Raw genomic sequence first — 71,573 nt, forward strand, 5'->3', positions numbered from 1 at the left:
GAAGTCCAGACGCTTTCCTTGCAAGCTCCTTTGACATGCTATATTGTATTTAGATAGAAGCTAGCGAGCTAACTCCCTGCTAACTTCTAACTCCGTTAAATGTCATAAATTCAGTTTTCATGGATGCCTGGATGTTAAACTCAATTGTTACACCTGGTAGAGCAGAACGCTGATCATTTTATTAAAGATGAAAGACTTTAGACAGTTTTTCAACTCTCAGTAATGCCATAGTGATCGTTTGATATATGGACCTGCAGCGGGGTTTAGGTCCAGACACGGCTAGTGACGTCAGACTGAACAATCGGATTATTGAAAAAAATATCAAGCTAGACCTTTACATCCTTAGTCTGGCAACCCTTCCTTAAATTGTACCGTTTGACCCAGCAGTTGTGGAAGATGCAGAAGAAGTAAAGAAATATTCTAAAATCTCTCTTTTAATTAGGTAACCTTTCCTATTCATTATTTTAAGGTTTTGTGATGTTTTTAAATTCCATGCTTTTTAGCTATATTATGGAGGGAACTTAAAAAGCCTGATATAAAAACAAATCTCAGTATTAATTATGAATTAGAAAAGAAAACGCCTCATGCTATAAATAGGTCCTTCTTCTTTTAAGCTGTCTGAAAACAGTGGATATGTCTCCGGTAATTTGAGATACATGCTAAGGTAAGCAATCTCAGGCCCATGAGGACCTGCATTACTGCTTTATCCCACACAGACATGCAAAAAGAAATATCTGGATAACAACACCACACATCCCCTTTTTTAAACACGATATTCACTTCTCTCTGAGAAGAGCATTTGTTTGAGTTTGGAGACCGAGGACTGCTTGAATCACCAACTACCATCTTAAAAATTAAAAAAGAAACTCAACAAACTGGTGGTTTGCAGTTGGGTGAAAAAGGATTCAAGCTTAAATAAACAAAAGCTTCTGGGTCAGAAATCTAGAAAGGAAACAACAACAATCCATACAATGAAAATTCGAGTGGTTCAGATCTGGGGGTTCCTGATGACGGTACTGGGTTGGATCTTTGTGGCCTGCACTATGGCAATGGAGGGCTGGAAGATTGCCTCCGTTGGGGGCATGGGAGGTTCGGCTGTCATCAAGGTAGCCTGGCACTGGACTAGTCTGTGGAGATCTTGTTTTACAGACTCAACTGCTGTCACCAACTGTAAGGATTTCCCTGTACTCTGGTCTGTGGAAGGTATGTCAACATATTCAGTATTCAAGCTGTATTTATTCTCATTTGCAAATCAAGAATGTTTATATAAACCTTTGTCTGTCCTTTATTGTCACTCTAGACTATGTCCAAATAGTGAGAGCCCTGTTGATGTCGGCTCTTTCTGTAGGCATGCTGGGGTTTGTACTTAGTCTGCTGGGTATGGAGTGCACCTACATTGGAGGAAAAGTACAATCAAAATACAAGAAGATCTACATTGGTGGATGTTGCCACATCATCAGTGGTAAATGTCTAACTTTAATTACTATAAAATCATAGGGTGTGAATACCATATTATCACTCTTTTAGAAGGGAGGGCTTCTAAAAGTACACAAAGGGATGGCTTTGTGTACTTAAGTTCTATTCATTGTCTGCTCATGGATTTTGCTGGTTAATTTGTGTCAAGGCTGGATAAAGGTAACTTACTGTTGACATTCAGCACAGTAACTTAATATCCTTTTTGAAGCGTTTACCACTGAACCATGAAATAATTGCCAGAATATTCAAGTTTTTACCTCTGCCAGGCAGTTATGATTTTGGTAGGATGCATGAGATTCCTTCTGTCTGTAAATATGATAACTTGAACAATTCTGAATGAATTCTGATGAAACGTTGTAGGGATGTCATCATCAAACAATCCATTAAAACATGGCCCAAATCGACCAAGGTCTTAAAGGTCAATTAATGAGTAATTGGTTGAAAACTGACAAAATGTCTTATAATTTTGCATCTATGACTCTTAGATTACATTTCACATCTGCCTTTCTTTCAAGCTGACCCCAAAATGTATTATATATCTTATGCATACAAACATATGTTGCATATGCAATATGCATAGCAGCCAGTGTAACTTTTGACTCTATTTTTTTTAAATTTGATTTGCATTCAGGAGTGCTGTCCACATCTGGGTATGGTGTCTATGCACAGTATGTCTATGCAATACATATTGACCCTGGTCCCACTGGACTCCAGTAAGTAACCATAGTTACACAGAATAAATGTTAACCGACACTGAATAAAACGGAAATTTTAAAATTATGATCTCAGCATCTCTCTGGTTTGCAACCAACAGGTTTAACCTTGGCACCCCAATATTTCTTGGCTGGGTGGGTTCAGCCTTTCACATCACTGGTGGTGCCTTTTATCTATGGTCAGTGTGCACACCGCTCTGTGGAAGAGAGAAAAAGTAAGTGCTTGGACAGTATAGAAGAGAAATGTAGCTTCCAGGTAGGAAAAATGAGGCCAATGCTTTCTATCTGAAGGCCATTAAATGGTTGTAAAAATGGTGGTTGCAAAAAGAAGTCCTGTATAAGTCTATGGGAAAACGGCTTTCCATGCTAACCTCTGTTAACATTACCTGCCAAGTGTATGGGCTCAATCACTAATTTTAAGTCTTAATAATATATGTCTATTTTGCAACTTTGTCAAAATTGAGGATCATTTGTGTTATGAATCAACACACTTAATGGCAAACAACTTGTTACACAGTCAGACCTGTCTAGGGATGGGAATTGATAAGATTTTCACGATTCTGATTCCATTTTCGATTCTGTTTAACGGTTCGATTCTTTATCGATTCTCTTATCAATTTTTTAAAAAATAAGGAGAACACTAAGGTTGATTAGCTTAGAACTGTGTTTTATATCTTCTCTTGAACAAGATAGAAATTTAAGAGTAACATGGCCTTACAAACCCAACAGTGAGATCTTTAGAGATCCACAGCCTACGGCTCTTCAATGTGGTGTCACAGGGTCCCCAGGAAAAAAAATTGTAAATGTAAAATAATAAAATAAATATTCTTCTGTAGCAATAACAAAGTATAACATAAATTATGCTGTAGTAAATACACAAGAATATCCAGTAATGTCCCTGCCTACAATTAAACACATTCACTTACCGAAAATCAGAGGGATATACTGTGGCAAATGGGTGCAAGCCTTTTACCACAAACTTAGTCACTGCTTGGTGACATTCGTCTATCCTGGCCTGAAAGGAGACGCTACCGGTAGACTGCAGCGAGAACTGCCAGCATCTGAGCCTCATGGTCACCTAAATGCAGCGCACAGTAATGGCAGGTTTTGTAATAAGGCAGATCGCGCTAACATAATATGCACTGTTAGTTGATTATTTACCTGCCGCATTAACGGGAGAGGACGTTCAAACGTTACCGCTGCTGCTGGGTTGAGTCCGGAGCGGAATTAAAAACACGACATTCATTTAAGGTCATCGCTTGTTTTGTGAGCAAATGCTTTTGCATCTTTGTAGTGTTTCCTCCCTTAAATGAAATATCTACTTTGCAAGTATTGCAAGTTGCCCTGCTGTCATCCATTCTCGTAAAGTATAACCAAACTTTTGAGCGTTTGAGCCGCCATGTTTCCTGCCAGGTCATGTGGGGTGACTGAAATCGACAAGGGAATCGTTTGCAAAAATGCCAAACAATTACAAGGAATTGAAACAGTGGGAACCGGTTCTCAACAAGACCCGGGTTTCGATACCCATCCCTAGACCTGCCCCTCTTTGTCAAATCTGGTATTTGGTAAGGGTAGTTCAATAAGGAGAGATCATTTGAAAGAATGAACACGACAAATGACAAATTTGGCGGTTTGTCTACAATGGCTCGTCTTAGCGGAACAGAAAGGGAGAATGAGAATGAGATTTAAACTACACAGCATGAGTGCTGATTGGCTTGGAGAAAGCCAGGAGAGTGTTACTGGACTAGACCAGTGATGACAAACACCTTGACAACATGATAAAGTTGGAGTGATAAAGCTTTAATTTAGCCAGCAGAACCTGGGAGCAGACAGATGAGAGACCATAGATTGTCCTTAAAGAACTTATGCAGAAGCTTATTTCAATAAAGAGAGATTATTTGAAAGAATGAACGTAATTTATTAATGAACAGAAATTAGATAGGGGTATTGCATGATTAGACTACAATGGTCCGTCTTGGCAGAACAGAACCCCAGCTGTGAAAGGGGATAGAGCAAGATCCCAAAAGAAAAAAAGATCTTACTGCAGCAGAGTTCTGGCCCATGGGAAAGGAAACCTATGCATGTAAGGAGTAATGCATGGCATGGCAAGGCATAGGAAGCATAAGCACAGAGAAGAGCAACAACAACAGACCACCCAAAATACCAGCATGAGTTCTGGGCCTGGCAGTGGCCCTCCAATGGCAGGCTATGTTTGCCATTTGATTGGAAGGGAAAACTGAGGGATATCAAAGGCCAGAGAGGTTGAGCTTGGGTTAAGGCCCTGGGCTGCAGATAGCTGACAGAACAGAGAACCTGCAAAGACTGAAAATGCAAGCAGTAAGAGCAGCGTTGGCACAGGGCTTCTGATAATTGACAGAATAGAAAGGCTACAAAGGCTGAAAGTTGCAGCACAGGAGAGAAGAGCCGACAATAATGCTCGGGGCCGCTGATGGCCCACAGAGAGAAAAAAAGGCTACGAAAGGCTGAGAGTTGCAAGGAACAGTGGAGAGAAGACACTGCATTAAGGCTTGTGCTGCTGTAGGCCAGTAGAGAGCACACAGAACATAATGAGGCAAAGAGTTAGGAGTGGGAGTAAGAGTAAGACTTTTATACCACCACCAGCTCGATGCCGACTGAATTTAGACTTGGTAACTTAGAAAAGTAAGGCAGAAGATGTGCAAATGATTTGGAGATGAGTGGAAGGAAAGCTGTTTCGAATTATAAGGACTTACCTTACAACATTAAGCCTCCTAGGCAACTTTGATGTGTTTGGCGCTACACGACTGAGGGTGGAAAGAAAGGCTTGTAAGGCTGATAGAGCAGCACCTACCAACCTATTTAGTGAAGATCTTTGAAATGAAACAGTAGAGATAGAGCTATTACCAATTCTAAATGCAGGACTTTTCCAAGATGTTAATGGAAAGAGTTACTGTATAGAGGCCAAGGAGATGCTGCTAAAATGGCAGATAATACAGGGATCCACGTGACTTTATAAGAACCATGCTTGAATCATTCCTGTGGAGGACAGGAAACATCAGAAACTCAGAAGGACTACTCCCGCTAACGATTACCAATGCTGGTACCCCCAAAACCTGAAGAGTTGTGCTAAATGTTTAGAGCACTGAAAACAGAAGAATGATGAAGACAGAAAAAGGACATGCCATTTAAAATAATGAGCAGGTATGCCAAAACCTCCGAGGCAGAAGCCTAAATGACCAAAAGTAGTAGAAGTGCCATGAAGAGCCAGGATGAATAATCGAAAGTAAATGTGTATGACTTGAAAGAAGGCAAATAATAATAAATAATAATTAAAAACATCAACAGTTTGGCTGACCTATCAATTAATACTAATTTGTTTTTTATTATGTCTTGCTTAGTGGAACATGTAACTGTCATGTTTGACAATAATGTGCATCTCCTTCCTTAGGGTGGTTGTCAAGGGATTGCCAGACCCATTGCAAAACAAGTCCACCACATCTCTGTCCACAGTGTCGGAAATCACATCCAAGACCAAACTGTCCTCTATTTCTGAGCTATTATCAAGGTCGGAGGGCTCAGATTTATCTAGCATTGCCTCAAGATCCAGACGCACGACCAAGTCAGGGCGTTCCACCCAGTCAGAAAGGTCTGAAAGGTTTGAGCTGAAGACAGATTTAGGATCAATATCTGGGTCACAGTCTGGCCTCTCTTCAAGGTCTAGCCTATCAAGTCTGTCAGAAGTGAGGAGTGGCAGGAACAGCCATAGAAGCAGGGCACAAACCTCTATGTCAGGCACTTTAGGGAGTGAGATTGCACCATATGTCAAAAACTCTTATATTTGAACAAATATCAATTATTAGGTAAAAAAAAAACTTCAGAGCATGTGATGACCAAGCAGTCAGATGCTTCAATATTTTAATATGTGGTATAAATTGCATTCTTATCATTGCTGGTGTATTGCATATATTTACCAAATGAAAGGGATGTGGAGGAGACCGGGTCAGATCCTGGGGCTACTGCTTAGCATACTAGGCTGGATGTTTGTGGGTTGCACACTTGCTATGGCCTACTGGAGGTAGGCTGCTTCACATTAGAGGAAATAAATAGAACAATTAATGTGATTTCATCTATAGCTAGAGACTTCTGATGGACAGAAAATAAAAAGTGCAGACTGTTAGTTAATAAATAGTGGATATGTGGTGGGATTAAATAAGTTGATGCTTCTTCCTTCTCCTTTTTGAACATGTAAGTTATAATTATTATTGCTTTGTTTTCGTTTTGTTTGCTTTGTCTTTTTCCCTCTTTTGTTGTTGTTATACTATTTTAACATGTTCAAAATAAAGATTCAGTACAATACAATACTTCTATCTCTGTCAATTGAGCATCGCACCTTGTGGAAAATCTTGAAAACAAAGTGTTTAGTGTTAGAATATCCAGACACTGCAACTGCTATATAGAAACCCAAGCAAAGATCACAGGCAACCAGTCCTTGCAGCATAGCCTTGACACAATGAACATAATACATTTCTTACCACATAATACAAAGCTGCTATCTTCTGTTTGTTATAAACACAGTTTATTCCTACAAGTCACAATAGAAAGTTAAAAGGGGTCAAATGGATAGAAATAATATGACCATAATCAAGCAGGAAAAAACAAACAAACAAAAAAAACCAATCAGTCAGTGCCTCCCACCTGACCCCTCAAATTAATCTTTAGTACAATAACAATTAAGCTCTGGAAAATGTTAGCTTCATGTTATAAATATTTTCTGAGTTGAACAACTCAGAGTACATAACAGTTGGTAAACATTTATAAAAACAAACAAACAAACAAAAAATAGCCTATTTGAGTAATGTTAGAAGTAAATGAATCTGTAAATGAAAAAATAAGAGTGGGTTTTATTAAGAAACTATATAAATATGTGTGTGTGTGTGTGTGTGTGTGTGTGTGTGTGTGTATATATATATATACAACATACTAAAGGTAAAATTCATTTGAGGGCTATGTAGTGGAGTGCTTTGCAGTTGCTGTTCTTGTCACTTTAGCTACTAATCCTAATTTCCCTTGTTTTTAATCAACTGAGGGCTCCAGAAAAAAAATCTTAAAGTGTTATGCATTTCTTTTTAGTTTGCTTCCAAGGAGCACGACTTTCTTGTTGGTTTTTTTAAAGTGTTTCTGAGAAACTTCTCCAGGCTTTATGAAGGTCTTTCAAAGTTTTTCTTTGGACCTTTCGGTCTTTCACTTTTTCACTCATTCTCACATCAGTCCAAGGTTCAACAAACTTATCTGTTTGTTGAACCACTTAATGCTGACCTGAGAAACATTCAAGCATAAAAAAGGCAGCAAACTCAAGAAATGAAACAGTGCTGTGTCTACACACAAGGAACAACTTAAGATAAGATAAGATAAGATAACCTTTATTAGTCCCACACGTGGGAAATTTGTTTTGTCACAGCAGGAAGTGGACAGTGCAAAAGTTATGATGCAAAAATTAGAATACAATAAGAATAAATACAGTACACAGCTGTACAGAATAGAATAAAATAATATACTATATACAGTAGAATAAAATAGAATAAAAATATACAATAAGATAAAAATAGAATACGAATGCTATATACAACTGAGTAAAAATACAACGATGCCAGAAAAGATTATTGCACTTAGTGTTATTGCACATGTGTGGATGTGTGTGTTTGTTCAGTTAAAGTCTTTGTTGTGGAGTCTGACAGCAGTGGGGAGGAAAGACCTGCGAAATCTCTCCGTCCCACACCGTGGGTGCCGCAGTCTGCCACTAAAGGAGCTGCTCAGTGCTGTCACAGTCTGCTGCATGGGGTGGGAGACGTTGTCCAACAGGGATGACAGCTTAGCCGCCATTCTCCTGTCACTCACCACCTCCACTGGGTCCAGAGGGCATCCTAGAACAGAACTGGCCCTTCGGATCACCCTGTTCAGTCTCTTCCTGTCCCCAGCAGAGATGCTGCCGCCCCAGCAGACCACACCATAAAAGATAGCAGAAGCCACCACAGAGTCATAGAAGGTCTTCAGGAGTGGGCCCTCCACCCCAAACGACCTGAGTCTCCGCAGCAGGTACAGCCTGCTCTGCCCTTTCCTGTAGAGGGCGTCTGAGTTATGAGTCCAGTCCAGTCTGTTGTTCAGATGAACACCAAGGTACCTGTAGCTGTCCACAGCCTCAATGTCCATACCCTGGATGTTCAGTGGTTGCAGTGGAGAATGCTTGTGCCTGCGGAAGTCTACCACCAGTTCCTTGGTTTTACTGGCATTGATCTGGAGGTAGTTCAGCTGGCACCAGTCCACAAAGTCTTGAGTCAGTCCTCTGTACTCCTTGTCGTCCCCATCAGTGATGAGGCCGACTATTGCAGAGTCATCAGAGAACTTCTGCAGGAAGCACTGGGTGGAATTGTGGGAGAAGTCTGCAGTGTAGATGGTGAAGAGGAACGGAGCCAGAACCGTTCCCTGTGGGGCCCCCGTACTGCAGACGACCCTGTCCGACACACAGCCCTGAGTCCTCACATACTGTGGTCGGTCGGTGAGGTAGTCCAAAATCCAGGTAGTGAGGTGATGGTCCACTCCAGAGTTCTCCAGCTTGTCCTTCAGAACCGAGGGAAGAATGGTGTTGAAGGCACTGGAGAAATCAAAGAACATGATTCTCACAGTGCTTCCAGCGGTCTCCAGGTGAGCGAGGGAACGATGTAGGAGGTGAATGACGGCATCATCCGCTCCAATGCCAGGCTGGTAGGCTAACTGAAGTGGGTCCAGTGATGAGCTTGTTAGGCGCCGAAGCTGAGCCAGGACCAACCAACTTTGCCCATTTTAAATGGTATCTTTAGGCACTTTGTTATTAAGGCAGTCTATGGCAAAAACACTTAATTTGTTTCCATGTATTTAGCTGAAAACCTGTGAAAGATAAAACTTCTGATATTTCTGTGTGTGTTGCTTTAAATGTCATAGCCTTTTGTTTAATCTAATACTTATGAGTACCCTGAGTAAACACAATATGCTGGAATGGCCCTTTAAGAAAGAAGAAAATGAGGTGACCAAAGGAGAAAGAACGAAAAGTAAGCCTGCACTCTGACCCTGGTGTGCTATTTTGGGATAATATGTTATAATGAGGTCTTTAAGATATGGTGGGGCCTGACCATTCCGGACTTTGTCTCAGCACACCTTCAGGGAGTCAGGGAGCTTCTGCTGAGCAGTTTCTCCATTGGTTTGGCTGGCATAGTGATTGCATTTTTTGGATTGGAGTGCAGACACATTGGGGGAGACCAGAGAAGTATAAATGGGATCTGATAAACAGCATCTACTTTCCATGTGGTCGGCTGTGAGTATCATTTATTTGCATGTACAAAGCCTGAGCTGCAATTCAATTCAATTCAATTCAATTCAATTCAATTCAATTCAATTCAATTCAATTCAATTCAATTCAGTTCAATTCATACAGCGCCAAATCACAACAACAGTCGTCTCAAGGTGCTTCATATTGTAAGGTAGACCCATAGGATGACCCCCAAATGAGAAGGCACTTTGGCAACAGTGGGAAGGAAAAACTCCCTTTTAACAAGAAGAAAGCTCCAGCAGAACCAGGCTCAGGGAGGGGCGGGGCCATCTGCCATGACCGTTTGGGGTGAGAGAAGGAAGACAGGATAAAAGACACAATTTCAGAAGCTTCTCGGAACACCCACTTACTGGTTTGTTGTGTGTGTTTTTCCCCGTGTGTCATCAACTCTCCCTCATGCAGGTGTGTCAGGCATGGCTGCTTACTGTTTATACATAAACAACGTGGTCGAGTTGTTTTTACATAGACAAGCAGATCCATCGAAACTGAGGTAATGTGGTTTTTAAATCCCTCTCGTGAATTCTCACTCTAACTAGCTGTATAATTCACTGTGTAACTCCACACGTAGTTAACTATCCAAAAAGGTTGGTTTACTTAAATGTAAACCATATAAACTACTGTGCTTTGTTACCACTACTAGAATCAATGGGGGGGAAAAAACATTTAAAGCGTGAGGAAAATTCTTGATCCTCTCCCTCCATCAGACTGAAAGAGGAAGATAGAGAGATGTTTTGAGGAACTCATAACATTATGAGCAAGGAAAAGCTTAGATTCAGAAACATCATGCAAAAGCATCTCAACATTACTGAAGTAATGTAGGATGATCTTGTCAGTGAATGAAACAAAAGGCAGCCAACATTCAAAGAGCGTTGGAATGTCCTTGACGAAGCTTGGAGATCTATTCCAAAAGACTATTTACAGAAATGACAAGACAGCTTGGATAAGACAGTTCTGGCTGAATGCAGAATGCAATGACGGCAAATCGCATAAATGCATGTTTTATTTACAACAGCACGACATGAAACACTCAGACATAAAGTTAGGCAATGGTTCACCAAAATGCAGAAAACTATCTCTATAAATTTTGGAGGATTTTTTTTATTATTTTCCCCAATTTTAAGTCGCAAAAGACTGCGATGTACTCAGAAACAACTTCATCCACAAACACAGGTTAAAGGTCTACCATTGCAAATAAGCCCCATATGAACATGATCCAGAAACCATGCTGTCTTCTGTTATTACACAATAACAGATATGAAACAATGAAAAACAAATACGTTTAACAATTCTGAAATCTGGGATCACCGTGAAACTTGAAAGTTATGAAATACCCCCCCCCCCCCCCCCCCCCCCCCACCACACACACACACACACACACACACAACATCACACAAACAACAGTTAATGTTTAGTCATGAAAACCATGACTTTTACACATTTGACATCTGAGCAGGGAACCTAAACAAAGTAGAGGCACACCATGATGAAAAGGTTAAAACCAATGGCAGGCGTAATGCTGTTCTTGGTGGCAACATCAAAGGCGCTTACTGGACAAAACTATCTAAAAGATAAGATGAGCTCAAAGCATCCACACTGCTAGTCTGACACTTACACATCAGCAATGACACAAAGGAGGAGGCCCATTCACATTTCCTGCAGTGAGACCTTACTTTTTCAACTGTTACGAATTTTGGTTGAAGACCAGAATTCACCATGAAATACAGGACGGTGGTGATGTACGTGGAGATTGGCTGCTTCGTGTCCTGCTTATGTGGCTGGATTCTGGTCTCTTCAACTCTTCCCACAGAGTACTGGACTTTCTCAGAGGTGGGCACCGTAGTGCTGACCACCTCCAACTACTACTCCAACCTGTGGATGGACTGCATCTCAGACACCACGGGGGTGTCTGACTGCAAATACTACCCCTCCATGCTGGCCCTGCCTGGTAGGATACGCTGAGATCTTCAAAACTTTACAGTCTCTCTTTTTAATTTCTACTCAGCTGTTCCTTTAGCTCATTGCTATGTTTTTCTATGTTGAAGATACAATTTGAAGCAGAGAAATCATACAAATTTCTTTAGGTTATCTTAATAAAATGCACAACTGTTATGTTAACATAAACTGTATTTGTTTTCTTTCAGTGTTCTTGCACGCCTGCAGAGCACTGGCGGTCTGTGCTGTCATTACAGGCTTCTTCGGTGGCGTCCTCACACTCATAGGGATGAAATGTACTAAAATAGGTGGGACAGAGATTGTCAATTCAAGGGTGACATTTTCTGGTGCTATCACCTACCTGGCTTCAGGTAAACAATCCTTCAATACATATATGTTGGTTGATCAGTTTTCAAAATAGCCAAAAAGAGGTTTTAAAATACAGCCTCTTTTCTGGTAGGCGGCTGCGGCATGATCACCTACTCGTGGTGGGCTAACAGAGTCATAACTGAATTTAAGAATCCAAATTTCAGGTCACAGAAGTGAGTAATTTTCAAGTGGTATTCATATTATAGTAGCTGATTTTTAAAAATAGATATTAACTTTAAAAATCCATGCAATGAAACACATCTGCATTCACTTCAGGTTTGAACTTGGAGCGGCAATTTTTGTTGGCTGGGGAGGATCCCTTCTTCTTATTTGTGCAGGGGCAGTGCTGGCCTATTTGTCTGGGAAAGAAATCCTACCATCATGGTGAGTAAAATAAATAAGTCCTTAAAGGTTGTAAAGTGGTAACCTTTCTCTATTCGTGGCTGCCTGTATAGCAGGCCACAACTAGCAACCGATAACAGCTTGGATTACCTCACCTTGTGTCTCCTGTTTTTCTAGCATTAGTTCCACCCAAAGGCCACAGAGACCAGTTTCCTACACCACTGCCCGTACCAGACGTACATACATGATGCCGCCCCCATCCTCCAGAGTGACATTAGTACCCCCACTGTATAACAAAGGCATGGATGGCCGAACAACCAGAGCAACAAATAAGACAGATCAAACCTTGGGGAGAGACAGCTTCGTCTGAGCCAGAGGGAACCAAGAGTGAAGAGAACAGGAAACGTATGATTACCCATACAATATGAAGCTGTAGCATAAAGGAGAAATTGCTCTTACTGGTTGGTGTTGTAAATTACATTTGAGTCCACAAGGTGGACGAGGTGTATTTTGTATAAAAATTGGCCAACCTCCTCAAAATTCCATGTCTCCAATCCTCTTTGTACAAGTTCAGTTGCTAATATAAGTTATAAAATGTTTAACAATTGGCCTTTAATGTTTTACTGGTGCATTTCCTTACTTATAATATTCTGCACCAATTTTTCTGTTTGCAAGTTTTTTAATGCTTAAAATCTCTGCAATAAAGTTGTGTCCCTGAATTGCCTGTGCCACCAGTGACTCTTATGTAAATCCTTCTGAATGGGTCCCCTCATTGGGGACTCAATGAGGGGACCAATTCATCTTCATCTTTTTCTTGATATTTCAGAATGGCTAACTGATGTGTTAAAGCATAACATGTCCAACCTGTTACTCTTATTTACCATACAAACTGATCATTTTTGTAATTTTGATCAAGTGGTTGATAAGCATTTTAAAACTTCTTTTTGAGTTCTTCATGTTCATGCTTGGTTTGTGTTGTGGAAAAATAATTTGAGCCCCTCCCTGAGCCTGGTTTTGCCGGAGGGTTGTGAGAATCTGCCGGAGGTTTCTACCTCCAGCAGAAAGGGAGTTTTTTCTTTCCACTGTTGCCAAAGTGCTTGGTCATAGGGGATGTTGGGATTTCTGTATACTATTGTAGGGTATTTACCTTACAATATAAGGAAAGGTATATTATAAGAAAGCCCTCTGTAAAGCTAGAACATCTTACTATTCATCACTGATTGAAGAAAATAAGAGCAACCCCAGGTTTCTCTTCAGCACTGTAGCCAGGCTGACAAAAAGTCAGAGTACTGTTGAGCCAACCATCCCTTTAACATTAACTAGTAATGATTTCATGAACTTCTTCACAAATAAAATTTTAATCATTAGAGAAATTATTACTTAATTAATTACTAATTACTTCCTCCAAATAATCAACGTGTCTTTTAGACCCCATTTCTACAAAACTGCTCAAAGAAGTCCTGCCATTAATTAATGCTTCAATCATAAATATGATCAACCTATCTCTAATAATCGGCTATGTACCACAGGCCTTCAAGCTGGCTGTAGTTAAACCTTTACTCAAAAAGCCATCTCTAGACCCAGCTGTCTTAGCTAATTACAGGCCAATCTCCAACCTTCCTTTCATATCAAAAATCCTTGAAAGAGTAGTTGTCAAACAGCTAACAGATCATCTGCAGAGGAATGGTTTATTTGAAGAGTTTCAGTCAGGTTTCAGAGCTCAGCACAGCACAGAAACAGCTTTAGTGAAGGTTACAAATGATCTTCTTATGGCCTCTGACAGTGGACTCGTCTCTGTGCTTGTCCTGCTAGACCTCAGTGCAGCATTCGATACTGTTGACCATAATATCCTATTAGAGTGATTAGAGCATGCTGTAGGTATTACAGGTACTGCACTGCAGTGGTTTGTATCATATCTATCTAATAGACTCCAATTTTTGCATGAGTCAAAAATGCAAGGTCAAAGGTCAACTATGGTGTTCCACAGGGTTCAGTGCTAGGACCAATTCTGTTTACATTATAAATGCTTCCCTTAGGCAGTATCATTAGAAGACGTAGCATACATTTTCACTGCTATGCAGATGACACCCAGCTCTATCTATCTATGAAGCCAGATAACACACACCAATTAGTTAAACTGCAGGAATGTCTTAAAGACATAAAGACCTGGATGGCCGCTAACTTTCTGCTTCAGATAAAACTGAGGTTATTGTACTCGGCCCTGAAAATCTTAGAAATATGGTATCTAACCAGATTCCTACTCTGGATGGCATTACCTTGGCCTCCAGTAATACTGTGAGGAAGCTTGGAGTCATTTTTGACCAAGAAAATATCTTGCGCAAATTCTCTAAAATTAGAAATATCCTGTCTCAGAGTGACACTGAAAAACTAGTTCATGCATTTATTACTTCCAGGCTGGACTACTGTAATTCATTATTATCAGAAATTCCTAAAAACTCCCTGAAAAGCCTTCAGCTAATCCAAAATGCTGCAGCAAGACTACTGGCAGGGACCAGAAAGAGAGAGCATATTTCTCCTGTTTTGGCTTCCCTTCATTGGCTCCCTGTTGAATTCAAAATCCTGCTCCTCACATACAAGGTCTTAAATAATCAGGCCCCATCTTATGACCTTGTAGTACCATATAACCCCATTAGAGCACTTCGCTCTCACACTGCAGGCCTACTTGTTGTTCCTAGAGTATTTAAAAGTAGAATGGGAGGCAGATCCTTCAGTTTTCAGGCCCCTCTTATGTGGAACTTTCTTAAAACTTTCCTTTTTGGTAAAGCATATAGTTAGGGCTGGACCAGGTGACCCTGGATCCTCCCTTAGTTATGCTGCAATAGACGTAGGCTGCCGGGAGATTCCCATGATGCATTGAGTTTTTCCTTTCCAGTCACCTTTCTCACTCACTATGTGTTAATAGACTTCTCTGCATTGAATCGTACCTGCTATTAATCTCTGTCTCTCTTCCACAGCATGTCTTTATCCTGTCTTCCTTCTCTCACTCCAACCAGTCGCAGCAGATGGCTCCGCCCCTCCCTGAACCTCTGCCGGAGGTTTCTTCCTGTTAAAAGGGAGTTTTTCCTTCCCACTGTCGCCAAAGTGCTTGCTCATAGGGGGTCATTTGATTGTTAATCCTCAGGACCTTCTACCACTGTGCCATTGAGAGCATCCTCACTGGATGCTCTCTACTTCCGTCAGTTAAGCTAATCATCTGCTCCGTCAGGCAGGAGGTACTCCGCATTGTATATATTATACATAAAAGCTGTTTTTTTGAATAATATTCATCTACTAACTTGTGTACACACATGCACACACGCACACACACACACACATATATATATATGTATATACACACACATGCACACATCTGTTGTTTGTGAAGCTTGCACACAAGACTTTGACTCACGTGTGCTGTACCAGTGCCATCCACTACCATTCAGATAGTCTTCTCCTCTAGCATCTTGACAGTCATAGTATCCTGTTTTGAACACATAGGTTGAACACCTAAGAATAGTCCTTTCATTCTGGCACAGGAGAACATTCATCTGCCAGAGTTTGCCCACATTACTGAGAAGTTTAGCACAGGGAGTCAGCGTGCTCATTAATAGACACTGAGGAGTGGAGGCCTGATGTAGAACTTTGGCTGGACCCTGCAGAGTCAAACTGAGTCGTGTCATGAGTGCAGCTGGCCCTCCTTGCCGACCCAGATGTACAGACTCTACTAGAGTCAGGAGATGGGTTCAGAGCCATTCAGCAACAATGGTTGACGGGGAATACCTTGCAGGTCACGATAGGTCTTCAGAGCATCAACTGGATGTGAGTGTTTGGAGAGTTCAGTGGCAGTGAATTCTCTCTGAAACCACTGACCCAGAACTGTTTCCCAGGGTCTGTGGTGGAGGCTATTGAGAAGAAAAACTGACCATCCCAACACCATTCTAATGTCTCTGATTTCTTAGCAGGAGGGCCATAGCCCAATAACATGGTGGTAGTTGCTGTTGCTGCTCTCTGCTTGGTATCAGCTTTGCATCCTTCCCTTGATGGACACATTGTTGAGGATGATGGAAATACACATCATGATCTTGAATACAGACTTTGTACTCGAGCCACTCTGCAAAATCTGGTAAGGTCGGCATTGGTGACTGAAGAGGATTGATGAACCACTTAAACTGTACTCGAAGAATGGCAGTTTGGACAGCAGTCTGGTGACATGCAACCCACACTCCAGTTCTAGTCTCCCCTCTTTCCCAAGCTGTTCCAACATTCCGACTAGAGCTTGTACTTTTAGAGGAAAAAGATGGAACCCTCAGCTGTCGCCACTCCAGACAGGAGGCTCAGACAGCACGTCAGTGATCTGCTGCAGGGCTAGTTTGTGAATTTGACCATACGGCTCTACAGGTTCTGGCTGTTGCTGTATGAATCTGCAATCAGGAGAGCATCTTCCAGCTTGAGCTGATCATGATAAAGGTGGGATCAATTTTGCTACTAACTCTCCACAAGACAGTTAATAACTAACTTTAGTAGCTTTAGTAGTTTTTTAAATGTTTATTTTATCCCCAGTTTTTGCTTAAATGAGAAAGCTTCTGCTTTTTTCTGACACTTTCATTCATGACATTACTTTTTGACTGTATGTGTTGTTAAAGCAGGCATATAATGCATGCTTATGAAAAAAAGAGAGAAAGAGCATCACTATATCCACTACACAATTATTTTGTCACCTCTACACGTCTTCAGATATCTTGCCTTTGTTACTTCTGTTTTTCTTTTGCATTGATTGATCACCCGATACACATGAAACATACACAAAAATCTTATTTTAATAAAGAGATTTTAAAAAATTATTTCCAATCTGTAGAAAACAATGTAGGTACAAAGTATTCTGTACCTACGTCGCACATTGTACATTACATTGTACCATTTGCACTCTCCCTCCTGGTCGCTCAGGTAAGCCAATCATCTGCTCTTAGATGTGCCAGGACACAGCGTAAGCTCAGAGAGCTTTTGCTGTGACAGCGCCTAAGTTGTGGAATTTGCTGCCATTGTCTATTTTTAAGTCACTTCTTAAAATCCGTTTTGAATTATTTCTTATTATTCATTTATTTATTTTTGTATTTTTCTTCTGTCCTTAATGATAAGCACTTTACTCATCACTCGCTAAATACAAAGCATTTTATAAATAAAAATGACATACTTTAATTGGAAATCAACGAAAGTGAATTTAATCGGTAATGCTCTCCATTGAGAACGAGTGCCACACACAGTGATCAATTTCTCATATTTCTTAAAAAGTCCTTACTGTAGTACTGAGCCTGTACTTCTGCTGAGATGCCAGAAGATGGTGCTCAAGATTAAATAAACGAATAAAAAGACAATGTTTTCTGTATACTTGATAGATGTTGCAATCCTACAGATCAGCAGATAACCTCAAAATGTTGTTGAAAAAAAGAACAAGATCATTACAAAAAGCTGAAACGTAAACTTTCAGTGTGTATGACAAGAACTCAGTTTATCTCATAAGATCAGTTTCAAGGGAATCTACTGAGTTTGTTTTATGCCCCTTATGTGTTTAATTCTTGGAGTCTTTTAATGCAGTTTTGCATGTTCTCTCTCTAATTTTCACATTTCTTGAAAGTAAATCTTTGCCTGAATATAAGGAAAGGCATATTGGGTCTACTTTAACTTTCATCTGACGCCAGGCTCAGATAGCTTGCCTTGAAGACTGTGAACTGGTGCTATATAAAATAAATGAAATAATATTATTATAGCTAAATAATATTGTTTACCCCCAAAATTACAGCAAAAATTGACCCAAAATTTTCCACAAATCCTGCCATTTTTAACGATTTCAAGCATTTAAAGTATATTCTAGTTTTTATCTTACTGAATTAAAAATATAGACTGTAACATAACGATGTCAGTTAATTATTAGGCTGTTTTAGACAAGACTGCATTGAAACTGGTTTGCAGATATCTCATATTTTGCATATTCTGTATATTTAGCAGTTGAATTAATGCTGAAATGTTGTCACATGAAGTTTTATGTTCAAAATCCACAGAATAGGCATCTCAAAAGATTGTTTCCTGTGACATGTTAAGACTTCCTATTGTACAGCTCATTGTTTTATTTCCTTCATTGGACATATTTCATTGTGTTTATTGACATTAAGAATACTTCCATTAAAGCAAAACTTGGGCAAAAAACTACTTGCTTGAAATCATTTCATAAGAAAAATCTATGATTGCTTGTATAAATATTTTATTTACAAAGTCACATACATTATAAAATGGGATATACAAAATCGTACCCACTCTACATACAGTACCAAAATCAGTATCTCATTTAAAGTTTGGATTGTATATGAGTAAAAAACGAAATAAGAAAAACAGAAGACAATCTATTAAAAGATAAACAGTAAAAAAGACTAAGGCAAGAAGAGAGTTTCGAGGTCTATGGTATTGATTAGATGGCCACCTTTTCTATGCCAACCTCTGAATCCTAGCTACCTTTGTGAAATATTGCTTTCCTCTATTTACAGCTTTTATAATATGGCTTTTTATGATTGATTGTAGTTGCCAGAGGAGGTGGCTGAGGTTTCTTTGTGTGATCAGCTGATGTCCTCAGAGTCACTGATGTCACTCAGGGAGCACAGGCTGCTCTTTAGCGTGCTTCCTGTTCCAGCTTCAGTTAGACCTGAGAGCCACACGACAACACACAGACAGCATGAGACAGAAGCTTCATACTCCAAATGTCAACATGTCCTCCTATGAAGACCACGAGAGGCAGTAAAACATTCATCTGCATTAAAGTGGCACTGACCTGATTTAAGACCCTTCTCTGTGGGGGTTCCCCAGACACTAGTGCTTCGTGATTCCAGGCTTTTCCTCATTGGTCCTGAATCCTGGGCTGGTTTTGACATATCCCGTCGGTCCTCTAAGGAGGAGACCATCCACTCGCTGCTCTCCTCTAGATCTGTGTACTGCCAGCAAGTATATTAGTGTTTCAGCATTATGGATCATTTTTAATTTTGCGATGACAGCTTACATTTTTATTTATGCAGTATCAAATCAAAGCAATCCACTGAGATCACATCATCTTACACTGAGTTCCTGAACCTCATCCGCCCTCTCTGGTAAGACGCTAATGCCACCTGGTGGTTTCTTGACTGCTCTCTCAGCAAACTGCTTCTCCATTTTTCTCGCCAGGTCACTGATTTTGTTTTCTGTAAAAAAGACATAACACACAATTTACACTTTAAGGCATTGTAACAATTCCTTGGAATCTTACATAACAAGCAAACTATGATAGCATAAACCACATCCTGTGAATGGTCTTTGATCAACAACCACTGATCAAAATCCAGATAGTACCATTCACAGGGAGTTGAGGAATGGCTATAACCACAGCACTAAGGGTGAACATGTATGCTGTATAATGTCATTTTACACAGATCCTTCAAAACATCAAACCTAACTAACCTTTCCCGTAGTTTTTCTTCTCCACATTGCCGTTCTGGTCTTTGTAATTCTGGAGGTCAGTCTCCTGCTGCTCGCTGACTTCTGACCAATCATCTTCCTCTTCATCGCTCTTTAGTTTTGTGACCGCAGTCTTGGTTACACCACCCACTTTGGAGTACTGAATGTTGGAGATAGGCGACTGCCTGAAAATAGCCTGCCTGTCCTGGACAGGACTGGCTTTGTCAGCTCTAGTTTGGATTTGGGTTGCTTGGTTAAATCTGGGTTGTGGTGATTTCCCCTGCTGGTGTTTTAGGGGCTGTTCCTCATCCTCTTCTGTGACATCATCCTCAGATTCCTCCTCTGAACTGAAGGGAGGAGTCCTTAAGAATGACACAAATAACAGTTTTTGCTGCACACAACTAAGTTGACAGTGATCAGAACAATGTTGCATTTAGTTTCTGTTTCAAATAACCGAGAAGTCAAAGTGTTAACTTTTTAAGTGTAAGAACTTCATTGATAATAAAGCCAGGGGTCTTAAACTTAAATGAGCTGTGGGCCAATGCTGGCACTGTCACTTCATTGGAGGGCCACTTTAGTGTTCAAGTAGGACACCCCCCCCCACCCCCCCCCCCCCCACCCCCCCACCCCCGGACATCAAACAAGAAAACACAGTGTTTTGTTTCAAGCATTGTATAACAGGTCAAAACTGCAAACGTGATCGCAATTTATTTCTCTCACTCGCAACTAACTGAAGCCTTTCACGGAACTGCCAAATAAACACACTACTCCTCTCTTTCTGGCCGGACACGTGGCAGCACTTCAGCTACCATTTTGTTCGTATTTAACAAAATAAAAGTTTACTTCAAGGGCCAGACTGCTTCATATTTATTCATGTCAAAATATGGGCCGCAAGTTTGAGACCCCTGAAAAAAGCCGTAGTTCCTAGTTGATGTTCAAAATGATACAACTTAAGCAGTCTATGACAAGTCAGCAGGAGGCTGACAATGTTCTTAACGGTATTTCAGACTTTGCAATTTCCTGGAAAATGATTACAAAATTGTTGATGTGTCACACTGCACTTGGAAGCACTTTCCTTACAAAAAATACCCCGGTCAGAGATGTGTTCCTTGCTGGGGGTGTTGGATGATCAGACCACGTCAGCTGTGATATACAAGCCCCACCCCATCCGAATAAAGTGAACATCCTACACACTTTCACTGTTTGCATGTGTATCCAGCACTGAGTCTGATACAGGTTTACCTGCCACATCCTGACAGTACAACACCTGTTTTGTGCCCAATCGTTTCAAAAATGTTATTACAAAAAAAATCAAGAAAGAAAAAAAAAGAAAAAAATGGGAATTTCCAGAAACAACCAAATGGAACTGAAATAGAACATTTGTATTTTCCAAAGTGTTGGTCGTGATACTAAACTATTATTATGATTCTACACAGAGAAGAAAAGGAGACAGAAAATACTGAAGTAAGGTTACAAAAGACCTCAGCACCTGTGTGTCACAGCCTGTACTGACCCAGCCCAGCTGCTTCATGTGTGCTAGCATAGCATACTAGCCTTACAGCGAACGGATAGCACTCTATACTAAAGTCCAACCTACCCATTAGCTGGCTGCAGGCACTGGGGCTTAACAGCACACTGTTACCATGAAAACCATGACACACACAAACACACAACTCTGATTATGGCGACCTCTACCTTTTTGTTGCGGATGTCTTGCTGCTATGGTAACCATCTGCTATTTTATCACGTTAACATTCCTACTGGAGGTGCGAATGCAAACAGAAAAGAGAAGCAGAACTCAGCAAAGCTCACTACATATAGTCGTATTCTAAACAAATATTAAAAATATAAAATTCCCTGCAGCCTTGCTTTAGCACGGGTTCATTTATGCCTATAACCATGTTCACAACCAAGCACTGAGACATACTTAAATATACATCACTTTGATTTTTTTCAGTAAATGGCAAAAGTTTTGAACCTTAACTGTGCTCCACTGAACTGATGATGAACAGACCGGTGATATAAGTAACAGCGTGCTATATTTAAATGGTTCAAAACTGTGTGAGTTTTTTTTTCAATGGCTCATCAAAGATGACTTTAGAACATTTATCACAGCTATGATTAAACCATGTAAATACTGAGTGGACATTTATGGACAAACTATTCTTTTACAAAGACTGATAAATTAACTTGTTGTCATACTTGGTAGCAAAGCTCTTTAAGGCTGTCTTGGAGTTGGGTGTAGAGGTCTTGAATTGGGCGGTGGCCTTGGTCCTTGGTGCTGGCTGAGGGGTCTTAGGCTGTCTGATTGCAGAAGCAGACGCCCCCTGGCTGGCTCTGGAGGGCAGGCTGCTGGAGCGAGGGCGGATCTGCAACACTGAATGAAGAGAAAAACGAGTCAAGTAAACACAATTAGCAGCTCAGTCACTGACAGTGTGTCAGAACTTAAATCAGCTTATGTGGCAGCAAACAAGCTATAACAGATTACACCTACCTTATGGAAAGCACATGCAGTCATTGTCAAATAAAATAAAATTCAACTTTACCCACATGCGATGAAAAATTCTGATTGTAAAAGGAGCAGCAAATCTAACAGTAGCTCAAACAGCAATATAATTGACAAAAGCACAGTGTATTATTTCTTGTTGGTTAAGAAGATGATCTCATGCACTAAGAGGCTTTTGGATGATTAAGAACTGGAAAGCACCTTGAACAGGGTGTCTGGATCTAGGCTGAGAGTATGCAGCAGGATTGCTGGTGCTTTGAGCACCCAGCTTCTGCTCCACAATGCTCTTTATCTCTTCCCGGTGGTTCCAGTAGCCAGACATCGACTTTGCAACACTCTCCCGCTTTGAATCCAGCTTGGACAGAATCGCAGTGAGCTCCTTGTTCTTTAGACCGCTCTGATCCTTTTAAAAGAGGTAGAGGGAATAACATTAGCATTACAGATTAGCATAAGGGTACATATTCTTCCTTGTATTGCTCATTAGGAATATGCAACATACAGGCTTGACCCCCAAGTTCTCCAGCTTCTTGATCAGAGCCTGTTCAAGCTCTGCTTGTATCTCTCTCTTTATGTTGGAGTTCCTTTTCAAAACGCTTGTGTTCACCCTTGGCTTCTTCTCTGGAGCCGGCTCAGGCGTCTTCTCCACCACCTTTCTGTCTGACTGGCTGCTCGAGTCTGTAAAGGACATCTCAGTCAGTCAGTCGAGCTGTTCAGGACATTCATGGTCCAATTACAGACAGCAAACGGGAAATAAAAGAATACAATGAGCATGCATTTGGCAGTTTTCACAGGAAGCTCCAAACCACAGGTGGAGTTGGGTAGATGTGACTGCAGAGGAGGAGAATGTCTCTAAGTTTATTTGTCAACAACAAGGCAACAAGATGATGAATGGACATGATGATGACAGCATCACAGAATATACACAGGCCAAGAGTTGGCTTTCCAAAATGCTTTAGTGTACTAAGGTCATCTTAACGTCCTTTGTGTCAGTACAGAATAAGATGATCTCAGTCCAAATGCACTCATTGAAAACGGTCACTCAGAGGAGACTGATTTATCCATGCAGCAGCAGCATGCAATCAGCTGGATCTGCTGGTTTTAATGTCTTTAGTGTATTTTACCTTTCTCCTCTTCTGACACCTCCTGAATAGGATCCAGCTTAAGAACAGAGACTGGCTCCTCTAATTGGACAGCATGAGGTCCAGGTAAGTCAGAAGGTCAGATAAAATGAATACTGAGTATGAGCAGTAGAAAAACAACACAAAACGCTAAATCTTTTGTGCACAAAAGCACATGCACAGCCTCACTGGGAGTGACAAATGTTGCTTCTGGTGGCACGCTTCTATTAACTTACCGACTACAATTCTTCTTTGTTTAGGTTCCAAAGCCGGAGGACTGACAGTGACTGAAAAACAGAAACAAAGATGAAAAGTGTGGCATTAAGATCAGAAATGTTATTTCCTTGTTATAGCATTACAGTATAAACTATATATAGACTATATGCTCAGAGTTATACCACTGCTTCCACTATATCAATGTAATTTCATATGTGATACAAACTTTTCCAGATACCATCATGCAGATGAGATGCATAAATAACTACTTTAGCTTTTGGTGTTTCAGAGTAATATATATGAAAGTTTGATTTTAAAGACCGCTTCATTTCTGCTCATGGTGGTTCTGTGCTGGACAGGTCCTCTGTACAACTGACAAGATGAAGTGATGATTGAGTGTTACTCAAGGCTGATGCGTTTTTACCACAGACAGATTAACTTGTGCCACAATGTCTGGAAGAATAAATCCAAATTGAAATTGTCTGACAGAAAATGAATGCAAACAAACCACAGAAAAGTGTCATCATTTCTGTAAGAGCAGCACAGTTGGCATATTAGGACACAATGACTCCTTATAGCCCTTTGTCTGTTTTTTCTAACACAGCATAAGAGTTGATTATTTATTATTTTGGACGTGTAGTTTAATTTATTGCTGGTTTATTTACTTATTTTTTTTGTGATGCCAGTAAAATGATTTATAATCTACATACTGCTGACCAAAAGGTGACTTACTGTAAACCTATATAAAGGCCTAGCACCAATGTTCCCTAATTTTTCATGTGTTTGAGAAAACACACAAGCTCCCTGAGCGGTCCCTTGGACCACTGTGAGCAACAACAGACGTGTGCACTGTGGTCACGCCAGCATCGAATCCATCCAAGTTACATGGTTTATTAAAATAATCAAATTACAGCATTTACATTTATGTTAGACTACTTTTAATTAACTGCTTTAGCCCACTTACAATGAAAATTTAAAAAAATCTTGTTCATGACCTGTGTAGTATGTTAACACTATTGGAAGTAAAAATAACTTGAACTCCAATTTTGAAAACACAACTTTCTTTCTTTTTTTTATTTTTATAAAGCTCTGACTTGTATTATGAGTCTATGGTCTGGGAGAGAGTCCTGTAACTGTTTGTCTGCAAATTACAGTATACAGTGGCTTACAAAAGTATTTGGTCCCCTTGAACTTTCCCACATTTTGTCACATCTCAAAACACCGCCGTCACTCCTAAAACTTCCCCCTTCCTAAACAACTAAATGCCATGTTGCCATATCATTTTTTGATTGGTTGACATGGTACATTTTTCCACCAATAGGAAAGGGTGGGGGGGTTTTTTTGGTTTTGCTTTTGCTCACAGGCGGAGAGCGCTTTCCTTATAAAACACAGTTTTTACCGTTTCTTCCCGCAGTAAATATAAACAATGATAGTATTCAGGAAAAAAACCCAAACATTGCAGATATTTTTATCATAACTCTGGTTTTACATGGCCTATCAACACAATTTAAAAACTGGTATAAAGTCCACACTTTTTCCATCAATTGTTCCATCTGTCCTGCTCACATCTCCAGTGGTTGTACACGTTGTCATTAACGTGGCTTCACTCCACATCAGCCACGCCGCTTTGCTAGCTAAAACACCGGTGTCGGCACATAAGGACGCTGCCATAGCCTGTCAACAACGTTGATTAGCTGCGTATATACGAATGTGAATCGCATTATTGGCTGGAGCAGCCAGTCACTGACTGACTCACACTGCAAAACAGAATGAATTGTTAACGTATTTATTTTAATTTCAATTCAGGTCAGATTTTTGTTTTGTTTTTTGTGCGCAATGCAGATTTTCTGTGCACAGAGACTGTGCCAGCCGTGCGCGATTACGCACGCGCACAGCTTAGAACCCTAGCACCACTCTAAATACAGGCATCTATTACTGAATAGACAATTCTATGCTTCAAACACAGGTGGCTGTTCCAGCAAAAACAGATGTGATGTAGAAAGGCAGTGGAGTGGTTGCACATCGCTAATGCAAGCACACACAAGCTACAGGAGAATTCCACCTACAGCTGTGACTGTGGTATTATTAAAAGGAATCCATACCTGGTACTTCAGCTACTTTTGTAGGTGGATTTGAGGAAATGGTCTTTATCTGGGGAAGAAAACAAATGTCACTTACTAGATCACATGATCCAGTATCTTCAAGGATTTCTTGGTTTATAATCTAAAAACTGAACTACTCCAGGAAAAGCACAAGTAGCTTCCAGCCAAATGTACACTATCTCATGTCAATGCAAGCCCATGTAGCAAATACAGGATATCCTTAACAAGCACCGGACCCGCGCCTTACTTCCTCGATACAATATAATTGTGCAGTGAGGCGATTACTGTGCCACTGTGATTGTGTGAGCTAACCTGCTCCCTCTGAGCCTTGATGGTTTGCTCCTTTTCCTGCAGCCTCTTCCTCATCTCCTGCTGCTGCCTCTGGCTTTGCTCCTGGTACTCTGATAAAGACGACTGCATTTTGCTCAGCTCATTCAGCAGCTGGAAGACAACGGGAAGAGGATGAATTTTCCGGCTGGTTCATTTCAAAAGAAGCTTGTTTAAAACTGCATATGCTTTAATCAGGATGAACATTAAAGCATACCTGATTCTTTTCAGACTCGTGTTGAACCTTCATTTCTTGCAGTCTGGATTCCCACTTCTTATCCTATAAGAGTCATTTTTAGCAATTTAAGTGGCATTAAAAATAAAATCGCTTTGGGGTTTGCAACAATCTCAGGACTGACCTGTTTCTTCAGCTGGTGTTCCAGCTTTTGGATGGCTTGGATCTCTTTGTACATGTCCACATCTCTCTCTGGCTGTGAGTGCACAGGGCTGGCTGACCTTTCATGCTTGGCTGTCTGATTCTGATTTACTTCCTATGAATGGAAACAGATAAGAAAGATTATAGGAATGATTAAGACACCCTGAAGATCAAATCAGTGGTATACAAAAAAATACTGATTTCATACATTGAGAGCCTGAATATTTCGGTTGTAAAGAAATTCCATCTCTCTGCGCATGCCGTCCCTGCTGTCTTCTATCTTTCTGTCCATGCGCGCCATCTCCTCGGCCTTAAAACGGTCCAATTCTCTCAACAGGTCTTTGTGCATCGATTGTTGTTCTTTTTCCTAGAATCACAACCGTTAACATGAGCTTCATTAGTGACCACGAAGCTCTCAAAAAAAAGCTTTCGCACTGTGATCCATATCTTACAATAAAATAGCAGCATTTTGTGATGACAGTGTTACAAAGTGAGATTAGTGGATAAGCTAGGAATATAGACAGTATGGAAAATTGCCGTTTTAAAAAAAGAGCTATTTCTAAAGTGATTCTGACTTGAATTTATTTTCTGGCAATGCAGTAATAAAGTGTAACAGGGGTATTGGGATCAGTAGTGTCATCATTTCAGTTGTTGTTGTTGATTAGGAAGAAAAAGGATGTCATGTGCTTTTCTGGACCACAGGAGGGCCACAGTGCTACAAGCTAATCCAAAAGTCTATTATCTATTATTATAGGATATAGTGTACAATCTAAAGCACCTTGAGTCGACTGTTGTTGTGATTTGGCGCTATATAAATAAAATTGAATTGAATTGAAGTCAAGCTCCATCATGCCCCAGAAAAGTGTTACCTTCACTTTAGCCAAGGCACCATTGATGCTAAAAAGTACACTGAGATCTTAAAACATCATGTAAAGGCTTCAAGACACTTTTTTCCATGAGTATCTCACAAAGCTGAGAACCCTTTTGGCATAACAACATTGCACATCTTACACCTGTAAGAAGAACCTTTTTCTTCTTTTTATTAAGAGTTTTCCAAATAGTAAATATTGTATTATTTTATTGTAACCCAGGCCAAAGATAATTTACAAATCACAGCTTTCAGTTTTATTTGATTAATGTTTTCTGATTAAAGTTCAGATGTTGCTTTGTGATCCTACCTGAGCTATTTTGGCTTCTAACACCTGCTGTTGCTGAACAATCTGTTCCTTCAGACTGCTGATCTCCAGTTTGAGACTATTAATCTCAGATTTCTGCTCACTGTGGGAGTTCAGCTCTGAAAAGACAAGTGACAGTGACATCCAGTGGCTTGTAAAAGTATTCGGCCCCCTTGAACTTTCCCACATTTTGTCACATTACTTCCACAAACATGAATCAATGTTATTGGAATTCCACTTGAAAGACCAATACAAAGTGGTGTACACGTGAGAAGTGGAACGAAAATCATACATGATTCCAAAAATTTTTTACAAATAAATAACTGCAAAGTGGGGTGTGCGTAATTATTCAGCCCCCTTTGGTCTGAGTGCAGTCAGTTGCCCATAGACATTGCCTGATGAGTGCTAATGACTAAATAGAGTGCACCTGTGTGTAATCTAATGTCAGTACAAATACAGCTGCTCTGTGACGGCCTCAGAGGTTGTCTAAGAGAATATTGGGAGCAACAACACCTTGAAGTCCAAAGAACACACCAGACAGGTCAGGGATAAAGTTATTGAGAAATTTAAAGCAGGCTTAGGCTACAAAAAGATTTCCCAAGCCTTGAACATCCCACGGAGCACTGTTCAAGCGATCATTCAGAAATGGAAGGAGTATGGCACAACTGTAAACCTACCAAGAAAAGGCCGTCCACCTAAACTCACAGGCCGAACAAGGCTGATCAGAAATGCAGCCAAGAGGCCCATGGTGACTCTGGACGAGCTGCAGAGATCTACAGCTCAGGTGGGGGAATCTGTCCATAGGACAACTATTAGTCGTGCACTGCACAAAGTTGGCCTTTATGGAAGAGTGGCAAGAAGAAAGCCACTGTTAACAGAAAACCATTAAAAAGTCCTGTTTGCAGTTTGACACAAGCCATGTGGGGGACACAGCAAACATGTGGAAGAAGGTGCTCTGGTCAGATGAGACCAAAATGCAAAACGCTATGTGTGGCGGAAAACTAACACTGCACATCACTCTGAACACAACATCCCCACTGTCACATATGGTGGTGGCAGCATCATGCTCCGCTTCTCTTCAGCAGGGACAGGGAAGCTGGTCAGAGTTGATGGGAAGATGGATGGAGCCAAATACAGGGCAGTCTTGGAAGAAAACCTCTTGGAGTCTGCAAAAGACTTGAGACTGGGGCGGAGACTTGTCCTTCCAGCAGGACAACGACCCTAAACATAAAGCCAGGCCAACAATGGAACGGTTCAAAACAAAATATATCCATGTGTTAGAATGGCCCAGTCAGGAGGACTCAGGGCTGTGTGTCGGACAGGGTCGTCTGCAGTACGGGGGCCCCACAGGGAACGGTTCTGGCTCCGTTCCTCTTCACCATCTACACTGCTGACTTCTCCCACAATTCCACCCAGTGCTTCCTGCAGAAGTTCTCTGATGACTCTGCAATAGTCGGCCTCATCACTGATGGGGACGACAAGGAGTACAGAGGTCTGACCCAAGACTTTGTGGACTGGTGCCAGCTGAACTACCTCCAGATCAACGCCAGTAAAACCAAGGAACTGGTGGTAGACTTCCGCAGGCACAAGCATTCTCCACTGCAACCACTGAACATCCAAGGTATGGACATTGAGGCTGTGGACAGCTACAGGTACCTTGGTGTTCATCTGAACAATAGACTGGACTGGACTCATAACTCAGACCCCCTCTACAGGAAAGGGCAGAGCAGGCTGTACCTGCTGCGGAGACTCAGGTCGTTTGGAGTGGAGGGCCCACTCCTGAAGACCTTCTATGACTCTGTTGTGGCTTCTGCTATCTTTTATGGCGTGGTCTGCTGGGGCGGCAGCATCTCTGCTGGGGACAGGAAGAGACTGAACAGGGTGATCCGAAGGGCTAGCTCTGTTCTAGGATGCCCTCTGGACCCAGTGGAGGTAGTGAGTGACAGGAGAATGGCGGCTAAGCTGTCATCCCTGATGGACAACATCTCCCACCCCATGCAGCAGACTGTGACAGCACTGAGCAGCTCCTTCAGTGGGAGACTGCGGCACCCACGGTGTGGGACGGAGAGATTTCGCAGGTCTTTCCTCCCCACTGCTGTCAGACTCCATAATAAAGACTTTAACTGATCAAGCACACACATCCATACATATGCAATAATACTAAGTGCAATAATCCTTTCTGTCATCGTTGTATTTTTACTCAGTTGTATATAGTATTTGTATTCTATTTTTATCTTATTGTATATTTATTTTATTTTATTCTACTGTATATAGTATTTTATTTTATTCTATTCTGTACAGTTGTGTACTGTATTTATTCTTATTGTATTCTAATTTTTGCCTCATAACTTTTGCACTGTCCACTTCCTGCTGTGACAAAACAAATTTCCCACGTGTGGGACTAATAAAGGTTATCTTATCTTATCTTATCAAAGTCCAGATCTAAATCCAATCGAGAATCTGGCCAAGATCTGAAAACTGCTGTTTACAAACGCTGTCCATCTAATCTGACTGAGCTGGAGCTGTTTTGCAAAGAAGAATGGGCAAAGATTTCAGTCTCTAGATGTGCAAAGCTGGTAGAGACATACCCTAAAAGACTGGCAGCTGTCATTGCAGCAAAAGGTGGTTCTACAAAGTATTGACTCAGGGGGGTGAATAATTATGCACACCCCACTTTGCAGTTATTTATTTGTAAAAAATGTTTGGAATCATGTATGATGTGACAAAATGTGGAACAGTCCAAGGGGGCCAAATACTTTTGCAAGCCACTGTAACTGCATGTAAGCATGTTATCAACATGCTTCATATTTTTCCTCCATGTCGTTCTTCAGATCAATCCTAACTTCACTTACTGCTCTCGTACTCATCAGGGTGCCTCCGCTGCATGTGATTCTGCAGAAAGGAGGCATTGAGGAACGATTTCTCACAATGCAGGCACTAAAAGCAAGAAAGAACACAAAAATGCATTAATCAAATTGGCTGCAGAAATAAATCACTACGTAATAACTCAAAATTTATAATAAAAAATCTTTAATATCTCATCATAAACACACCAATGCTACTATTATTTTACCACACTGTGGTGGACAGTGCTCTCTTTTATGCTGCAGTGTATTAAGACTGCATAACACACGCTTACAGGCACCAACAGCTGGAGACCTGACAGCTTTGTAGTCAAGCTGCATATATAGTTGGTGTATTGTAACGTCAATTATCTGCGGACTAATCTGCTCAGTCAAAAAACAGACAGGTGGACTGTCCAATGGGACCCAAGCAGACACTAGCGGACTAAAAGTTTTTTTTGTCTGTCAGTGCAGCCTGACAGACAAAAACACCAAGTGGCTGATGTTGGCAGGAGACTGGACTTACTTAGGACTCTGGAGGAGAGAGAGCACATTGAACAGACACCCTCTCCACAGCCTCCTTGCTGGCAGAGGAACAGCAATCACTTACACCTTCTCTTACTAAGGAAGAGCTTTATGAATCAGCTTTATTTTATCAAGTAATTGCACAATAAAATAAAGAAATGCTATTTTATAACTTTTTGTTTTTTTCTCCTTAAAGAAGTTACAATAGTAACAAAATAAGGTAGCAGTTAAAGAACTGTATCAGTAAGAATATTATCAGTACCCTTAAAATTTTTAAAAATATCCATCTTTATGTGAGGTGTTTCATTTTGCATAAATTGCAACTGAGGAATCTGTGATAACCGATCTTACAAACTGATACTAATTCCTAAGATTTCACAAATGTAGTGGAGCAAACCACCTGTCTGTGTGTTCATGAATGCAGCATGTGTTTGATTCAGACAGAGCCCAGCAACATAAACATGCTCCAAACAGAAGCATCCTGAGTTTAGGCTCATGTTTCCAAACAGACACATAGCATGAGTGATGATCATGTTTCCCTGCGGCAGACATCGCCACACACCAGCTCACACACACGCTACATTTAACACTGCCTCTGATTGTTCCTGGGACTAAATATTGCTACAGATATGTTGTCAAAACATATGTTAGCAAAAACTCAAATGCAGTCATGTGACTTGGAGGGGCTCATTCAAATTACTGGTTAGGAGTAACTCTGAAAAATTAGGAGACAAATTAAATTAGTCTTCAAAGACAGCAGTGTGGGTTCATGTTGTAGAAATATGGCACCAAAGTAGCAAAGGTCCTCAAAGGACACATGCACATGGCCTCGCTATCAATAATTGAACCAGCTCTGTTAGCTGAGCTTCTAGCGCACACCTAGCAACCACATGCTCTCATGACACACTATATCTGTTGCCTTGGGAACAGCCTAGCCAGGTCAGAGCTAGTTGTTCACCTGAAGAGGACAGGAAGCTTTTTTTTATTTGTGTGATAAATAACCTACAGGGACAGCATTCACAGACATGCGATGAGATGGCAGATGGGTTTGCTTTCCTTTTAAGATTAAAAAAAAATACACTAATTGCCACTAATTGACACCATCTGCTCAGCAGCTTTAAATCTGATTTTTCCTGCATGAAAACAAAGATTATTAGAACTTGACTGTGGTTAGGACATAACAACTGCTTTCAGAGCTGCGAATTTCCTTGGGCCATGCTAAAAGCTTTCCATTTCTCCCGTGAAACCCTGTTGTGAAATGCACAAAGCCAAAGATGTGAATAGGTTTCAGGAACAATGACAGACTTGGGCCTTCGGAGAGGAAAAAAGAGGGTGGGGGTGGATGTCTGCTGCCACACATATATTAAATTCAAACAGCTCCAATAGCCCTCAAAGAGAAAGTGTTTAGCCTGTCAACGGTACCTTGTGGCTGCTGATGATTCGTGGGGTGAGCAGCGACTGCTGGGTGCGAATAACCTTCTTTCGCTGCTTGAGCTCTGCAGTCAGCGCCTTCACCTTCTCCTCCTGCTTCTTCTGCTGAACCAGCAGCTGCTCACGCTCCCTGGCGGTGGCCGACAGCCTCTCCTCCGCCGCACGCAGATTGAGGGAGAGAAAGTCCTGGCAGTGGAGGAGCCACTCCACCGTGAGCTGAGCAAGGCGCAAGAGCTTCAGCAGAGCTGGGTCCACGGGGGTCTGGCACCGCTGGCATCGCTCCCCCTCCAAGCTGCAGAAGGTCACCATGCTGATGTGCTCCTGAAGGGCATCCACATCCAGCTGGCTCACTACTAAGTCTACATCCACTGCATTGATCCGCCGCCAGTCCACGCTTTCTCTGCGTGGGCGGAACTTGAAAGGGAGAAAGGCGGAGGTGGTGCTGGACGGAGTCATGCCTGGTGCAGATGATGCTGTGTGGCCGTTTACAATGTTCTGGCTGAGAGGAGAATTCAGAAGAGAGGGGATCCCAGCTGACGAGTGGGTCCCCTGGGTGTCACTGGTGTACGGGTAGTAGACTCCCTCGTGAAATGGCTGAAAAAAAGAGGAGAGAAAGGGATGGAGTCACATTAGCATCAAATACAATCACTAGGAGAGAGAAAGAAAGACATACATCAAGAAGCATCTGCTTCAGCGAGGTAACAGCAGAGCACAGATTCCACCACTTCCTGCTCAGCCTCCTTCTACCTATGTTGCTGCTGCTGTCCTCACACAGCCAATCGCCCTTACCATCTTCGACTGGTTTTGACTTTACTCGAAGAAACAGATCAAAGAGCCGTCACTCCTCTCCGGTTCCGCCCCCGTTGCTAAAGCAGCACAAAGCGACAAGCAAGATTAGGCGTCCGCCCCGTTACCTTGGAGACAGCGGCGAGCGTCCCTGGGGAGAAACGTTATCTAAACAGCGACCAACAAAACGTGTCCACACAGTTCACAGTGCGCTGTAACCTGCAGTACATATCAGCTTATTCTGTACAACAAAGTCTCCTCACTCACCTCCATCTAAACGGTGTGAAACAGAATAAAAGGCGAACTAACGTACCTGCGGAGGAGCACGAGGGAGGTTCAGGAAAACGTTTTCCATGCTAACAGCAAATACCGTTAATCTGTCGGCATCACGTCTCTAAACAGTCATTTCAAGTTCGGGCAGGCTTTTGTTTTATTCCCCTGCTTGATCTCAAGTCAAACAACAGCAGGCATGCTTGAGCTTGTCCTTCTTAATACTTCAAGTTACGGTTTAGAAAAAAAGAGAGACCAGAATAGCCGCTAGCTAAAAAAAAAAAAAGAACAACTCTTTGAAATCTCTTCATTCCTGCCTGTCTGGGTAACGGACATTTTTCTTAAGTCAATATTAAACCTTATTACACGTCACTAACACCTGTGAATATTTAATCTTAAGTTTGACATTGGACTACCACATGAAAAATAACTTACCTGGAAGATTGTGATTTTAATTCGTGGCCTTTAAAAAAGTTTATTTTCGACGAGATCCCAGGCGATTTGAGGGTGACGTAGCTGCTGGTCTCCACATTCCTAAATGCCTGCTCCGAAAAGACAACGGTCAAGACAGACATAATAAATACGACACTTCCTCGTTTGCCTTTAAAATAAAATGCCAATGCAGAAAAGTTTAAGCTAAATTTAAACCTTTTTATTTCATTTTACAGAAACGCAGTAGTACAATGTTCCCAAACATTAGCCATATGCTATATGTTTAACCTCAGCTTTTTTTTCTGACTGAGCCGTCATTTTCTTTTATTTTTATGAATTACATTTTTAATTTTTAGCGATATTCAATTCAGGTTCATGTCTTATTTTACTGCGGAAACTCCAATTCACTGATCCGAGTAGAAACACATCTGTCACTCTGAAAAGTCTATTTCCAGCTTCGATACCAAAGCTTTCCAAGAATTACTACGAACCTGTACTTTGGCGAAGTAAACACATTATTTCCGGTGTTATCCGGCGTGAGTTTGACGCATCTCGCAGTAAGAAGTGGGGGAAGGGAGCAGCTGTTCAATTTGGGGCTGAATAGGGGTGTAGAATCTTCCCACTTCAGCGGAAGGAAATAACTTTAAACACATTTAAAAACACAAAAAGAGAGCACATTAGAAGAAATTGTGAGACACCTGCATATCTACAGGGACGCAAAAGCACCATGTATAGATGCATGTGAAGATTTTGAAAACTTTCCGATCCTCTATCCTACAGCATGCCAGGCTTGCAGAAAGACTCCACCTTGTGGTTGTTTCCTTTTGCCTTTTTTGTTTGCGTCTTTATTATATTATTTCGTCCTTTCTTTTCAGTTCCATAGAAGACGAAGGAACAAAAATAAAAACACACGTTCAAGCGGATTTGAACTTCTCGTGATCGTTGTTTTTTAACTAGACTTCGTAGATGCGTTAATGTTGTTATTTCTCCATCACATGTGAGGTATTTACAGCTGACGGGTTATACAGCAACATATAACACGGCCCCTGGGTCTTTGACTCAAAGTCTTTTGGTTTTGTGAGTTAATGATTTGTCTTTGTTTTTAAGGGATTTATGTTCTAAACATTTATAGATTTGTGTTATTGGTTTGATAATCCCCCCCCCCCCCCCACACACACACACCTTTCATTTGCATAGCATTTGTTATGTATAGTTTTGTTAGTTCCCAGTCATCATCTGTCTGGTCTTTCTGTGCCACGTCTCCTCAGTCAATCATGTCTTCATGTTTGTTGACCTTTTTGTCTGTGCCAAGTTTAAATGTCTCTGTGTTAGTCTAAATGTTATTTTGCTTTTGCATTATGTTCAGTTTGACCTTCTCTGACTCGTTATCCCTGATTTGTTTCTACTGTTTCCCACCTGTTTTATTTTACCCTCATTGTCTGCAGTGTATTTATTGTCTGAGTCATCCTCAAAAATGTGTTCCCTGCAGCTCTGTTCCTTCCTTGGTTAGTTAATTCCTGCCTCATTCTTTACTCGTGTTTTTGTGTTATAGGGTTATAGGTATATATAAGGTATAAGGAGACTCTTCGGCATTAAAGCTGCTTTTAAGCTAAGTTTAAGTCTTGTCTCACGACTCCTGTATTTGGGTCCACACTTTGCCTGCCACACAGCCATTATTGAAATAGACTCCTATCCAAACAACATGGTTTTTCAGGGAAGACCTTAGTGGTAAACATGTCTGTGTCGCAACTTTTATTTGAGACATGTTGCTTCCATCAAATTCAGTATGGCCTTCTTTCTCTTCTTTTTTAAATGCTACATTTTCTCAGTTTAAACACCTGTTTTCTGTGTTGTACTGTGTTTGCAAAATAACTGAATCCTGTTTTTATTTAGATTTTTACACAGCAGACCAGCTTTTTGGATTTGGGTTGTAATATTGTGATGTTTGGTAGAATCTGTACTTTTTATTGTTTCTACCTGCTGTATTATGGGGGAGAGCAGAGATGCTGAATAAAAAATTGATGCCGAATAAAAAATTCTCTAGCTATATGGAATTTTAAAGAGTATTATCGAAACTTATTCTTTAATAAACATCTTTCAGTCCATTTCGATTATAGGGGTCACACTATTTACCGCATCGTCTCGCCAGCAGAGGTCAGTAGAGAACTGATCTGTGCTTATGCAGGCGCTTTGACTCTATTGTGGAGCAGCTGTGGAGGTTCCTCCCTCCTTCCCTCTTTGTCAGAGTAAATGTTGCCCACTGCTGCTGTGATGGAGAGCAGCTAGAAGAGGCGACACAGTCTGAGCATTAATAAGGAAGAACAACTCAGCAGGTCGGACCCGCACACACGCACGTCCTTGCACATGCAGGTCGCACTGTTTGTGTTCAAGGGAAAAACGCCAGTCATTCTTTCTATGTTTCTTTTAGACATAAGATTAAAGAATGCTTCATATTCAGGTTGGTGCTGGCAGTGGCACAGTTTACTTAAAGAGTGAAACAAAGTATGAAGTTGTAATGAGTGTGCTGTCAAGAAGCAATCTTCACGGACACATCGCAGCATGTTGAACTCTCCATCTGAGTCCCACTGTTGGAATAGGCTGCCTGTGTGCTGTGTGCCATTTCCCCAGTCAGTCCCCGGACAGCTTCAGTCGAGTCCTGATAAATAGAGATTTTAATTCCTCCGGACAGGGCCTGTGACTGTCAGGATAGCCTGAGGCGAGCAGGAGAGAGTCTCCTTGCAGGCTTTGCCCGGGTAAAGACAGCAAGCTCTCACCAGTAGCATCACAATGAGGTGTCGGAGTTCAGCTGTAGGACAAGACGCTGATGCTTGCTCGTGGACCAAATCCCTGCTAATCTCACTTTTCTGTTTCCCCCCTCACCATTTCAGATGCTCCTACACTCACTGTAGCCTCCAGGCCAGAGTTACAATGTTTACTTGAAAATAAAATCCACACTTTTTGATGAGAGTTTATCAGAGTGTGTGTGAGAGAGAGACACACATGCAGGGGCAGAGAAGTTGTGGTGTTGCATTAGTCATGCAGTAAAAAAGGAGCAGGGGTGTGTGGAGGAAGAGGAGCAGACCTCTTGAGATGAGTAAGCACAGCCCTACACTCAATTTACTGCTTGATTTATGAGTTCATTTCCTGCATGAAGTTCTGTGGGGGTGAGGTGGTATATCTTTCCTACTATAGGTAGCAATGGCTCCACTTCCAATTCCCCCATGAGACTCACTTTCACCACTGCAGGCCTTAGTGGGACTATAAATAATGGTTCCTGTAACAAGTGCACATTGAACACAGAAAGGAGAGGATGCCCAAACATCTTTATTCATGAAGGAGATTCTTATCTTCCGCTGCAGAGGACCAGATGGATTTAGACCACTCTGCATACCGAAACACTGCATGCACTTATGCTTACTTTATCTCTGCTCTCAGATAAGCATCTTGATATTCAGAATAATTGGACGATAAAAGGGCACCTTCTGTGTGTTTTTCTGTCTGTATCCAGGTGTGATTGTATGGAATTCATAAATCAGAAAGACAGAGAAACTGTCTAAATACTTAGACTTTTATTCTTGAACAGGAAAGTACTCAAAGGACGAGGTTAGCAAAGAAAAAGCTGAATAGTCAAGGAGAGGAAGAATGTAGACAGGAGTACTGGGAGGCTAACAATACGGCAAAGAGAGAGGTGGGAAAGACAAAAGAAAGGGAGTGAGCCATATGAAAGGCTGGACACTAAGGAAGGAGAAAAGGATCGACTGGCTGGGCAGAGACATTGAGCTGGAATGGATGTGCAACAGGTTAAGGTGATTAAGAATAGTGATGGAAATGCACTAACAAGTGAAGAGTGTGTTGAGAAGATGGAAGGAGTATTCTGAGGAGCTGATGAATGTAGAAAATGAGGAAGAGGAGAATGGATTGAGGACAGTTATTGAAGCCGGAAGTGCAAAGGATTAGTAAGAATGATGTGAGGGCAGCTATGATAAGGATGACATACTTGTAGAAGTATGGGAATGTCTAGAAGAGATGGTGGTGGACTTTCTTTTTTTTTTTTAAACGTAATCTTTGCGAGTAAGAGGATGCCTGAAGAATCGGGAAGTGTACTGGCTCTGATTTCCAAGAACAAGAGTGATGTGCCAGTGAGCTCAACTACAGAGGGATCAAATTGATGAGCTATACCATGAAAAACCCAACATAACAAAATGAGTGAAAAGTGGAGAAAGACAACATCTATTAACATGTTTAGGCCTACTTTGAAAGAGAGAGCTTTGTGTTCTACCTGTTTGCAACAGTAAATAGGCAGTTCTTATATAGCGCTTTTCTTCTCTACCTTAGCAATTCAAAGTGCTTCATACAAAATGTCATTCAACCACTTTTTTCTCTGTTTAAGTGCTTTCTGTCTAACATTCATGCTCTAGTAAACCAGCAGCCTTCTGATTAGTGGATGACCTGCTCTACCTCCTGAGCTACAGTCCCCCACTGAGCAAATGAATGAAATTACCGTTTTTTAAAAAAAACAAAAAAAAAAAACATAAAAGCTCTCACAGTACAATAGCTTTAAGACATGTAAACAAACAAACAAAACAACAATGGACCATTTTGAATGGTCCATTGTTGACATACTGAATATTATGTCACTTATTTATGTGCAAATGTTTAATAACGAAGAACATTAAAACATTACTGTTAGTGTATGTGACATTAGTGACGTTTGTACTAACTTGGTTTTAAAGCCTTTACTTTAAAATATACACCGTTCAATAGCTGACCTTAATCTTACAGAGAATGATCAAAGCTCATGTAGAAACAAACAAAGAAATGAACAAACGATTTTCTCCTTCATTTCTGTTAAACAAAGCTGTATGAAACGTTTCCAGCTGTTAGTATCATGGTTGCTAGGAGCACAGGAAAGGCACAGTGACAGAAAACGAAAGACTAGGAACGATAGTTACTTGAGCATTTCCTCTTCGTGGGGTGGCTGTAGCTCAGGTGGCAGAGCAGGTCAGCCACTAATCAGAAGGTTGGTGGTTCGATCCCAAGGCTGCATCCTGGCTGCATGCCAAATATCCTTGGGCAAGATACTAACCCCATGTTTGCCTACTGGTGGTGGTCAGAGGGCCCGGTGGCGCCTGTGTCCGGCAGCCTCGCCTCTGTCAGTGCGCCCCAGGGCAGCTGTGGCTACAATGTAGCTTGCCATCGCCAGTGTGTGAATGACTGAATGTAGTGTAAGGCGCTTTGGGGTCCTTAAGGACTAGAAAAGCGCTATACAAATGCAGGCCATTTACCATTTTACATCAGGCCTCCACTCCTCAGTGTCTATTAATGAGCACGCTGACTCCCTGTACTAAACTTTATTAAAAAGTGAAGCGCCAAACACTAGTTTGTGTCATTATCCAGATGTACATAAGCATGATTACACAGTTACTAGGGGAAGGTTTTGATTATCGATTAAAATCTAGCTTGGATAACGTGATATCGATTCATTAAAATCCTGAATCGATTTTTAATATAAATATTACTACATTTCAACCACCACCAAACAACTGAAACAGTAAATGAGAGCAGGTACACCGATTCTGCACAAAGACGTACAGTGGGGCAAAAAAGTATTTAGTCAGCCACCGATTGTGCAAGTTCCCCCACTAAAATGATGACAGAGGTCAGTAATTTGCACCAGAGGTACACTTCAACTGTGAGAGACAGAATGTGTAAAAAAAAAAATCCATGAATTCACATGGTAGGATTTGTAAAGAATTTATTCGTAAATCAGGGTGGAAAATAAGTATTTGGTCACCTCAAACAAGGAAAATCTCTGGCTCTCACAGACCTGTAACGTCTTCTGTAAGAAGCTTTTCTGTCCCCCACTCGTTACCTGTATGAATGGCACCTGTTTGAACTCATCATCTGTATAAAAGACACCTGTCCACAGCCTCAAACAGTCAGACTCCAAACTCCGCCATGGCCAAGACCAAAGAGCTTTCGAAGGACACCAGGAAAAGTATTGTAGACCTGCACCAGACTGGGAAGAGTGAATCTACAATAGGCAAGCAGGTTGGTATGAAAAAATCAATTGTGGGAGCAATCATCAGAAAATGGAAGACATACAAGACCACTGATAATCTCCCTCGATCTGGGGCTCCACGCAAGATCTCATCCCGTGGGGTCAAAATGATCATGAGAACGGTGAGCAAAGATCCCAGAACCACACGGGGGGACCTGGTGAATGACCTGCAGAGAGCTGGGACCAAAGTAACAAAGGTCACCATCAGTAACACACTACAACGGCAAGGAATCAAATCCCGCAGTGCCAGACGTGTTCCACTGCTGAAGCCAGTGCATGTCCAGGCCCGTCTGAAGTTTGCCAGAGAGCACATGGATGATACAGCAGAGGATTGGGAGAATGTCATGTGGTCAGATGAAACCAAAGTAGAACTTTTTGGTATAAACTCAACTCGTCGTGTTTGGAGGAAGAAGAATACTGAGTTGCATCCCAAGAACACCATACCTACTGTGAAGCATGGGGGTGGAAACATCATGCTATGGGGCTGTTTTTCTGCCAAGGGGACAGGACGACTGATCCGTGTTAAGGACAGAATGAATGGGGCCATGTATCGTGAGATTTTGAGCCAAAACCTCCTTCCATCAGTGAGAACTTTGAAGATGAAACGAGGCTGGGTCTTCCAACATGACAATGATCCAAAACACACCGCCCGGGCAACAAAGGAGTGGCTCCGTAAGAAGCATTTGAAAGTCCTGGAGTGGCCTAGCCAGTCTCCAGACCTCAACCCCATAGAAAATCTGTGGCGGGAGTTGAAAGTCCGTGTTGCTCGGCGACAGCCCCAAAACATCACTGCTCTCGAGAAGATCTGCATGGAGGAATGGGCCAAAATACCAGCTACTGTGTGTGCAAACCTGGTAAAGACCTATAGTAAACGTTTGACCTCTGTTATTGCCAACAAAGGTTATGTTACAAAGTATTGAGTTGTATTTTTGTTATTGACCAAATACTTATTTTCCTGATTTACGAATAAATTCTTTACAAATCCTACCATGTGGATTCATGGATTTTTTTTTTCTTTTTTTCTTCACATTCTGTCTCTCACAGTTGAAGTGTACCTCTGGTACAAATTACTGACCTCTGTCATCATTTTAGGTGGGGGAACTTGCACAATCAGTGGCTGACTAAATACTTTTTTGCCCCACTGTAAACACTAAGCGCGGACCGCTGACGTATCAGAATCAGTGAGATGTCGCCTTTCTCACCAGACAGCACGGACACGGTCGGGGCTGAAAGCCGACAGTTCACTGATTCTGATCCGTCTGCGGGTCCATGCTTCGTGTTTACGCCTTTTTTGCGCTGATTCTGAAGCTGCAGGTTTTATTTCTCTTCAAACAATATTGACCGAACCAGCAGAAAAGGAGATCCAAACTACACTTCACATAAACATCGTCATGGATTTCCTCTGACTTTTGCTGTTTTGCTTCCACCAGGATAAAATCACACTTCATGCACAGCTTACTCTCTCTCACACACACACACACACACACACACACACACACACACACACACACACACACACACACACACACACACACACACACACACACACACACACACACACACACACACCTTCAAGAACAGTTTCCCGTCTAAAAATCTGTTTTCTGCATTATTCGCTTGTTTGTTATGCATAAGACCTCCGTTTTTTACAGCGCTGTCAGCCGTTGTTTTTTCCCTTTTAAATACTTCCGAAAAGAAAACCTAATTTCTGCCGTTCAATAGGCTACTAAAATAATTTAAACTTTTTATCATTATGCAAAATTGCAAAACGCTAAGGTGTGTCTCTAATAAAACCTCTGTAATTTGCTCTGCTTCAATTCAGCAGCATCAGGTAATGTTTATTTGTTGATTAATGGTTTTCTTTCGGTTTTGATCTACTGCTGAATATTTTTATAAAATCGTTTTTCTGTTTTAGCCTCAGCTATGTTGACACAAAGGTATCTGCTGTGATGCTTACACATTAGATAAAGTCTCGAAAGTTTCAGCTTTCTTTTTATAGTTATACAAATATGCAAATGTACTGATCTATGATCTGAATCGTACTATTGACTGACTGTCTGAGGCTAACAGTTACACAATCATACCAAAACTCTGTCCTAATAGTTTCCACTTTCTCTTTTGTATCAGACATACTGAGACAATATTCGGGATAAATAACCATGAAAACAATTTATTTATTCAGTTTAGAGGTTTACACATCATTATAATCACAGAGCCCGCTTCACTTTAATTGTCCACTTGATGGCGCAGTAGAGCAAATGAATCATCATAATGCTTCGAACCATGAGTCGACCAATTGGGTGGAAAGCTTCAGTTCATCATGAGGCTTCATCTCACCATCACTAGTTTCTATGTATTTGCTATGATTTGCTATTTGTCAAGTAACATTGCTTCACTCACTATCCCGGGTTTGTTTGTGTAAGCGTTCTGTTGCCGGCAAATCAAACATTCTGCAAATTAAGACAAATACTAAGCTATGTTTCTTTATATTTTATTATGTTACAGATTAAGTCATTTGTTCACTTACTTTGTTTCTTTTCAGTCTTCATAAGGGTCAGGTGGGGGGGGAATGCCTGCCTGGCATTTCCTCATTTTAAAGTCAAACCAAGTGGAGGGGTTTCTTTTTCCAGAGAGATGCTTCCTTTTGTTTGTGTTAAGGTTTAAAGGGATTTGTTTAATGTCCTTCCTTTCGTTAGTAATGCCATTTAGTTGTGTAAATGTGCATGTTAGAAGTGTGTAGAGGTTTTGTGTTTTTAGATAATCTGTGTAGAGTTTTAGATCCCTCAGTTGAGTGAGTGGTACTGGCTGGGCAATTGGAGGGAAATTGATGGCCCTATTTATAGTCAGTCTCTACCAGATGTGATGGGATGGTTCTGGGACCTTCCTTGATTGTTGAGTCTGACTACTTCACAACCTATGCTACCTCCTGAGCTACAGTCTAAGAAAACTGAATTTACCCCTGAAAAATAGGAATTTCTCTATAGCCCCAAAGCTAAAACTAATGTACAGTATTGCTTCTGTGAGCTCTGGATTATTGGCTTATTGTCTGGCCTTTTGATGTTACCCTGTGTCTCACTTCAAGATCTTTATTTGTTCAAGTAACTATCGTCCCCATAGGAAGTAAATTCCTAAATAAAGCACTTTTCAAGTGAAATACCACAAACTAAGATGTTTGGGGTTCTTTATTAATTCAGCAGACCATTTCTGGTTTGTAAAGATACAAACATGGGTCTCAGCAACAGCCAAGTGCAATAAGAATACTGGTTTTTAGTGGAGAATAGTCTCAGTAGTGCCACACTATGTATTGATTACATTTAAATGATCATAATGATGATAGGTTTGGTAACATAACTGACACACATGTGGTCTCTAGTGAAACATATGCATGTGACTGTATCCAGGAGGCAATACATACCAGAGGAGACCTCGTTTGAATGAAATCTGCAGAACAATCAATGGAAAAACACTGTTACGGTAGTTCTTTTTTGGCCTGCGCTATAGAGCAGCACGGTCCTGCCAATACTGAATGCAATGCCATTCATTTTCATGAAAAGGTGCAGAGGAGCTTTTTTCCTTTTCAGACAATGTAAAACAAGCAACTGGCTATGCATAGCCCAAGGGCTGGAACCATGGGCAAAGCTAGCTTGCAGTGGTTTTCAATTTTTAACTGTCAACATTTAAGTTTTGACCCTTTTTGTTTTGTTTCTTGGAGCCAGAAGTGAACATAATTGAACAACAGGTGGCTAAGTTACCAGCTAATGCTAGCTAGGTGGTTAGCAGCCACATACCGCCTAATTACTGCTAATAAAACACTCAGGTTTTCACTCACCAAGGGTGAAGCACAAACATCTTGAATGTTATTTTCCACCAGCAGGGCTGATAATTTGTCAGATAAATAGATTCTGCTTTCCCTTCCATATTTGTCCAACCCTAACCTCAACTCCACCCTTAACCAGACCTGTATTATGATGCATAGTTAGATTACAGATTTAAAACAAGTTTACAGTTTAAACTGCCTAATCGATTAAATGTGACTCTACAGGATAGATGCATTTTGCAGCTTAAACATTGTCTTGTGTTTTATACTCACAGCTGTGGGTGCATGAAAGTACCAGCCTGCTCCCTTATACAGTGCAAGCTAGACAAATGGATGTGTCAGCTAAGCTCAGGGAGAGAGATCTTGCCACTGCCCAGGCAACTTGAAGCTGAGTGGCAATCTAGCCTGCAACTGCCCACCAGTTTTCATCTCAGACACTTTGTTGTCTATTTTCAACGAGGCAGCCGCAGGGGTCACCAGTGGTGAATCAGCCTTGTAGGAAGGGGAGATGAAAGAGTGCCATGGGGAGGAGAGAGAGAGAAGCATCCCACCGTTTCCTTTTATTGTCCCCTATGAATGTTGCTGGGGTCATAAAAGACCCCAGCACTAAAGAATTATATATAGCAGACAAATGACGAGGTTTGCACTGCTTTTTTTTCTTATCCTCCCACTGAGCGAGGAGGCCTGGACTCTATAGGGCAAATCAGCCACAGCAGCAGGGAATCTTTGGAAGGGAGCACAGGTAATGGAGATCGAATATATATGGAGAGTGTAATGTATGATGAATGTGCTCATGATTGTGCAACAAAACTCAGAATTTATTGTAACACAGTATACACTGCTTGAGCCTGCAGCATTACCGAGCTGGGCACATTTCCTTTTCATCATTGCAAGAATACATATTTATAAATGTTTAGTTTTAAACTTTCCCCCCACATGGCTGCAATCTTGAAAGCTTATGGTGAGGTTGACTGAAATGACAGATTCCTTCAATGTGTCTCCTAATTAACTGCTCTGAACACACACCACTGCTTCTTCTTCCCCTTGCAAGTAGAAGGTTTGAGTGGCTCTGTGTTCCTGGGCTTCCGTTGTCACATACTCATCAGCCACAGTATTGAAGGACCAGCTTTAGCACCTACTCCCCACCAGATTGTTGTCTCCCTCATCGTGCTAATGTGCTTTATGAGTTTTGCTCGTTGTAACTGTTGGTTGCTTCTTCTGTCTTCCCTTAGTGAAACGCATTGCTTAAGAGATGGTTAAAGAAGAAAATGTGTTTTTTTTTTGCTTAGTAATTTCTATAAACTGGCTTTTTTTTAAAGTGAATGTCTCTGCTAATTAATTCATGTTTCAGGAAAAAAATGCTAGTTTCTTGACACCTAGCACCACAAGCTTAACCCTCTCAAGGCAGGCGTTGCAGATTTGCAACAAGTATAAGCTAACAACCTGATTACCCCACATACATATTTTATGATTTTTTTAAATCAGAAGTACCACTGCAGGTATTCTTTTGTGCATTAGCAACAAAACTTAATTTGAGCCTGAGAGGGTTAAAGCCAGGAAAGAACTAGTCTGGCTCTGTCCAAAAAGAAAACAAATTTAAACACAGGCACCTTTTAAAGTTTATATCAATTGAATTCTGTTCAGTGCTGTTTAGACAGGTGCGTTACACTCCCCGATTACTTTACGGTATTGGTCAAATGCTAATCCCAGGTTTGCTTCAATTCTCTGTGGCATAGATTCAGCAGCATGCTGGAAGCATACCTTTTGACATGATAGCATCATGCAGGTGCTTCAGATTTTGAGGCAATTTGAGTGCATGTTCAAGAAACCAGTCTGAGATAATCTGAGCTTTGTAATATTTTGTTAGGGAGCTGGACAATGGTACACTGTGGTCATAAAGAGATGGACATGATCAGAATGGAACTCAGGTAGCTGTTTTTACTCTGCTTGTTGGGTAATAAACCTTACACTTTTAGCATCAGTGGATTCAGAAAGAACCAGACCCATTCTGTAGTCTTGTCTTGTTATATCTAAAACAGTTTAAATCCATATTTCTCCCTATCTATTTAAAAGGTTGCCTTTTTTTAATCACTGGATTAGGGGTGCAACTAAAAATCAGCTATAAAATAAACAGAAATATACTTTTTCTGTTTTTTTAATCAAATTTTAGCAGTTTAATCAAAAACTGAATTATCACATTAGCAAGACATTTAAATTGAGCTAGGCTACGTATTTGAGGCCTTATGTTTTTCATTTCCATTAGCCTATTGTGTTTAAATGCAGTATGTAAATGAACTAACTGGACCTGACTCAACTTTACCCTGACCAGAAGTATCCCTATAGCATGCCACCATCATGCTTCATCATTATTATTTCATTATTTCACAGGCAACAGGTGGTGGACGCTTTCCTCCAGAAGTCATTCAGAGGACTGAATCAACCTGGGTTTAGCCAGACCACAGAATCTTGTTTCTCACAATTTTATAGGTCATTTTTCAAAAACTCCAAGTGGACAATTATGTCTTTTGTGCCTCGTATATCTGTCTCTGTAGTCGCTCTGCTGTGGAGCTCAGGTAGAGCTACATCTTGTTATTTCAAACTTCTTCCATTTAAGAATTATGGAGGTAGCAGTAATCTTCAACTGAGCTAATATTTTTATTTATTTTTTGTGGCCTTCCCTTGATTTTTTGCTCTGATTTGTATTGCCACCTGTGAAACTTTAAACAGGTAGGACCGTCTGAAAAGATAGCCTTAATTTAGGTCAACTAGTGATTTATTCAAAGATCACATTTTTCTACATGTGATGTTTCAGTTTTTTGTTTTTAATACACTTTAATACACTTTATTATACAGAAATGTATATGAGGATAAGGATGCAATATACAAATGTGGAAAATGAGAGTTCTCTGCATACTTGCTGAATACACGCTTCAAAAAGAACAGCTGTGCAAGTCTTTTTGAGGACAACACACTTTTGATTGCTGATTTTCAAGGTGTGTTTTTCCACCTTGTCCTCAGGTTTGCCATTGTGAGTCATGAATGATGAGAAAAGCAGCAAAATGAAAGCTGCTATTAACAAGAAGGTAAATGGGAGACATTGTGTTTCTGTCTCAAAGTTGCTCAGGTGCAGCTTCAGACAGCTAAAATAACATCGTGTTATAACATTAGCAGTTAAAGAGTCATTGCTTCCTCAACATTGTCCTCTTGATATCTTCCCTGGGGAATCTAATTATATCTTCCTCTTAGTATTAAGTTACAGAGCGATTAGTAGACAGCTTGTGCTCATGCTGTTTTTAGATATATCTGTACGATGGCGAGGACTGCTTTAATTTGAGTTACACTGACTAGAATTTTAATCCTGCTCTTTCGAGCAGCCATGACTTCTGCTATACGAAAGAAATCTAGCACTCAAATTTAGTTAGGACCAAAAGTGGAAGACTCAGTCGTCCGTTGGGTAGCCCTATTAGAGACTAAATGTTACTTCTGACAGTTTGAACAAATGAAGGAGAGAGCAGGAAAGAGGAAAGCAGATAACTGTCGCTCCCTTTGAGCTATGGCAGCCATCCAGTATGGGCCTTCTTTGTATTCAGAGAGCACCTCGTTTTCGTGTCAGTGCGGGACAAGAGAAGCACTTAACGTGACATTTAGAGATGCTCAGAGATTCTCTCTGGAGACCAGAGGGAGGGAGAAAAGAACCAATGATGTTATCGCAGACATGTGTTTTAAATGCCAGGAGGGCTGCTTTGCCAAAGAGCTTTGGCCACAAAGATAAGAGAATAACCCGGCCTCTGGTCTTGCACCTCTTGCACCCATTCTAGGGCTCACGTTAAGCTTTGTCTGAAATGGTTTCATCTCTTTTTTATCAAATATGCTCTTGTAAAGCTTACAGAACAATCTTCTTAGATTGTACATTAGGGCTGTGGTTATCCTTAGAAGAAATCCTTGCATGCATGGTGCATTTTAAACAGTCGGCCACAGGATAGGACACACTTAGCTTTATGCGTGGGTGACTAGTGCTTTCTGGGATTCTGGATCTTAACCAGATGGCTGTAATACACATCTTAACTGTGGATCATAGCCATTTTTAAAGACTCATGAATAATGTTGAAAATCTCCCTTCCATTAATACTGCACTAAATATCTTATTGATGCGGGTTTATCCTGAAGGGACAACAAGACAGCATGAATATTTAACAGGTAAGGAAAGGTCAGTCTTTGGCATGGCATACTAAGATTGAACTAATCAATCATCGTTTGTGTGAAATCAAATTCATTTAAAGCACAACTGCTGCATTCTGTGGAGATTTGTAATTCCATGAAACAACCGTTTGAATGTTTTGAAATTCAAATGCGCAGCCCTCATCCATCTTACAAATATATCTTTCCTGGTGCAGTCTATGTAAGCATTTGTACTTGTGCACAAAACGCCTCGGTGTTTGATGCAAGGTCTGGCGACTGTGCCCTACCCTCCAATAAATCAGGCTCGGAGTTAGATGTATGAAGATAGAGCTGCATAGTGATGAAGCTGCTGCACAGGAGCAGCGTTTAGGAAACAAGGTTAGCCATTCATCATGGAAACATCACACACATACATCTTGAGAACTTTTCCACAGGCTCATTTTTCCCCATACGTGTCTGATATGGCAAATCGTTCTTGTTAGTTTTATGCTTCACCACAGCTTCACAATATTTAACAATTTTCTTAGAAATGGCGACTAATGTTACAATCAAGCAGTGTTATAACACCAGCTTTGTCTTGGAAATCTATTCTTCTTTTATTAATCTCATCACCTCCCGTCATATTGAACCAAGTGGTTCAATCTGCCAAATGCTCTCTTGCATGCAGTTTTTTTCTCCTCACTGTGCCACATGGTTCTATTCAGTGTGTGTTTACTCATGGAGAAATCATCCATTTGTACATTACTTGCCATCTCAGGGCTCCTTGAAAATTTAAGGCTTTGATGTTTGGTTGTCTAATGCAGTTACCTAAGCAGCTTGTCATAACCGGCCTCCCGGAGATTTTCCCTGCACGCCTCTCTCCTATTTTGTGTCTGGATTGTGACAATAAAGTATCCGTTTGAAGCCCCTTCTTGCTGCATCTTGGGGAAGGTGTTTTCTGTAGATAATGACTTATTCCAATTCACACCTCAACCAAAGACTGCAGCACACATCTTTTCCTTTTTTCTTTTTTATGTTCATTCTTGGTAAAGGATTGAGAACCTGCAAATGTTGTGACAAGAATTCAATGACACACTGGTAGGAGCACACAGAGTAGATTTGGCCAAACATTAATTATCCCTTCCTAATGGTTAATATAACAAAGAACAGGTACTGGCAAGGATGCAATATGGAAAAAGAAGCATAAACATGCCTGAAGATCTGGACAGTTTCCAGTGGATGTGTGCCTGGAATGTGTGATGAGTGAATTCATGCACCCTGCAGTCTTGAACAACGATCCTGTAAATTGGCTGTAAAGTAGTGAGCTGTTGACTGCCACAGTTTTCGGGCTCATGGCCCAGACAGTCACTGACTCAGCTCAAAGGCACAGTTAACTTGGCACAGACACACAAACCAGCTAGATAGACTGTTAACTTCCATAATCAGCCTGAACCTCATTAGAATTTTTATGCTAATATGATCTTTTGTTGGAATACAAATTCTCCCTTAGAAGGAATAAAATGCCTAATTAATCTCAACTAAAATAAAACTTATAAAGAAAACGGTGCCATGATTTTCTAATAATAAAGTAATAAATTATAAGGTAATTGATATTTTTGTACTAAAGTATGAATATTTTTATGAATATAAGTAACATGTTTTTTCCCCATTTACTATAAAATGTGAGAAAACAGTGTTTACTTTGGCAAGTTACAGAATTTCAAAGAAATCTAAACAAACTCATCTCTTTTTTTAAAAATCCCTCTTCTTCTTCTTTTTTTTTTTTTGCTTAAGATCGGAAAAAATACCACTCGTGTGTGTGTGTGTGATGACCAGTTAGTTTGTAAGTGGGTTTTGCTGTTACCATCTTAGTTTTTTGAAAGGGAGTGCAGAGTTCGGGATCTGACTGAGGGACACTGAATGCTCGTACTATACACTATATTGCCAAAGGTATTCGCTCATCTGCCTTCCCACTTGAGTGAGATTCTAATCTTAATCCATAGGCCCACTTGCTGTATCTATAACAGCTTCAACTTTTCTGGGAAGGCTTTCCATGAGGTTTAGCAGTGTGTTTATAAGAATTTTTGACCACTCTTCCTGAAGCGCACTTCTGAAGTCAGACACTGAAGTTGGATGAGAAGGCCTGGCTCACAGATTCTGCTCTAATTCATCTCCAAGGCGTTCTGTCAGGTAGACATCACGGCTCTGTGTAGGCCAGTCAAGTTCTTCCACTCCAAATTCGTCATCCATGTCTTTATGGCTAGGGTGATCGTGGCTCAAGAGTTAGGCGTTCGCCTTGTAATCGGAAGGCTGCCGGTTCGAGCCCCGGCTTGGACAGTCTCGGTCGTTGTGTCCTTGGGCAAGACACTTCACCCGTTACCTACTGGTGGTGGTCAGAGGGCCCGGTGGCGCCAGTGTCCGGCAGCCTCGCCTCTGTCAGTGCGCCCCAGGGTGGCTGTGGCTACAATGTAGCTTGCCATCACCAGTGTGTGTGAATGGGTGGATGATTGTGTATAGTGTAAAGCGCTTTGGGGTCCTTAGGGACTAGTAAAGCGCTATATAAGTACAGGCCATTTACCATTTTTGGACCTTGCTTTGTACACTGGTGCGCAGTCATGTTGGATCAGGAAGGGGCCATCCCCAAACTGTTCCCACAAAGTTGAGAGCATAAAATTGTCCAAATTGTCTTTGTATGCTGAAGTATTATGAGTCCTTTGTACTGGAATTAAGGGGCTGAGCTCAACTTCTGAAAAACATTCCCACACCATAGTCCCCCCTTCAACAAACTTTACATTTGGCACAATGCAGGCATACAAATACTGTCCTCCTGGTGATTACCAAGCCCAGACTCATCCATTGGATTACCAGATGGACTGTGAGTCCAGTGGCAGTGTGCATTACACTACTGCATCCAACACTTTGCATTGTGCTTGGTGACTTAAAACTAGGGGTGGGTTTTGATTATTGATTTATCGATTAAAACGATTCTCGCTTGGATAACGTGATATCGATTCATTAAAATCCTGAATCGATTTTTTTAAATATAAATTTATTTTGGCCAAAACGCCAGAATCTCAGGTTAAACCTCCCAAAATTTCAACCACCACCAAACAGCTAAAACAGTAAATGAGAGCACAAAGATGTAAACACAAAGCGCGGACCCGCCGACGCATCAGAATCAGTGAGATGTGACTTTCTCACCTGACTGCACGGACACGAGCCGAAAGCCGACAGCTCGCTAATTCTGATGTTTCGGCGGGTCCGCGCTTTGTGTTTACGCCCTTTTTGCGCTGATTCTGAAGCTGCAGGTTTTATCTCTCTCCAAACAATATTGAGTAAACCAGCAGCAAAAGAAGATCCAAACTACACTTCACATAAACATCGTCATGAATTCCCTCTGATTGTTTTGCTGCCACCACGAAAAAAATCACACTTCATGCACAGCTCTCACTCTCTCTCTCTCTGTACTTCAAGAACATTTTTGCTTGCTTGTTATGCACAAGTCTACCGTTCTTACAGCGCTGTCGGCCGCTGTTTTTTTTTTTCTTTTACTTACTTCCGAAAAGAAAGCCTCATTTCTGCTGTTCAATACTGAACAAATTTAAACTTTTTAAAATTATGCAAAATTGCAAAATGCTCTGCTGTGTCTGTAATAAAACCTCTGTAACTTTGCTCTGCTTCACGTCAGCAGCATCAGGTAATGTTCATATGTTCATTAATGGTTTTCTTTCGTCTTTGATCTACTGCAGAATATTTTTTATAAAATCCCAGGCCAGAAAAACCTTCATGTTTTTCTGTGTTTTATCTTCAGCTACTTTGACACAAAGGCATCTGCTGTGATGATCACACCTTTGATAAAGTCTCGCAAGTGTCAGATTTCTTTTTACAGATATAAAAATATAGAAATGTACTGATGCATGACCTGAATTATAATATTTCTGACTGTCTGAGGCAAAATTTCCCCGATTCAAATTGAATCAAATTGAATCGAATCGTGCAAGGGTGTAGATTTGGTGTTGGAATTGGTGGGGATTGATTCAACCACTGAACCCTGGCCTGTTTGCTTCTTGATTAAAAGAAAGGAGAAATATACTTGCCTACATATGCTATTCAACATGCTTTTTTAAAATTACAATTCATAGTTTTATATGTGAATTATATAATGTTAAATTACTATTAAACAAATGACTAAGTATTTTAGACTTTAGTTTACTTCACCCATATTCCATATAAAAAGTGAGACATGTCAATTCAGATTCTTTGTCAAATATACACTAATGAATCAATTTACATCAGCAGCCTAACAATTGTCATGATAATAAATACTAGTTAATCTATAGCACCAAATCATCAGTCAGTCACCTGTGACCTCACCTCTTCACCTCTGTCCGAGCTACAACATGGCAGAGCTGCCTCTGTCACCTGATGAATAACAGTGAGACATTCCAAATACATGCAGTCACACATGTGCTTCAAATACAGTCATGAACCAGCCAGGTCATCATCCAATTTCACCTGTGATCTTGTGTCACCATTACTCTCTGAGCTTTGTGTTGGTTCTTCTGTCACCTGACAAATAGGACATACATGACAATAAGAATAAAATGTGGAGCTGCTTCAGTGTTCCTGTCAATTTGTGCAGATCTTGACTCATCAGTAATGTTTGTAGGGTGAGTGCATTTTTAAAACAATTTGTGCAAACTGCACTACAAGGTGGAATATTTGCACAATCATGACTATTCATTACTATGACCTATGAATACATCAGTGCCATTAGGATGAAATTTCTGTGTCACCAACATTTAACATTAGACATATAATTCTAACAGCCTCTGTAAACTAATATCCTGGCTTGCTCGAGGCTGCCGTTTTCTCTGACAGTTTCAATCAAAATTAGAAATGCTACTCTGAGACTGAGAGAACTAATAGTGCTGCCTGTTGTGCAGTTAGTTTCCAAAACATGTTATTCATGGTTACATACAATTTTAGACTGATGTGGGCCAAAGCCTAGCATAGCCTGTAACGTTATTATGACGGACACATTTTATGAGTGAACTTGACTTTAAGTGACTTACAGGTTTCTTTGAGAAATACTTTCTTATATCCAGGTTCTTCCTTTTTGCTGCCATCCTCCTCTCCTCCTTGCAGGTCCTCGCAGCGCAGGCTTGCCGCTGCTAAAACTAAGCAGAGCTCCCTGAAAGGCACAGCCAATCGGTGTTGCCAACTCCTCAGTAAGGAAAATCGCTATTGGCTGTCCTAAAAGTCGCTAGAAGTCGCTAAATGACATCACCGCCTAATTTGCATAATTGGTAATGCTAATAACTTGATGGATTAAACCTGAAAAACCAACTGTAGAAGAAATATCTGAGCAGATAATTCTAGCGCAGTTTTTGAGAATGGTTAACCCAGAGCTGGAGATTTGGATACGTGAGCATGACACGAAGACGGCAAAGGAAGCAGCTAGCCTCGCAGAGGTTTTCACTTCAGCCAGAAAAGGCAGCAAGAGCACCTACTTCAGCCGGCAGACCCACTACGCCCAACCAAGTAAGTCCATTGGGGGTGAACAGGGTTCTGGTCAAGTTCAGGCTAGAAATCTTTCTAGTTCGAGGCATCTCCCTTCCCATAGACCTCACAATGTGAAGAAATCCTTTAACTCTTTAGTTCAGGATATTAAATGTTATCACTGTCATAACTTTGGCCATACACAACAATTTTGCCCTGCCCTTAAGTCAAAACCATCTCTTTTGTGTGCAGTTCCAAGACCAGCCACAGAGCCGGTAGGAAAGAAAGCTTGTACTGTCCCTGTTTTAATTAATGGGTGTAAAGAGGAAGCTTTGCTTGACTCTGGGTGCTTCCAAACTCTTGTACATTCTAGCATAATTTCAGGAGAAAAGCTAAGTGGGGTTGGGGCTACAATAAGTTGTGTGCATGGAGACGAACACAGCTACCCCACTGCTCGGGTTTAAATGACAGTGGGAGGTTAAACCTACTTGTTAGTGGTAGCTGTGGTTCCCAGTTTGCCATATTCAGTGATACTTGGTAATGACATCCCCACTCTTTTTGATCTAATCCATCAGTCAGATTATGACCCTCAAGTGAGTGCTGAGAAAGACATTTAAGGCTTAGGTGATGAATCTGGAAGCTCACTTCCTCTAGATATGACAGTTGAACCATTTAAACCCTGTCATGTAGTCACAAGAGCACAAAGTGCAAAGGAAATGATGCAAGAGCTACCCTTTTTTGAGGAGTCTCTGGAAACAGTCAGGGAAGATTAGGAAGTCTAGGGCTCAGAAAAGAAGAGAAAAGTTCAAAGGCTCAGGGGGGAAAAGGTACAGCATTGTTTCCTAAGCCAAATAACCAGCTTGAGTTTGATGTTCCCTCAAATTAAGGTGCACTCCAAAGAAGCGACCCTACTCTAAAACCCTGGTTTGAGAAGGTAACAGAGGTAGAGGGGGCTAGTCAAGGTCAGGTAAGCTGTCTTGAAGACGCTGCTTACTTGATTAAAGGAGGCATTTTGTACCAGAGAAAGGGGAAGTGTGAAGCTGGAGCACTCCCACAACAGTTCAGAAACAAAGGGCAGGTCATATGGCTTTTCACAAAATGCTGAATAGGATCAGCAGCAGTTTTGTTTGGCCAGGGATGTATGTCCAGGTTTCTGAGTTTTGCCGTTCCTGTGAAAAATATCAGTTGACCTCAGGCAAAGGAGTAGCGCGAGCCCAGTTGCAACCACTGCCAATTATTGAAACGCCGTTTGAGAGGCTAGGCATGGATATCGTGGGCCACAGGTCATCGCTACTGAGGCCTTCCCACTCAGATCAATTAAAGCCCGTCACATTGCTAATTGTCTTCTGCAGCTTTTCTCTAGGGTAGGCATAGCAAGAGAAATTCTGACAGATTGTGGAACGAACTTTCTATCCAAGTTGTTGCAGCAGGTTTATAAGCTGTTAGAGATAAAGGGACTTAAGACCACCCTGTATCACCCCCAAACGGACGGGCTAGTGGAGAGATACAACCAGACTCTCAAAAGTATGCTGCGTAAGTTTGTCTCTGACACAGGCGCTGACTGGGATCAGTGGCTGCCATACCTTCTGTTCGCCTACCGGGAGGTCCTGCAGGTTTCCACTGGCTTCTCGCCTTTTGAACTTTTGTATGGTCGCCAAGTGAGAGGCCCCCTGGACCTGCTTAAGGACTGCTGGGAGGACCCCAAAGCAGAGGGTGAAAACATCGCAGCCTATGTTATAAACATGAGAGAGGGGTTGGAGAAAATGGCATCATTGGTGCAAGACAACATGAACGCTGCACAAAAACATCAGGCCAGGGATAGGGTCTTCCTTCCAGGTCAAAAAGTACTGTTATTGCTTCCCACCAGTGATAACAAGCTGCTGACAAAATGGCAGGGACCATACGAGATCGTCAGACAAGTGAGTAAAGTCACTTGTGAACTGAATATGCCAGAAAAAGTTAAAAAAACATCAGATATTTCACGTGAACTTGTTTTTTTTTTTTTTTTTGTTTTTTTTGCCTGTCCCATTTGGTTCTTTAGCCATCAGAATTGTTGTCTGAAGACCAACAAGGATACCCAATGGATTTACTTTGCCAAATGGATCATCATGGCATTGCCGTATTGGTCCATTTGGTCGATCTTTGTTTTTATTATTTATTATATTTTATTTTCAGATGTTACAGACGGGACAGTGAGAAAGGGGGGGAGAAAAAAAAATCTCCTGGATCACCTGTTGAGAGAAGAATAGAAAACAAGCAAAAAAAAAACAAAGCAACATACTAAACACAACACCATCGCATTAATCTAGCTAAGTGTAAACAGCAGTAAATACTAAATATTCAATGTTGTTGTGCAGCACGCAGGACAGATGTGCTTCGAAGTAGCAGCCAAGAAAGGTGTAATTTGGGTCTACGAGCAGTGAACACCCGTGTGCATACCTGTGTGGATCAGCGCGCTTGTATTCCAAAGGTTTCTCCATGTAACGATCTGCTAGGGAGTCACGTGAACTTGTTGAAGGAATTCTACAGCCGACAAGAGCCAGTCTATCAGTTACTGGTGCGTTCAGTTAGGGATGAGGAGGTGACTGAGAAGTTCTTTCCAACTAACATTCTAGTTTGTGCTTCAGTTGACCTTTCTCATTTGTCTCCTACTGAGCAGGCTGATATAGAACCACTCGTGGACCCACAGCTATTTCGAGAAACACCAGGCTTCACATCACTGGTTCAACACAATATACAGGTGAAAGAAGATGCACCCGTTCGTCAAAAGGGCTACAGAATTCCAGAACGGTTGGGGCCAGTGCTGCAGAAAGAAATAAAACTGATGTTACACCCTGTGTTTGTTTGACTTTGGGACCTGAAGCAGAGTTTGGCCCCCGAAATGGCTAATGGCATATATACACCTAGGACCTTCTCTTCTCTATGTACTTTTTGAAGTGTAGGAAGTCATGGATAGCTCTGATTATAAAGCTGATACTTTCTTCCATTTCCCAGAGATCCGTCCAGGTGAACAGTGTTCCAGGTTTTCCCATTTTGTCTGCTCGGCCTACTTGGATTGTGAGAATCTCTTTGTGTCTTTCTTGTCTTGGCAAGAAAACCTGTCAATTATCAGCTTTCCTCTCTGGATCGACTTGTCAACTAGTCGTTGTGCCAACCAAAGTCCTTAGTTAGTCAAAGTCCTGCCCTTCCTTGCTGAATCTGCCCAACTATATCTCCATGCCAGAGAGAAGATTTTGCTTGCTGCATGGCCTGTGATGGAGTCAATTTCCTTCCTGTGGTCAATGTGGGAGCAGCATATTGCTGCATCTTGAGACTTAGTTATTGGTCATGTTTAACTTAAATTTGGTGCACTTTTCAGTGAGGCTGGAGATAGGCAGTTCTAAAGCACCCTGTTCATGCAAGCTGATACTGCTGAAGCGACACAGGAGTCCATCCCACGCATGTAGGAACTGACTGTCCGCTCCAGTTTCCTGATCTTCTGAATTGGAATCTGATAGATCAATAGAGGTCACAATAAACCCTGGCCTGAGACGTAAAGGTTTTCATTATGCCACCATCCTAAGCTCTTGATCGGCTGCTCTGATACCCACAGACCTTGCATATAGATATATATAAAAAGAACATTTACCCCCATTCTTTAGGGGGAAAAAAATCATTTTAATATCTTGTTCTTTCATTCTCCTAAATCTGACTATTTTAAAATTTACTACAGTGCAGTACTCTCTGTCCTTTGGAGTGTCTGCATTAAAGCCTTCTTTTGAATCAGCAGGTATTGCGTGAATATGAGTAACAAATCTCTTTGAATTAATCTCCCTGTGGAGCGTGAAGGTGTTTGAAATTGTATGTACTTTCCTTTAAAATGTGTCAGGGCCAATAAGTGACTGCCAACAAAAGATACACTGATTCTCCCCCCCCCCCCCCCCCCCCCCCCCACAGGTTTCACAAGAACACCACTCTCTATCAGGTTTTAATAAACCTTACCAAACAAGGTCATTTTTAGGAAGTTTAGAAAGTTATTATGTGAAGCTTTCATTATAAGATTACTGAAGATCCTAAACCATTTTTATGTTTATCATTATAAAGGTTAATGATAAAGTTAAGGGGACCTGAGCTGCATGTTTGCACTTGTGAGAAGGTGGTAGACATTCTAGTACAGGCTGTAAGCCACATTTAGATCTGTGAAAACCTGCGTTTCATGAATCAAAGTCAAAAATAGGCCAATTTCATACTCTTTTGCTGAAACCACTCAACTGTGGACTGGAACAAAAGTACTTCCAGAATCTGTTTTCTATTTGTAGATACAAAAAAGTGTGATTCCCACATTTCTTTTTTCCTGCTACCAAATGACATCAGACCAGGTCTAGCTCAAACCTTTCGAAATTCTTCAGAATGTTCTCAGTAGGTCTCAGTAGGTACAATGGAACATGCGATGAAGATAGAAACTAAGTAAGATTCATGCTAAATAATTCATACTATAAATACTTTAAAACAAATTACTGTTCCAGTATTGCTCAGCTATAGATGAATGACCAATAGCTGTGCATCCTTACAGGATGCTATAATCTTTATTTAATTTTGTTTTAAAATGCAACATTTTTGCAATATTCACAGCATTCAAACTTCTGGCACTGAAGACGCATTAAACAGTTCCTACATGTTCTTCCCTGATTCTTCATGCAACTACCTCATGACTTCTATAGATCGATCCTGACTACCAGATCATGATTCAGTATCAATAACAAATTACAGGAAGCAGTTGTGTATGCCATATAACTGTAGAAGTAGTATTCAGGAAAGGTCAGCTGACCTTATTTCCATAATAGTTTGAATGTACATCAAAGAGGACGCATATGACATGTGATGAATGTGCAGAAAGTTCTGGAAAATGAAAAAATAAATCTTGAAGTGTTAGTTTACAAACATAAAGAAATTATATATATAAACTAATGCAGTAGATTAAAAAATTGGGACTTAAAGATTCATCAGAATGCAGGAAATTAAATTCAATATTCATGATTCTTTATCATCATTGTTCAGTCACATAATAAAATTCTGCATGGTAATTCTTAGCTTAACAAGACAGCATGTAGGATAGACTAATGCGCAATAATTATAAAACAACAGGGAAATAGTATATATGATGGTCAAACAATTAAATAAATAAAATTACATAAAATGCATGAAATTTCCTAGAGTAGCTTTTTTAGACCCCCACATAATGTGCATCTTTTTTCCTTATAAGTGTACCAAAGGCGGACTTTCAAAGGTTAAATTGGCTATTTTAACAATACAACTACCGTGATTTTTTTCAACATACATTTACGCTTCTCTGAAGATGGTTTAGTATGCTGAAATTGGATTTGTGAAGGACTTAAAATAAAATGTTTAAAATGCTTTTGGTCTGCTGTGTTGTTTAGGTCCTAGCCCTACAACTTCAGCAGCCACGGACGCATTGTAAAAGAGACAGAGAGAGAGAAACGACAGTGAACAAATTCTCAATCTCTGAAATCTGTGGAAATATTCTACAACACTAAGCTGGTTAGAAAATATGCTCTTTAAAACCCTTATTCTAAACCCTTTCAGTCAGATTTGATTAGCGATTCTATACGTGCAGTCCTTGTGTCCAGTTTAAATTATGGTTCAAAATAAGTGGCTATCTAAATAAAAGGGAAATATTTTTATTTATAATACTCACTTTTCACACTTTCATACAATGCTTTCCAAGATCTTGTGCACAGACTTGATTAATATGATTAAGATGGCTATGTTTCCTGTTTTACCTTCCAGTTGGCGTTTTGAGGGACAACAATCATTTCTAATATTTCAGAAATCTCCCGTAGATTTTGCTATATCTCCTAGGACCTGGCGTCCACGTATGTGGACATCACATTTTGGGTTATTTAGACCAAAATACTCAATTTTGCTCTACAAGTGCCTGATATCCACTTACGAGGACATTATACTGCTACTGTTCCATCTAAACTTAAAACGAATGTCCTCATATGTGGCTCTCAGTTTTCTTAGAAACAAAAATCAGATAAAAAAAAAATCTCATAATTCTTTGTTTTTACATTCATCGGGTCCCAATCAGCCCAAATATCAAAGAGAAATTAAAAATGCATGCCGTGGAAGAGTTCGGGTCTTAGGAGGTTAAGGAAACCCCATCTCTGACTTTCTGTCTTTCTGAGCACCCCACCCTTAATTCCCTTTTGTTTCGCTACGTCCCCCTTGACTACAACTGGTAATGAAATATTTATGGAACCTCAATAAGTTCCTCACATTCTGCCTCTATTTCTCTTCATGATATGGGCTGCTGTCTTCTTTGCCACTTCTGTTTTCCCAGACTTTCAAATTCACCTTATTTAAAATTTCAGCAGTGCCTGACCAGTGATCTATGACCTATGTTTGTTTGTTTTTAATGGTGATTTATAATTAAGACTTAGGACCAGACTTACTTAGACTTCAGGAGGTACAGCTTGTAGATGAAAGGTCTGCGGGTCAACGCTCGTCTCCTCCAACGTGTCCTTGGGCAACGTTAGTGCAACTTGTTGTATAAATAGAGCTTTTAGCCTAGAAACACACAATATAGAATTTTACAGTAATGCCTGTTTATTCTATTTTTAAAATGATTTCTCCTTATTAAAATCATATGTGTTTGTGGTGGGGTGTGGTCTGCGGTGCCGTGCAGGGAGGGCCCACGCACCTGCGCGGCATCCGCCCGGCAACCTACATAAGGGGAACTGGGCTGTTGTGTGTTAGTTTTTTGTTGTGTGATGTGCGGTTGACAGCCAAGAGCTGCAGCCAGAATAAATAAAATGGCTCTAACACTGTGGTTCCACCATGTCTCAGTCACGCCACAGTGTTATTATGTTAACCTTGTTGCGAAAGTCTACTAGTGTTACCAGTGCAGTTTTAATAAGACTAGTATTTGACTAGTATTTGACTAGTATTCACCTTGAGGTGACTTTTGTTGTGATTTGGCGCAATATAAATAAAATTGAATTGAATTGAATTTTGAATGTGTCCCTTAGCCCATGCTCCCTTTGCACTGTGATCTGAAGTAAGAAATGCAAATTGGGTTTCTGTGCAGGACAACAAAAAAGTTCTTTTTTTTGGCCTGGAAATTCAAAGGGAAAAAAATTGACTCTGTATTTCTCAAGGTATCAAATTGGTACAAATGTTTGGAGCAGAAACCTGGAAAGAACAGAAACAAAGATTTAAAAATGTAAGAAACTGCACATGTAAAAATCAAAGAGTCACAAACACGGTGCTTCTTTGGAATGAAATCGCATGAAACTATCTAAATTAATCAGTGTAGCAAGAAAAGATGACCTTAATATTGGGGTATATTAAAGCTTGACGAGTGAAATTACAGCAATTTTCCCTATGACATTCATTCAGTGACTTGGATCAACTGCTACGGGAAGTGACATGCAGGCACCGTTTGAGGAGATGATAAGCATCCATCAGTGCTGATAGTAAGGACAGGAAGGCTGATTAGACCGTGGAAGGCGACATCACCATCAACTGTCCCAAATGTCCCAAATTCAATCACATGCTAGAAAATGCAGATTTTATCACAGGCCTCTCCTATATCCTCGTCGTGCTATGGGTAGTAAACCAATCTGGGCTCTTCTCTGTCAGGCTGCCAAGGTGCACAGCATGGGCCAACAGCTACCTTTTCATGCAACACCAAGTAGAGAGAGTGTCCCTTTTGATTAAGCGCCTTGTGGTTGGAGGCTGGCGTGGTGCTGTCGCTGCACCACAGGTCTGCAGGCCTGCTGGTGGAATCCTGCGGTGGAGAGTTGACACATCTTCGGTTGCCTACACCACATGCAGCCAAGGCAAATGGCCAGCTATAAATTTACTGAAACCAAAGATGCTGTTTGGCATCAAGTAGCATGAACAATTAAAATGTTTAATTTTACAAATAAAGATAGTAAACTCTTGGCAGCCAAGGTGCTGTGGTTTAATATGTTCAGTTATCAGATGAAAGTCAAAAAGGGATTGCAGCTCACCTGTAAACCACTTTCTGCATTTCAGATAGGAAAGAGCAAAGAAGCATGAAGGACAACTTACAGAATCTGTTTGTTCAGTGATGTCAATATCTTAATTTGTCCATTAGTTTGGCTTATGTTCAGATGACTGAAAAACTAATAATATGCCTCAGCTGCTGCTCACTGCTTCTTTCAAAGCACGTTACCATCATATTGTTAAATTGCTAGGAGTTGATTTGGAAAAGGTGCCATTTGACAAGGTTGTTTGGTACTTTTAAACTTTTAAAGCTACAATACCTCCCATTATAGCTATAATCAGCTAATTTATAACACCTTACTGTTTATAGGGCATATAGAAAAGTTTTCTTAGTTTCAGTCTCTTCTTGATATCCAAAACATTCTGTTTCAAAAAATTCTAACAAAAGAAACACTATCTAACACAATATGTGTACTAAATAGATGGCATTTTCTTGGCCTACTGTGAGGAGCCTTGGAGCCTTTAACTCACGCATTAAACAGATATCTAGACTGCTGAATATAGTCAAAATTAGGACTTAATATCCACACTGCAATGAGAACACTGACAGAGATTAGAAAGAGAGATTGGATTTCTTCCATATTAGCTTTTTTTCTTTGGTTCCCAGTGAATGATCAAGCCCCATCATATATTAAAGATCTCACAGTACCACTTTTCTCTCAGAGTGCAGAGAGGGGGCAGAGCCTTTCACTTTCAGGCTCCACTACTGTGAAATAGTGATGTGCGATACCACTGATTTCCTTTCCGATCCGATACCAAGTAATATTCAGGGTGGTATCGACGATACTGATCCGATACCGATACTTTGTACAAAACGGATTTTATTTATTGTATCTCAAATTATAGCGTCATAATGATTACAGGACATCAGAATACCTTCTTCTTATCACTTAATAATGCAGAGTTCATCATATAGAAATAAAAAAACTAAAGTTGTGTGCTATTTGAACACCTTGCCTGCCTGGAGGACTAAAGGACTCCGTGAGAGACTCTCACCCTAGCAGCACCTGTCCCTCTCCTCCTCTTCAGTTCGCCTCAACATACGCTCGTCATATTTTGTGATATGATTTACTCTGAGGTGTTTGACAAGGTTAGTGATGTTGCCACAACCATACATGCCAACCCTCCCGATTTTTCCGGGAGAATCCCACCTTTCTCCAGATTTTCCACCCGGACAACAAAGTTGAAAAACCATATCGCAGAATTCATAGCGCGGCCCAGCCAATTCCAGTTTCCAACAATGACGGCAGCGACTTAGTTTTAATATCACTCTTATTTCTCTTTCTGGGTCGCAAAAAAACTTTTAACATATTTTCAGGTGAGAATGTAGCTGTGTAAACTTCAAATATCTGAGCCGACCGACACATCGTCTTCAAACCCCCGCGGTCTTTCACCACTCGGGTTAAACATGATGTACAAGTCACTTTGATAACTTAAAAATGTTCTTGTTTGGCTTTTTCAGTGTTTTATTTGTTCGTGAGTAAATCGGTTTGGCTGAGATTAAAGTTATTAGATTAGATTAAATTAAATTAAACTTTATTATTCCCTCGGGAGGGTTCCTCCGGGGTTTTCACACAGCTGAATAAACGTCAAACAGAAAACTGATTAAACAGAAGAGTTTACGTCAGTGTCCGGTTATATTTTAGACAGCAAGGAGCAGACGGCAGAGTTTCACTCCACCGAGGGAGCTCGTGACGTACTACCCGGCTTTCTTTAGACCGCGAAGGCCGGTCCTCAGGTGGAAGCAGCCTCTGAATTTGGACACCCCCGCTGTTTCCGGGCCGGCCAATAATAACGGTGACATTTAACGTATTTTATCCGATAAATAAACCCTGTAAAATATATTTATCCGCCCAAACAGCCCTTTTGAATGTCTCCCTAATTCTGAGGTCTCAAGGTTGGCAAGTATGGCCACAACACCTCACTTTTTTTGCCACATTTATTGCAAACCACGGCTCAGCTGTTTGTGGAGGTAAAATACATCCGCACAATTACGCTCAGCCATTGTTGTGAGTGCGCACGCCAAGGGGCTGCGAGACATTTATACAGCCGTATTTCGCACATGACTATGAAAGGCGGAAGAGGAAGTAGTTCCTTTGAATGTAGGCAATCCGAATGTTATAGTTTCTTTCCACTGTGTTCCTGTTAATGATAAACTACAAATTTACTCTAAATTACTAAAATATCGATATTTTAAAAAGCCCTTTGCATAGCGGCTGATCCCACGCACCCAATGCAAAGCTTCTTCAAGCTGCTGCCGTCAGGGAGGAGACTGCGGAGTCTCCAGGCCAGGACCAGCAGACTGAAGGACAGCTTCATCCATCAGGCTGTCAGGAAGCTAAACTCCCTCCCGATTCTGCCCCCCTCTCCCCTCTTCTCCACCACGGTCTCACTGAACTCTGTCACACACACACACACACACACTCACTCTCTGACGCACTCACTGGCCTGCTCCAGTCACTTTGTGGAGCATTGGACTGCTTAAGCATTGGACCTCATAAGACTCTGTTGTTACACTATCTCTTACCGTACACTACTAAATCCCCATTTGCACTATTTGCCTATTTTGCACCACTATGCCTTCTTACTTGAATATTGTATATTGTATATTGCATAGCTTTTTTTTGTTATACGTAAAATTGTATTGTATTTATTTAAATTTTTACTTTTTAATTATTTTATTTGCATTTTTCTAATCACTAGGGTTTGAGAGTAACGCAATTTCTATTCTGTGTATGTCCTGTACATGTGGCAGAATTGACAAATAAAGTTGACTTGACTTGACTTGACTTGACTTGACTTAATGTGAGAATCGATTCTAGAACATAAATGATTGGTATCGGAGGAATCGATATTTCAGGATCGATCCGCACATCACTACTGTGAAACCTACCCCTGTTTGAGTTCAGAAATGGACAAACTCTGCCCCTTCCTGAGCCTGGTTATATTACAGGTCTATTCCAGTTAAAAGAGAGTTTGTCCTCTGTTGCTAAGTGCTTGCTCATAGGGGACTGTCTAGGTTCTCTCTCTGGTATTGTATGGTTTTTTCCTTAAAACGTATAATGCTATGCAGTGGCCTCACCAACGCCGACTCTGCATTCACCAATGAGCTGAATCAGTTCTACGCCCGTTTCGAGGTTAGCCAGGCGGCTAATGCTATCTACCGCCTGACTACCGAGGACAGTGACGTCATCAGCGAGAGACCGGTGACCAGCATCGCGGAGCATGACGTCCGAGCGGCATTGAGGAGAGTGAACACAAGGAAAGCGGCGGGGCCAGACGGCATCACCGGCCGTCTGCTGCGCTGCTGTGCTGACCAGCTAGCAGGTGTGTTCACTTACATCTTCAACGAGTCCCTGGCGAAGTCTGTGGTCCCCACATGCTTCAAAAGATCCACCATCATCCCTGTGCCCAAGAACAGCAAACCCTCATCCCTGAACGATTACCGACTAGTTGCACTGACCTCGGTAGTAATGAAGGTGTTTGAGAGGCTGCTGAAGAACATCATCTCCTCCTCCATCCCAGACACCACAGATCCGCTGCAGTTCGCCTACAGATCCAACAGATCCACAGAGGATGCCCTCGCCCACGTCCTACACACCACTCTCAGCCACGTGGACAAGAAACAGGGTAACTATGTGCGAATGCTGTTTGTTGATTACAGTTCAGCGTTTAACACAATAGTGCCCTGCAGACTGTTCACAAAGCTGAGGGATCTGGGACTTAACAGCCGTCTGTGTGCATGGGTGTTGGACTTCCTCACTGGCAGAACTCAGGTGGTGAGGGTGGGCAGGTGCTTCTCCAACAGCATCACCATCAACACAGGAGCACCTCAGGGATGTGTCCTCTCGCCACTGCTCTACTCCCTCTACACTTCAGACTGTGTGGCCACCCATGGCTCCAACACCATTGTGAAGTTTGCTGACGACACAGTGGTGTTGGGTGCCATCTCCAACAACGATGAGACGGCCTACATGGATGAAGTGAAGAATCTGGCATCGTGGTGCCAGGACAACCACCTCCAGCTGAACGTCGGCAAGACCAAGGAGCTGGTGGTGGACTTCAGAAGGAGTCAGCACAGAGACTACAAGCCCATTATCATCAATGGAGCTCCAGTGGAGAGGGTGCAGTCCTTCAAGTATCTTGGTGTTCACATCTCCTCAGACCTGACATGGGCTGCCCACATTCAGGTCCAGACCAAAAAGGCTAGGCAGCGCCTGTATCACCTACGACAACTGAGGAAGTTCAGGGTCTCTCCAAAGATCCTCAGGATTTTCTATACAGGCGCTGTGGAGAGCATCCTCACACAGAACATGACATCGTGGTTTGGGAACAGCTGTGTGAAGGACCAAAAGGCTCTCCAGAGAGTGATCCGTACAGCAGAACGCTGCTGCAGGATTGCTCTCCCCCCGCTTCAGGACACCTACACCAGGAGATGCCGGACTAGAGCAGCGCAGATACTGAAGGACCCGTCCCATCCTGGCAACAAACTGTTCCAACTTCTGCAATCTGGTAGAAGGTTCCGCATCTTCCGGGCAAGGACAGAGAGACTCAAGAGGAGCTTCTATCCCCAAGCCATCCGTGCCCTAAACACACACACCTGCCCGCTCACATCATCTCACATCATCTATAATTGACTGAGACAGGACTCTTCCAGACACTAAACCAAGGAACAATGTACATTTCAAATTCCTTTAATTTTAAATATGTTTATATTGTCTATCCTGTAAAATAGTCAGATGTCTATTCATATTAATGTACAGAATTCACGTGCTTGCTGCTACTACTGCACATTCACCCAATGTACATACTATGTATATATATATATATATATATATATATATATATATATATATATATATATATATATATATATATATATATATATATATAATGTTCTTCCTCTACAGCCCCCCCAATTTTTGCACATGTCGAGGAGCGTGTCAGGCTACATTTCACTGTGTGTTATACTTGTATAACTATGCATGTGACAAATAAAGAACCTTGAACCTTGAACCTTGAACCACATTGCTAAACTGCTTATAAATGACTTAATGAGCAGAACGAAAAGCCCAAAGTTACTGAACTGCTTGACTGAAAACTTTTAAATTGAGATGAGTTTTGGATGTTTTTTTGTTTTTTGTTTTTTTTTGTCATAAAACCTGTTTAGTGCCAGGGTTTTTTTAAAGGACAAACATTTTCAGTTGGTTTGAAATATGTTGTTACTTTTTTTCTGTGTTCTTAGCATCTGTAACAACTCATGGAAGAAGTGGGATAAGTCAGTCGATCATAGGCTTGTAATCAGCAGCTGCTTAGTGAGCAGCATCCTAACCTATGTTCTTTACAACTAAATTTTATTTTTGGTTGTGATAAGAGATTTTTTATTTTCAAAAAACAACAACAACAACAACAAACATGCAATTAGTTTGAGTAGTATGATGGTGAAAGAATTAGTTATTTCACGTAGTAAGATGTCTTTTCTTTCTTTTAACTTTTCATTTTTACCATGATTCATACTGCTTGGTGAAATGATCATGTCTTGAATTAAAATAGATAAGCCACATTAGAAACTTCTCTCTATATTTTGTATTACCATGACGGGGCGCCACCTTGTATATGAATGGCTGCCTGAAAAGGAGCAACAGCAGGAAAATAAGAAAATAAATGACAAGTATATTCTGATTGCTGAGGCATTTGTGACATGTCAGGAACAAATATAATCTGGAATAAAATAAATTCAGCCTGACATGCTATTGAAAATGGACCGGTTGTATAGGAATGTATTTTTACAGAACAGATCTGGGTATCCGGTACAGGTAACAGGTAGCTAATTAGGTGAAGATGGCATGGCAGCTGCCAGCCTGACAGAACCACCATCAGTATGTTTTTCCAGGTGACATGCTTGATGCTTTCCCCCCTATAACCACAACATGTAGATTAAAAAAAAGGTGATATGAATAGATTTGTCACATTTTAGTTAAACTGGCCCCAGAAAGCCACATGTACACCACCTCATATTTTTAAACTAAGAAGAATATTAACCATGACTAGTTGTATGTCTTCCACCATATTGCTCAGTCTAGTGGAATTAATCTCCAGTTTTATTAGCTGTATGTTGTCATAGTGAGCTCAGTAGAACAAGTTTGTTTTATCACTGCTTAATCATTATTTTTTTCTCTGTAGTTAATACAGAAAACCTTGTATGAACTAGCAATCATCCCTCATAAGACTGCTGTAAAAGTGCAACCAACAATTATTTATGTTTTCCAAAATCTGGTAATTATTCTCCATTACAGTACTGCATAAATAATTTGAGTCACCCATATTTTATTTATATTATGAAATGGGAAATAGGTGCAACAACTGAAAAATGTTCAAACATAACGTTAACATTTCATATGACCAACTTTATTCTTCAACACTACCTGAACTCTCTTAGGGGTGCTATCTTGTCATTTCTGTAAGTAAAGCTTATTAAGGGTCATTCCAAAGCACTCGGGCTGTTGGCTGGCTTTCATCCCATTCTCTGTCAAGATGATCCCACAGTTCTTGAATAACACTTTGGTCCAGTCTCTGGGGGGGCCAGTCCACGCTGGCTAGTGTTCCATTGTGTGTGTGCTTTTACTGAGCTGGCAGTGTGTATGGAATTATCACTTCATCATCATGATCACTTTCCACATGGTTATTGGATCAAAATCTAATGCTACTTTTTTGTGTTCATGACTCCATCAGTTTTGACACTGGCTGATATGTAGATCCAAACCACGACAGAGCCTTCACAGTGTTGTACAGCTGTCTGCAGACACTGTTGTCCTTCTCTCCTGAACATCAATATGTATAAATTATCATATATATTGATGATGAACCAAAAGTTTCAAATTTGATTCCATAACTTTATAATACCTGTTGCAACTGATTTTCAGTCCAGTTCTTGCATAATGTGACATATTTTTCATCCTATTTCTCTTTGATAAGAACCATTTCTACTAAATAAATGGGAGCAATTTATGTATTTTTTTAACAGGATGCTTGTGACAAGATAATCGAAGAAAGAATTTAAAACTGTGCCTTTCCTGAGTTGTCTGTTATGGACAGTGGTTCATCCCTTGAGTTTGGGATCTTAAACAAAAAAACAAACAAGAAAACATTCCTCTGAAATGGTCAGCTAGAAGGACTGGAAATGAGACAAAAAGCAACCAGTGTCCAAGAATGAAAAGAAAAACTTGCAGCTTGAACAACAAAGAAAAACTGTTCCTGAACCACAAAAGAGGAGATTATCATAATGTCACGTATTTGACATTTTGTTAATCGTCAGAATTTCCGATTGAATTCTCTGTCAGCTCTTTTCAGTTCAGTTGTGCTAAATTGTTCATAGATGTCTGCATGGGGGATATGATGAATTTGACATGTACGGGGCCAGTGAGAACCAAACAACAGGTGCTTGCCCCAAAGCCCAACAGAATGTTAGTGCACTCCAATTGAGTTTAGCGACATTGATTTTATATTTGCACCCAGTGTAATAGTAAATAGTTTTATGCATTTGTTAACATCCTTTTAATTCTCCTTACTTATTCTCATTTTTTCCCATTGTATAACCCTGAGAACTTGCAGTAAGAGGCAACTATGCCCTCGTGGTACAAGGCTGTTGAGTTTGGAAACATTTTTCATACTCTACACAATGAATCAGCAGCTGAACACACCTCTTTAAAACCCCACAGTGTTTTTTTCCCTTTACATTTTCTCAATCTTTCTTGTGCAGCAGTTTTACATTCCATTTGCTTTCCTTAATAGCATCTCAAGCTGCTCATTTACTACAAATGCCCCAAAAACTCTCAGCTCACCAGAGGTCCCGCTGCAAGAATATTCTCGTATATTATTCTCAGTATTCAAATCAATACTAATTCTAATAAACATAAAATGCTCACACGCATGCGGGCAAACAACAAGGCCACGCTGAAAATGAAAAAGACGAAGACAGATAAACAGAAATCCCAATCCAATCATAATTTCCAGGAAGCTTTAGTTCCATTACTGGGAGCTCCGTACTTTGCTGCAGTCAGCTGAATCAGCACTTCCCAAGGGTTATTTCTCATAAGGCTTGTGTAGTGAGCGTCAGGGACCTCGTAAATATCCCACATGCACAGGCAGAACAACACAAGTCTTGCCTCACTGCACAAAATATTAATGGAGGCCCTTTCTAATCAGGACTTTTTAATCCATTGGTAGAAAATATTTCTTTTTACAAAATGAATCCTGCTGCATCATGTGTGAAAGAGGCCTCGCTATTAAAGAGCAGGCTGACACACAACGTTACCATCACTGAGACGGAAGCAAACCTTAGGTCCAGCAGTTCACTCCTGCGTGACCTTTAGAAAATGAGATATTTCTTGTTCTGACACTTTCCATAACAGATTCCTTTCATGCCCCCTACCTTCTCCTAGGGTGAGGGATGTTGACTCTTCTCAGAGACAAAGACAGGGGAACCGGAGACTTAGCGCCCATACAGATTAAGTCAGTGCCAGAGCAAGAGGGCAGAGGGCACTCAGTGCTGAAAGAGGATTGAATAGAATATATACCAAAGTAAGCCCTGGTTAAATCCTTTGATTGATTTCATCTTGGGGAAAAATAACAAAGGCTTCTGATCAGTGCAGGCTTAAAGGAAATCCATTATGGAGGGCTTGACTTAGTTAGAGCATGTAGTGTGCATACAGCGCTGTGCAACTGTAAAACCTTTATTGGAATCATGTGTTCAGCTCAGTTGATATCCAGGGAGACCTGTGTCAGACCGTGTGTTTCCCCTCAGACATGTTGCCAATTATTGACTGCTGGAATCTGTCCATGGTGCTGAAATGACTGACCTGAGGACTTTATTCTTTCCTGTTGCCTGCATGGAGCTCAGTTCATATTTTCAAAGTCACACTGCACACTGCAAAATAAAGGCCCACCTGTAACACGTGTCTTGAGGCTCAACAGAGCAAATCTCAAGCCTTTCATGAACATAATAGAATTATTAAAAATACTAAAAAACAAACCAGGTGGAATAAACATACAGTTACTATTTAATTTTGTCACCGTGTAATCTGGACGGACATTTGTCCCTTATAACAAATGGGAAAAATACAATTATTATCCTGCGTGCATACATCATTTCCGCTTCAAGACTCAATGTAATTCCATTTTTAATTTAATTCTTGTGACTTTCCGCCAGCAGCTGTTTCCAGGGCACTCAAATAGCGCGCTCGTGTGTGTGTGTGTGTGTGTGTGTGTGTGTGTGTGTGTGTGTGTGTGTGTGTGTGTGTGTGTGTGTGTGTGTGATTAGAGATGCGGTTGCGTCACCGACACGGCAGCCGGGACAGACGACTGGCGCAGATGTTGAAACAAGGCAGCGACAATAAAACAGGAAATTGTACTATTTGTACTTCAAGATAAAAGCATGAACTCCATGTGATTTCACTCATTGGCACTCCCTGTGTGATTTAAGTACATCAGTACCTATAACAGGCAAGGCGAAACTGGGTTATTGAAGAATAGGGATGGATGATCTGGGCTGATCAACAGCTTATAACAGGCCCAAGGTCTAAAATGCGTTAGCTAGTCTGTCTGGACTGAGTAATGAGTAATTTGTAGTTTGAGTGTAGTTTTGATGGACTGTTGCTGGGACAGTGTGAATAACCCTCAAATCAAAATGATACAGTGAAAAGTTTTATTTATTTAGAAAAGCAATATTCAGAGTTCAAACAAGCTGAAAGAAACAAAATTATACAAGAAATCATTAATAAAGAATATGCAAAATATATTGCCTTGATATTTCTTTTATTTTTTAACTGCATATAGTCAAGCAATGTAGTTTAATTGGACCTTACCTCAATTGTTTCATGTTAGTTTAATATGGTATTTTGAAAGTCTTGAGCGGAAGTTTATCTCTTAATTGTCTGTCTCTTGCTCCTGGCTCTACTCTTGGCTAAGATACCGATCAGCAGTTGGCAGGTCCGCGAGCGTGGATGCGTGGTTCCGCTCTGAGTGCTTGGGAGCTGTTACTGCACCAGAGTTATGGCAGCACTTTGACACATTTAAGCTGAAATATGTTTAAACCTCTGAGGAAGCAGCTGGACTCAAAGTGACAGCCTTAAGTTTGAGAAGTGGTGCTGTCCTGGTGCAGGACGAGGCCGGTCAAAGCTTCCCTGCAGGAAGAGTTCTCACCTGCCGTCGGGACTTAGACTCCGGGCGATCACCCTGAGCTCAAAGTGCAG

At 41.0% G+C, this 71,573-nt stretch overlaps 4 protein-coding genes across 9 annotated transcripts in view; 3 read left to right on the top strand and 1 right to left on the bottom strand.

The window, feature by feature from the left end:
* Positions 1-733: 733 nt before the first annotated feature.
* cldn10e (claudin 10e) lies at positions 734-6,510 on the top strand. Of its 3 annotated transcripts, none has more exons than XM_080878263.1 (5): positions 734-1,203; positions 1,301-1,462; positions 2,108-2,189; positions 2,291-2,404; positions 5,617-6,510. In XM_080878263.1, the coding sequence occupies exons 1-5, from the start codon at positions 972-974 to the stop codon at positions 6,008-6,010; spliced, it is 984 nt and encodes a 327-aa protein (XP_080734389.1). In that variant the 5' UTR covers positions 734-971; the 3' UTR covers positions 6,011-6,510. The 3 variants fall into 3 exon arrangements, with proteins under 3 accessions (XP_080734389.1, XP_080734390.1, XP_080734391.1); XM_080878264.1 differs by having other exon boundaries at positions 1,349-1,462; XM_080878265.1 differs by lacking the exon at positions 5,617-6,510 and having other exon boundaries at positions 2,266-2,389.
* Positions 6,511-10,989: 4,479 nt separating this feature from the next.
* Positions 10,990-12,890, top strand: cldn10d (claudin 10d). The gene is made up of 5 exons (XM_080878108.1): positions 10,990-11,473; positions 11,670-11,831; positions 11,921-12,002; positions 12,106-12,213; positions 12,349-12,890. Exons 1-5 carry the CDS (start codon positions 11,242-11,244, stop codon positions 12,539-12,541), a joined length of 777 nt encoding a protein of 258 aa, XP_080734234.1. The 5' UTR covers positions 10,990-11,241; the 3' UTR covers positions 12,542-12,890.
* Positions 12,891-18,409: 5,519 nt separating this feature from the next.
* dzip1 (DAZ interacting zinc finger protein 1) lies at positions 18,410-33,861 on the bottom strand. Of its 4 annotated transcripts, none has more exons than XM_080877298.1 (19): positions 33,755-33,861; positions 33,053-33,129; positions 32,255-32,857; positions 30,317-30,401; positions 27,468-27,583; positions 26,498-26,656; positions 26,273-26,404; positions 26,131-26,193; positions 25,899-26,027; positions 25,587-25,635; positions 23,505-23,555; positions 23,272-23,331; positions 22,650-22,825; positions 22,352-22,553; positions 21,847-22,021; positions 19,648-20,006; positions 19,270-19,391; positions 18,989-19,148; positions 18,410-18,862 (listed from the first exon to the last, which is right to left on the bottom strand). In XM_080877298.1, exons 2-19 carry the CDS (start codon positions 33,053-33,055, stop codon positions 18,777-18,779), a joined length of 2,730 nt encoding a protein of 909 aa, XP_080733424.1. In that variant the 5' UTR covers positions 33,056-33,129; positions 33,755-33,861; the 3' UTR covers positions 18,410-18,776. The 4 variants fall into 4 exon arrangements, with proteins under 4 accessions (XP_080733424.1, XP_080733425.1, XP_080733427.1 ...); XM_080877299.1 differs by having other exon boundaries at positions 33,053-33,200; XM_080877301.1 differs by lacking the exon at positions 33,053-33,129.
* Positions 33,862-71,222: 37,361 nt separating this feature from the next.
* The window catches only part of LOC308393950 (heparan-sulfate 6-O-sulfotransferase 3-B-like), a 23,015-nt gene continuing 22,664 nt past the window's right edge, over positions 71,223-71,573 (top strand). Inside the window, exon 1 of the mRNA XM_080878025.1 lies at positions 71,223-71,573. This exon is cut by the window's right edge and continues 624 nt beyond it. The gene's annotated coding sequence lies outside the window, so the exon portion shown is untranslated.

Source organism: Rhamphochromis sp. 'chilingali' (genome assembly GCF_963969265.1).
Source record: "Rhamphochromis sp. 'chilingali' genome assembly, chromosome: 3".
Lineage (NCBI taxonomy): Eukaryota > Metazoa > Chordata > Actinopteri > Cichliformes > Cichlidae > Rhamphochromis > Rhamphochromis sp. 'chilingali'.

What these genes read in the sequence shown, in the direction of transcription:
- cldn10d (XM_080878108.1), top strand. Translation starts at nt 11,242, where the DNA reads ATGAAATACAGGACGGTGGTGATGTACGTGGAGATTGGCTGCTTCGTG. An exon ending in CTCCATGCTGGCCCTGCCTG is followed by an intron (nt 11,474 to 11,669) that starts GTAGGATACGCT and finishes GTTTTCTTTCAG; the next exon opens with TGTTCTTGCACGCCTGCAGA. An exon ending in TATCACCTACCTGGCTTCAG is followed by an intron (nt 11,832 to 11,920) that starts GTAAACAATCCT and finishes CTTTTCTGGTAG; the next exon opens with GCGGCTGCGGCATGATCACC.
- cldn10e (XM_080878263.1), top strand. Translation starts at nt 972, where the DNA reads ATGAAAATTCGAGTGGTTCAGATCTGGGGGTTCCTGATGACGGTACTG. An exon ending in TGTACTCTGGTCTGTGGAAG is followed by an intron (nt 1,204 to 1,300) that starts GTATGTCAACAT and finishes TTGTCACTCTAG; the next exon opens with ACTATGTCCAAATAGTGAGA. An exon ending in CCTGGTCCCACTGGACTCCA is followed by an intron (nt 2,190 to 2,290) that starts GTAAGTAACCAT and finishes TGCAACCAACAG; the next exon opens with GTTTAACCTTGGCACCCCAA.
- dzip1 (XM_080877298.1), bottom strand. An exon ending in TAGAAGCCAAAATAGCTCAG is followed by an intron (nt 26,657 to 27,467) that starts GTAGGATCACAA and finishes TTGTGATTCTAG; the next exon opens with GAAAAAGAACAACAATCGAT. An exon ending in ACAAAGAAGAATTGTAGTCG is followed by an intron (nt 23,332 to 23,504) that starts GTAAGTTAATAG and finishes CTGTCCAATTAG; the next exon opens with AGGAGCCAGTCTCTGTTCTT.